This window comes from Rattus rattus, chromosome 13 (assembly GCF_011064425.1).
Source record: "Rattus rattus isolate New Zealand chromosome 13, Rrattus_CSIRO_v1, whole genome shotgun sequence".
In the NCBI taxonomy this organism is placed as follows: domain Eukaryota; kingdom Metazoa; phylum Chordata; class Mammalia; order Rodentia; family Muridae; genus Rattus; species Rattus rattus.
Window position 1 is genome coordinate 38,756,412 of NC_046166.1, and position 72,089 is coordinate 38,828,500.

Here is a 72,089-nt window from a genome sequence, read left to right on the forward strand (position 1 = left end):
ATGCTTTTTACTACCATGAAAACTAATAGTCTGGTAGAAGGTTTTCAGGTCAGAGCCAGCTCAATTCCGCTGTGCTCTATACCCAAAGTACATTGTGTCTTCAACAATACGGGCTTAACTTCTACTCCCTTAGAAGAAAGCATTTTCATTTATCCTCTCCATTTATAAGAGAATGAGCTAAAACTTGACAGGATAAGAGTATTTCTTGTTTGATGATATCAACTCATGTGCAAAATCACCATACCAGACAAAACAATAGAGAAAATGGAGATAAGGGACAGATGCATATGAAAGTCAGGTCAGAAAGTCTGTCTCCATAGATGGCCAGGATTATGACTTAAAAGTAAACAAAGTCCGCAACTACAAGTAATCGCAATTATCAGTCAATTGTTTGGAGGAGTCTTGGGTTTATACTATGGTTTCGTAACCAGAAAGATCTAACATTGAACTGGATATTTTTTAGTAAATAAGTAAATAAACAAATAAACAAATCCTTCAGTACTCACCTACTTACAACAGGTATTAAGAACACCAGTGTTTTGCTCCTTTCATTCATTCTGAAAGCATTTGTCATGAAAATTACTCAGCTTTGAAAGCCTGGAGATTTCAGTTGGCCGTCATTGAATGAATGAATGAATGAATAAATGCTGGTTTTGCTTTCTGACTATGCACAATAGGCAGTATTACCCCCTTATGTAATGTCCTTTCTACATAGGACACTTCAAAATGAACTAAGCTAGGCGTGCTCGTTTTATCCTACAGTTTCCCACTGTTCGAACAAAGCATTGCCTCCACTTCAGAATGATAAATGTCTGAGAAATTTCTGTCATGATTAGATATCAGGAAAATGCTTTCAACTAGTTAATGCAGGGATGGGTATGGGACCCCATTCCAGGCAAGTGTCAGCCACTGAGGTACATCTTCAGCCCTAATTGTTCAGTCTCTATGAGAAAAAAATCTACATGGAATTTTGTTTTAAGTAACTCTAGATATTTAGGTATTTGCTTTCTTTTGTTTTTGTTTGTTTTTCTTTTTATAGTTAAAATAAAAATTATAAAGCAGGTCATTTCTCTACATATTTTAAAAATATTTCCACTAAGTTATTTAAAATATGGGCAGATTGTGAGTAAATACTACATCTGTGTTAATCAGAGTTTGCACAATTATCTACACATGTGAAATGTAACTTGGGAAATCATGCTGATGCACTGTATCTCACAGAACCTCATAGGAAAAATCGCATTTGTACAACATTCACAAAGGACTCCAACCCCTTCCTAAGAAAACCACTCAATATTGATCAAGCTCGAAGGCTGCTAGGCATGAATCGGCCAATGGACACAAGTACCAAAGGCTTCAGAAGCAAAGCACAAGTTAACCCAACTGTAATGATTAACGAAAGTCCTTGTGAATATTCTACCACGTGACAAGGTTGGTCCTGTCTTCCAACTCAAGAGTCTTGCTAACCTGCTGGATCCTATACTCTGAATTTCCCTTTGCAGTAGTGACCTCATGTTTGTTGATAGCCAATTTTCCTCCAACATGGTTTCTCATATTCTCTTCCCTTAAGTTCATGAATATGAGCAGATTACCAGTCAAAATCAATAATCTAATTCAGAAAATGTTTGTGCACACTGACTTGGGTTATTACTAAGACAGTGGCTCCTGTGACCTTTCGGTGTCATAGACGCGCCTTTTTTGTGACAATACTGGGTATATTGAATTTTCTAACTTAAAGTAACTTGACTGAGGTCTCAGGGTAACTTAGGGAGAACTTTTAGCTTAAAATATGTAAATACTGAACAGAATGTGTTACCCCAATCTTTTATATATTTGTATTTTTGATACCCTTGTCAGCAGTATTTTATTTGGAACATATGTCTTGAGGCAGACAGGACAGACTTCCTCATAAAAACTTTAAGAACTGGCCAACCATGCCTGGGTAACACAAGATTTGGTTTGCCCAAATCCAAGTAGAGTTAAAGACGGCTAAATCTGTAGGTGAGAAACCGTGCTTCTGGATTTAGCTTTTCTCTTCACTTTCTGTGTAAGGTCTGATGACACACTTCCTGAGCTCCAGTCAGGCAAAGGATTGTCCTAGGGAGGAGAGATTCCTTGGTAACAGAGGTATCACTGGGAAAACATTACTCAGAGTCTCTGGAAGGACAAAGTGCTGAGTAAGGAAAGGGGTAACTGGGGTTGGTGTAGCCTTGCCCTGGTCAACAGCATGCTTGCAAATATAACCCCTGCACCAAGGCTGCCTGCCCTGTCCTGAGGTTATTCTTCACTGCATCCGGACATTGGCAAAGGTGACTAGGGAGAAGGTAGTTCTGAAAGTGACATATCAGAGCCTTAGAAGCTGGGACATAAGGCTGATGGAGATGGATCTGCAGTTCTGGGTAAAAGTTTCTATCATCATACCTGGGAATAGTCTAAAGTTGTGAGAAAAGTGCAGAAAGAGAGATATAGGAGAAGTTTTGGACAAATCCATTGACTACGCATGACAAATATTTAAGGAAAATGGGTTTGCTTTTGTTTTTAATAAAGCGACGAAATTACAACTTTGCTAAATTCTGTGTGGTGTTGCCAGGGATGGAGCGGGAGGATGTCAGATGCAGTGGTCAGAAAGAGAGATGTACAGCCTAGGAAAGTCTTACTCAACACCCAGGAGGTGGATTTGAAATGAATGATAATACTGAATTAGGAATGTAAACACAAAGCAGCAGAAAGATAAAAATAATTAAATCTGAGTGAAGGAAGAGGTCTTGGAAAGGTTCCAAGAGAGTAGACTTTTTTCTGGTAGAAGGTAGATATAAAATTAGTAGAAGAAAGGCAATTACTTAGGCAAACAAGAAGTTAAGTTAGTTAAGCCAAGCAGTGAACTGCGATGGGTAGAGGACAATAAAGAGAATTCAGTGACACTGACACTGAATGTTGTAAATGGGGAGACAGGAAGAGGATGAGGAGCTAATTAAAATATCCTGAGTATGTACAGACCCTAAGTACCATACACAGTACCTTGACTTATCTTCGTACAAAAGCTGTGAAACAGCTTCTAAAGATAAGGAAACAGAAAGGACAATTCCCTTTGCTCACTAGGGCAGCAGATTCAAATCAAGTCATCTGATTCCAAACTACATCTGTCTAATCAGTGTTCTACCCATACACCCAGACTACAATAGCCCTCAAATATCTTTCTTTAGAGCCTACATTCTGCATCAGGATCTTGGGACAAGCGTTAAAGGATTCCCGGACCCACTATCAGCTTTTTCTTACTCTCCATTTGGTTGAGCCCAAGAATTTGTTTTCCTGCCTGTTTCCCGGCCAATGCTGCTCCTGGTCATCAGTCTATAACTATATGATCCTGAACTGCTCAGAAATGCTTCTTTCATATGTATTTATAAGAATGAAATAGGTTAAACCCTTAAAGTAATTAGCATAAGGTCTAGCATGGGCCCAAGATTCACAGATCTTGGCTATCCTGTAGTCAGCCTTTCACTGTAAGAAAACAATTTAAAGGAGAGGCTTCTTTTGACTCACTCTAAGTTTCAAGTAGTGTTAATGGCAGACTGAGGCAGAGAGGGAGAGGAAGATTAGCTTGCGGGATTTATTCTTATACGGCAAATCCCCCAGTTTGACCACGATGACCTGGTTCCTCTGATTAGTCATGTGATATGCTTGGCCTAGGGACTTTCACTAGTAGGAGGTGTGCCCTATAGATGGAGTAGGTGTGTCACTGTGGGCATGGGTTTTGATACCCCCACCCTAGCTGACTGGAAGCTAGTCTTCCACTAGCAGCCTTCAGATGAAGATGTAGAACTCTCAGCTCTGCCTGCACCAGGCCTGCCTGGATGCTGCCACACACCCACCTTGATGATAATGGACGGAATCATTGAACGTGTAAAGCCAGCCCCAACTAAATATTGTCCTTATAGGAGTTGCTTTGGTCATAGTGTCTGTTCAGAGCACTAAAACCCTAACTAAGACAAGGCGCCATCACAAAATACTGCATCTAGCTCTGAGAACTCATTAGTGGGTTAATCTATTAATAAGTTTCATGACACCAAATTACAACGAACTCTCAATAACACCAGAGGCTAATAATCCACAAACCTTATAAGGAGTATGGTTTGGAGGTCAGAATAGATGGCTGGTTCTTCAAATCCCAACCATAACAGGTAGTATTATTGGGAGGAAAGGAACTGCAATAAATCTGGGCAGTTTTTGTTCCTGTCCAAGTGAACTGTACTCCTCCTAGAGTTCCTGTTTGACTTTATATGTGTTTGCACTTCAGAGTGACTATTGCATGGCTGCTTGTCTTTCACCCACTCCTGTTTCTACTGTGTGTGATCCAAAGTTGTGTGGGAGATTGGCACGGTGGCAGGATTTGAAGCCAAAGCCACACTTGTCACCAACAATTGGCACATAGTTTGGACTTAAACTCATCACTACTCCTGTCTCCTCTAGGAACATCTTGTTTTTCAACTCTTCCTGCTCTCATCCCCTCAAGAACATTAAGAAAATAAGTCCTAAATGTTTTAATGTAACTTTTTCACATCATATATTCATTTAAATTAACTCCAGAGAACCTACCTGTGCACAGATGTGAGAAGTGTGCGTTTAACTAAAATGACTGTGAAGATGTGACACACATGACAGGTGTTGACTACAACCACCAAAGACATTGAAATGGACACTTTGCACAGAATGCTAGATGGTGCCACAGTTCATTTAACACAGACACCAGGCATTCCTCTGTAAAGACGGCCATGATAGATTTTCTTATTTTTATTACACACATACATACACACCAATCTCTCTCTCTCTCTCTCTCTCTCTCTCTCTCTTTCTCTCTCTCTCCATCTCTCTCCCTCTCTCTGTCTCTCACTGTCTCTCTCTCTCCCTCTCTCTCTCTCTGTCTCTCCCTCTCTCTCACTGTCTCTCTCTGTCTCTCTGTCTCTCTCTCTGTCTCTCTTTCTCTCTCTCTCTCTCTTTCTTGTGTCATGAACCATATATATATATATATATATATATATATATATATATCAAATTAGGTTCTTATCTTCTACTATGTAGTTCCTAGGAGTTAAGCCCCAGTCTGTAGTCTTAGCTGCAAACACTTTTACCCAATAAGCCATTGTGCCAGCCCATTAGTGATGGATGTTTTAAGACTAAGAAACAGAAGAAAAACGTCAAGAATGGAATTCCCTTTCCTCTTTGGAGAAAGAATAACAAGGCCTTTCTATTTTATTTTCATCTTTTTAACTTTAAAGATACCCATTGAAAATGATTTTAGACAATAAAGAAGTATATATATTTCAATATGTTCCTCCAGTTGTCAGTGTTTAATACAAATTATTACATTTCTTTAGCAGTAGAAAAATCTATTCATTTAATCAGGATGTTCTGGTCATCCTGGACAGACATTAGGTAGCCACAGATTATTGATTTTTAGTGAAACTTTAGACTCAAATGGGCATTGCTGAAAATCATCTCCATAGGACCACGCCTTGCCTTCTCAATTTATTCAATCATAAATGCCTTCGTGTGTTGCCTCTACATCTCAGCCTTGTTACAGTTGCAATGTTTAATCCCATGCCCAACTTTAGGCAACTAAGTAATGTTTTACAATTTCCTCAGGCATAGTTTGAAATACCTCAGACAGTTTAAGAATTTGCATGCACACCATTGTGTAGGGCATCCATGGGCCGACATTTTACCAAAACCTTAATCCTGAGCAAACAGGAGTTAAACAGCCACCAATGCAGCATACACTGCTGCCCCATCCTGTCCCATCCTCTTTAGGAATAAAATTCGACGTTGTTGTGTTGTTGTAACCCCTGATGTTGGTATAGCTCCTGTTGCTGGGAGAACATCGTGTGATCAATAAATCAAGTTCTTTCCTAAAATGTTTTTAAAAATCTTCAGAGATTACCCATGTCAGAAAAGAGTAAATGTACCTTTCTGGTGGGTGTTTTCTAGTGGGCTTTTGTAAGAAACAAGTTTAATTGCAGCTTTGAAAATGTTGTTCCCAGGGTATTAGTAATACCTGTCTGTATTGTTCTGACATTTAGTAAAGAGAGGGTGTTTTTGTATGGGCAAGAGCTTAGGATGCCAAGTGACAAATCGCCCAACTCGAATCGGAAGGCTTTTTTTCTGAGTCACTGTGCTCTTGGTGGGGCTCTGGCAAGCTAGGTTTACTCATCCGTGTGGGCGAAGCGATAAACAATGACTCAAACATCTGTAGTTTTGAAGTCAGCAGCTGCATACAGCAAAAATGGTTCAAATTCCAGCAATGTATCCCTCAGACACCCTGACAGGATACATACCAGAGAACAAGAGTTTTCTGTTCCACATTTTAAGATCACTCTAAAGTTCTTAGTCGAATATTTTCTTCGTAGAAATCCCTTATTGGAGAAGGGAGCGTTAGAAATCATCTTAGTTCATGATTTAAGCAGTGCCGCTTGACTGTCGTCGAGCTAGAAATATTTTTCTTCTTTTCCCTCAGTGAGTAGCACTAAAACCATTTTCCCTCAGACAGAACTTTATATTTCAGGCAGTTTTTTTTAAACATAATTTAAAGGGCAAGAGTTCCCTATAGGCTTCTTTATTTTGTCGATAAACATTTATTGAGCCCAATTATGTGGAAAGCACTATAGTAGATGTTACAGAAGTTTACAAATAGGAGAAACAAGGATGGCTCCTGGTAATAAAAGATTTACAACTTCGTTACAAGGTAACCATATACCTGCCCTTGGAAAGCTTAAGGGAAAGGATGGTTCGGCAGAATTAATGCAGCCATATTCTTGGGATAACCCTTTTATTTCACGGGTTGTCACCTCCAATGATATTACTTGGTAAATCCCACATTAACCTTTCTTTAAGAACAGTGTACCTTTCTAAAATTAAAAATAAAATGCACAAACTTCAGGCGGATACTTTTTGCTCTAATATATTGCCCACAAATATTCATTTCTGAAAAAAAATGTCCCTCTACATAGAAAAAAAATCAGATTTCTTTTGGTTGAACATCATTTTCCTCTACATTGTCCCATTCATTAAGTGAATGGTTGTTTCCTTTATTAAAAAAAGTGATCTGTTCCCTACTGTCTAAGAGATTATATTCTCCTCTGGGTCTCCTAACTCCAAGAGAGATAAGCTTAGAGTCTACATACGGAATGAGTTTTAGAAATATGCCCTGTCACACGAAATTAGCAATTGTATGGGCTTCTGAAATAAAATTCCATTAAGCCATTTCATAGCCATGTAATGGAGGAAGTATACCAATTTAAGCAAGGATGACCATTAGCCATATTAGTACAAAGACATTAGGGCAGCTGTTTCTGGAAATGACTATTATTTAGTGGTTATTTGGTGCCTTTTTGCATTGTAGTGAAACTATTTAATCCCACACTCTAATGACTAATCTGTGAGGCATATAGTGATTTCCATTTGATCAAAATTAGCTTCGCCAAAAGGATAACACCAACTTTTTTCCAGAACTAAAAAGCAGTCCTTTCTCTTTGCTCTCCTCACACAGCTGCACAGTCTTACTTAAATGCAGCCTTCTTAGAATGATTTTCAATAGTAGTTTGTATATAAAGTTTTAGGAAACCTCCATCAGACTTTTTTTTCTGTCTGTCCACAGTGAAGGTTGCCCACACTGAACAGTGGATACCCCTGACCACATGCTTTAACAGTCAGAGTAAATGCGTCAGCCTAAAGATATGTGGAATTCGGCCTCATCCCTCTGAATACAGCTGAGGGCTAGTCCTGAGTTATTTCATGTCAGAAACCCCTTTGTAGCCTTTGTCTCTGCAACAAAAAGCGGACTGTTTCTGTTGAAGCCCTTAGTACCCATGTCTGTTGGAACCAAGGCATTTCTAAGCAGAAAGATGCAACCTTCCTTGCAACATTAGACAAATTTTTGCCAGATCTGTGTTTGCTCATATCCACTCTGGTTAACTTAAAGAATTATTGGCATACTATGAATGCACAAATGTCTTTCACTCTGTGTCAGAAGCATCCAAGATATGAGTGACACCAGTAAGCATGTTTTGAGTGCATGCTGTATATGGCTGTCTGTGGTAGTGTTGTGATTGACTCGCAGATGCATGAACTCGCAGAAATTCTAATAACAGAAAATCTATCTACCACACTCTGTTCTTAAAGGGTGGGAAATATTTAATGGAAAGATTAGAAACTATACAAAAGATAGTGTTGTCAGCCTAATCATCACCTTAATATACAGCCCATGAATTGTCCTAATCTTGTAGCCGGAGTAAAGAATGCCACCATTATTAGTCAAACTATAAGCAGGATGATGAATTTATTCACTCAGGTAGTTTCTTCGACCACGTCTAAGCCTTTCTGTAACTTTCTTTTCAGGTTCTGTTTATTTCAGAAAGTATATCAAACTTTGACATTGATAATAACTAGGAGAGAATAATAAAAGATGGGTAACTTTAATGCAAGCAATGTCTTCAGACTCAACAAAGACAAGTTTTTCTCATGATAGAAATCAATTCCTGTGCTGTAGTCTGTGGTTAAAAAATGTTTTTTGATCTTGTTCAGAGTTGGCCCTTAGGGTTTTGGGAGTAGGTGTCATTGTGTGTGACGTCTCCTACTGTGAAAATCAACTTGCATTTGAATGTGCATCTTGACCCATAAATGTCACTGTGGTCCACTGAGCATCTGACTTCCACATTTCCTGTTGTAAAATGGACAATGGGAAACAATATTTTTTTTCTTGCTGGGAGAGCTGGTGACAAGAATATGTGCCTATGTCCCCATGAGTGTGTGCAGTGCAGACAAGAGAAACTGCCTCAGTCAGGATTTAAGTGCATGTCTGTGGCTATTGTACACACAAGAAAACAAAGTTTCCGGACAGCTTTTGGGGAAACAAAACAAAACGGATTATCCTTTCTGTTTCCATCTCGGTTCCTTCGTCCACAGGACCGCATTTATCTTGGGAACCCTGGGTCTAGCTAGCTGAACAATTGGCCTCAAAGAGATGTGAAATTTTCTCTTCCTGTTCAGTTTTCTGCTTTCTATTGCCCTCTATTCACCGCACATAAGCTTTATGTTGTTAAATTCTATATCCACCGCCCAGTTTGAGGATAGCGTTCCTGCACTAACAGGTGGATGGGAACACATCAAAGCCGCACATGACACACTGCTACCCACAATCCTTACTGCTTGTGTGAGATACACGAGACCATTCGCAGAATCCTCATTTCAGGCTAATTTATTGTGAAGAATTTCGGGATTGCAGATGACTTCGTAGATAGAATGAAATTCACTAGAAAATTAGAAGTTACAACCAATTTTTTAAACCACCAAATTGATTTGTAACACTTATCTATTTAAATCCACTTGATTATTATTATCATTAAGTTCGAAATTTGGAAGCATTTGAATCTACTGGAAATTCTATATTAATTACTTGACTTGGTGTTGCTTTAACAAAAGCAACTGAAAGAAAAACGGACTATTTTTAGCTTATAGTTCCAGGGTATCATCCACCAAGTCAAGAAGGTCCGGAAGGCAGAACATAGAGGCAGTTTGTATCCGAAATCAGGAAGTAAAGAACAGTGGATGCTTATCTCACTTTTTCTCTTTTATTTAGTCCAGGACCCATGGAACAGACTTATTTACAGTTGAAGCAAATCTTATCACCCCCCGCCCAAGTAACCCCTCACAGGACTTCTGAAAGGCTTTTCTCCTAGAAGGGTAGGGACCCTAACCAGTTGACAATCAGGAGTAACCTTACTCTCCTTCAACTAGTGAAGTCATCTCTGTCTACACTATTTCCGTACAGGGTTGTGGATTAATACCAGACAAAGGAAGCAAAGTAATACTTACTGAGCATGAGTCTATTATATATAGGGTAGATGCTTCCTTATGTCTACGTTTTTGTTTGTGTTTTTTTTTTTTGTTTTGCTTTGTTGTTTTGTTTTTGACAATATTGGTAACTCTGGGGAAGAATCATCAGGGAAACAGATGGAGAGTCGGATTGGTGAGTTTAAGGGAAACATACTTAAGGCATGATCCTCCAGTGCAATGCTTGAGAAGTGACTCCTCTTAGGGACATTGTTTCCATCCCTTTACTGACATGGGGCAAACTATGAAAAGGAGGAGTAAATTGCACTTCAGTGGGGAAGCTGTGTTTCACAATGAAGGTGTGATAGCTAACATGTACCTTTCTTCTTATCAGTGGTTATCCTTACAGTGGTTATCCTTAAGAAAGGTTAAGGGACATTACCTATAACACTAAGGTAGCATGACTGCTTCTTCAGTGAATGCATGCATTTAGATCTGTGAAAGAATATGTTGGTATAAGATACTCTATCAGGAGTTGGTAGGGGGATGGAGCAGTGATTAGGGAAAAGTAGTTTTGATTCTTTTAGGAAGATTGTCTCATGCATATTGGATTTGGCAATGTGAAAATGTGATTCCCAGGCACCCAACGCAGCAAGACAGTCTGGTTGATGGGCTTATTAAAGAAGCTGGAAACATCTGCTTAACTTGTTCAGAAAACTAAAATTCATGGACTGATGTGTTAGTTATTTATAGTGAAAGCAACAGACAGACAGACACACACACATACACAAGCTTGTGGCTACATACACACACATACACACATACCTATATTCATATATATATATATATATATATATATATATATATATATATATATATACCAAAACACATTTACAGATCCTTCCCCACATATACACATACACACATATACACATATTGATAAACAGATACATACTTTTGCACATATACACACATATATGCAAACATACACACATGCACACACCCACATACACACCTACATTCATATACACACATTAACAGGCAAATCCATACTTACACACATGTGTGCAATACGTATGTATACACCCCTCTACACACATATACTCATATACATATATTAACATACAGGTACATACTTATGTATACATAAACACATATATGTACACATATACACATGCACCCACATACACACATATACTCATATACATACACATACACACACTAATATACATACTCTTATACAGAAACATGCATGCATACATACATGCACAGAAACATGTACCCACACCCCCTCATCAATGCACATGCATACACATATATACCCTCCACATCTGCACATACACTTGCATTTAGATATACATACATACACACCCAAACATGCACATAAATACATATCTACACATACTCATATACTCACCTGTACTCCTATACATACACACATGTATAAACACCACAAGATTACTTGGCATTTTTTACCTGAATACTTAAAATTAAAATGCTCTGTGGCCCACCTCATTCATGCCAGGATTATTTGCTTTGTACAAGAATTTGTAAATATGCATTGTCATAATCAAAACTATAGTCAGTACATCTTGTCAAAGTGGAGACAACCTGTCTCTGAAAGGAAAGTGTGAACCCATAACTAAGGTATGCAAGGGTATTTGTAATGGGAACATAAACCTTTAAATAAATAATTATCCTTTCTGAGCATATTTAAAAAACATATGTATAAAAAATCATACTGAAGAAATTTATACTCAATGAAATTGTGGTATTCACTCATCTGAAAAGCTTTGCTCATTCAAAATCAGAGAGATTAATCACTAAAAGGAGATAAAAAAAATTTTCCCTGAAAAAGAAGGGAAATAATTTAGCAGTAAATCACAGAGCTGGGCCAGCATGAATCACAGAAAAAGGTACCAACTCTTATGATTTAGGTGACATATAAAAAATAGCCCTTCGTGGATTGACAGTTATTGGTATAAATGATAAAATTATTCAGCACTGGTGTGTTCTCTTCTCGCCATTTGTCATTTTGCATCTGATTACTTCTAAGAATTTAATTAAAGGGGCAACAGGATCATGTAGACCTTTGGTGAGCCTAACAGTCAGATAGCTTTTCAAACTCTTTTAAAGAAAAATGCGTGGCTCATCTGTCCTTTCATTCTGTTTTTATGAAACATTCCGAACGTTTTTGTGCAGATTACCTTTTGGAATTGCTATGAAAACAAAATAACCACAAACAGTCAGTCGAACAAGCATGCAGCAACAGGCACTTGAAAATCAGTTGTTTCTGCCTATTGGGAAAAAAATTGTTGATTTAAACCTACTTAGAGACTGTGGATAAAATGGCTGCTAACCTGTTCTATTCAAAGCTGCTAACAAGTTGTATTCTGAACTAATATAGAAGGTCACTTTACTTTTTGCCCCCTGGCTCACCACCTGAATAATAAAGTTGTGAATTTTCACAGACTCATGCAATGTGTATGTGTATGTATATGTGCATGTACATGTGTATATGTGCATATGTGTGTGTGTGTGTGCGTGTGTGTGTAGAATTATATATGTATGTGTGCTTGAGTATATGTGTCTGTTTATATGTATGTGTTTATATGTGTTTTGGTATGTAAATGTAAATGCGTGCGTGTGTGTATTTGTGTACATATGTGTGTTCAGACACATACACCTTATACTTCAGAGCTATCTTCTTTTCAATAGCTCAGCTATAAATCAAAAGCTAGTGTTAACTAGATAAGGTGAATGATGACTTTTATGACTGAGCAAAAAACAGTGTTAATGCTTTGCATGAATCACACTTTAAGTTGCCTATAAATTGGAGGATTTTGTCCCCATGTTCTGTATGTACATTGCAGGGGTAAGTTGGCTTTATACAAATATTCCCTGAAACAGTCTTCGCTGTTGAAATTTTTATACTAAGGCTCAACTACTGCCATGACCATTAGACAATGTACTCAACCAATAAATTCTTAAAAATACACCTGTGCGTGTATTTTTATTTGCAATTAAGAACAGTTAATACTACAGAACCAATTCACAATCACTTTCAAGTTTCGCTCCCAAACAACTCCAGTGTGTTAAGTGACTACATTAAGGCTTTTCTGTGTTTTCCCCCCATCTCCCTGAGCAGAAATTAAATCTGTTTTAATTTATTTTATTTGCTAACACTGTGGATATAATTATTGCTGCTGTGCCTTTTTAATTGTTTTCAACTAGGTGCTTGCCTTTAAGTTGCAATAGACTTTGAATTCCACATTGTCAGAATTCCCCAGTAGAGTCTGACAAAGCGTCATAAATCCAGGTATTTAGGTTTATTGAATTTTGAAATGAGGTGATTAGTTGGTGCATGGAAGAATGAATTGATGCAAAGCAAAATGAATTTTATGATTTACTCCGGTTTACAGGCTCCCGTGGAACCATTAGGTGTGAATTGTAAGATGTATTAAGAGGTAAGATATGCCACATTTATAATCAACTTGGCAAATTTTGCTCGGGTAAAGATATTCAAGCATTCTGCAGAGAAGTCAGTGCCGAAGAAGTGAATTGGCATCTACAATTAATTCCCCCTGTGCTGTCTTACACGCTCTCTCATAAGTCTGAGAGGATAATGCATACAGTGTCAGGGGTTCTGTGATCATCATGAAATGTGTATGTGTCGTGCTTAGGGCTTTAGGCTGTAGTCTAATGTTCAAGGTCATTACCAGGTTGACATTTGGGTAAGATCCATGTAACTAAGCATTGGACTTAAAAACGCAAGTTCCTCTCACATGCCCTGTTTCTATTGGAGTCTGTAAGTGTACAGATCTTACTCGTCAAGTCCATCCCATGCAACCCATGTATTTCATATGACATAGCACTAATCATAGCCATGAACCATAGTTAATGCAGACATGAATATGAAAACCATCTGTCTTAGGGTTTCTATCATTGTGATAAAACATAGGTATCAAAAAGCAAAATGGAATGGGACCGGACAGTGCTTTTTTGCTTACACTTGCAACATCACAGTCCAACAGTGAGGGAAATAAAGGCAGAAATTCAAGGAGGGACTCTGAGGTAGGAACTGATACAGAGGCCATGGAGGGACACTGCTGTTGGCTTCCTCCTCACAGTTTGCTCAGTCTGCTTTCCTATATTTCCAAATCTACCTGCCCAGGGGTGTGGCACTACACACGGTGGGATGGGGCCCTCCCACATCAATCATTAATCAAGGCAGCACTCCCCACACGTGTCTCCAGGTCAGTGTTATGGAGACATTTCTTCTCAGGCGAGAGTCCATCTCCCAACAGATATGTCTGGTCTTGTGTCAAATGCACCATCCTATCAGAGTAACTGCAGTGGTTCTCAACAGGCCAAGCATCCTGTTTACAGAATGAGCACGTGGCCACTGATTGGGTAAGGCTTCTCAGGCAACTCTGCTCCTACTGAGATTTCACCAGGCGCAATTCAACTATGGTTTTGCTCAACTTGTTTTACAAAACCCCCACAGTCAAGCCAGCTTAACTGTGCTGAGGAGTGAGGCAAAGGCAGGGCTAAGTTATAAACGTGGAACTTGGGTGCAATGGATTCTAGACAACAGTTGGAGATCTCCTGAGATACAAGAGAGAACCAGAGGAATAGCCAGGAAGATGACTCAGCCCTGTTGGCAGTCACATCTATGCAGGGTTGATGAACACACACACACACACACACACACGCACGCACTCACGCACGCACGCACGCATATATGCGCACACACTTACCTCAGATATTTTAATAATCAACCCTGGGTGATCATGTGTTAGTCATCCTTCCTTCAAAACTATTCTGTTATTTAGATTTGAATATATATAAATATATATACATATATATTCATATATATACACATACATATGTTCATATATATGTATTCTAAGAGTGAAATGGAAACTCTAAGAACACCATTGCAGATATATAAGGATGTAAATCCTAAAACCCAAAATACATCAGTGTGATTCATCTTAAAGACTTCCCAGGACTTCAGAGGTGACCTCTCAGGTTTATTTGTGTCTAATCAGATTCATCACTGTGACATTCTCTTGTGCATGCTAATTACCACTGGCAATCTATTTCTTAGACACTCATGGGGGTCGATGGCCCAGAGAACCTAATGTGCTCTCATCTACCTATCTTAAACAATCCAGGAAGCCTGAAGTTCAGTGGGCTTTTGTTTTTGGAAATTAGGTGGAGACCTGAAATATTTTTCATTTAGAGATAGGAAAAGGACCTCTGGGCTCTCCATTTTAGAAGCCAGAAACTTGGGAAGTTGAGTCCTGCAGTGGGAGGTTCAGACCAAATTACACTGAAGGCTGAGATTGCATCATTGCTGCCTAACTCAGTATCATTGTGCTCCTCTGGAAACCACAGCTTAGGCAGAAGACTGGGGAGTTTCCTTGTTTTTACTTGGAGCAGAGAAAATCAAAATTGCCTCCAGTGTGATGGGTACCACAAGATATTTGATTGGCTACTGAGATGAAATTGGATGCACTTGGAAGGGACACTGTGATTTATTTATTTGTAGTGTTCTCAGAATCCGATGACACTTCAGGTGATCAGATAGGTTAAGGACAAAAAGCCTTATTTAGAGAAACATCTTAGCCCCAGCGAACTTTTACCCAGTTACCCGGAAATCAGAATAATCACAGTCTCTATTCCAAGAGATCATTCAGGGTATTCCGTGAGATTGTCCTGCTGGGTCAAGAGCACCAGTGACTTCTACCCACTTCACGGTGAGGCTTCAGCAAGAGCAGGGATCCTCCATAAGGGAAAGTTTTCTTGGTTTTGCAGAGACCCAGAATAGGTTAGTTTCTGACTTACCTACATCATAGTTCCTACATCAGCATAGCCTGGATTTTGGCTGTAGGTTTGATTTCTCTCACTGTTATTATCAAAGGTGCAATCAAACCTATTAATGTTTAAAGCCTGCTCTCAGATCCATGACTCTGCAGGACAGTGCAAACTTCTAAGCTCTCCTCTTCCAGCTCTAAGGACTCAGAGGAAAACAAGTGGCTGCAGACTTCATTATTTTGCTTGTTCGTCCTCATCTTAAAGAGTTACCAAGCTGGCTGAGGAGAGGCACAAGAGGCCATAACCAAACTGCTGTTATCATGGATATAGGATGAAGGCTTAAAGCCACTCAGGGGCATTCCCATTACCTGCCACAGAGTGGAAGGGGCCACAGGATGCCCTGGAAGGAAGTACACAAGGGCTTTGCTTTTATACCAATCATTTGTTCAAACCAACCTCCTCTGTTTCTGGGTTCTTTTATCTCTTTGGGAGGAAAAGAAGAAGAAAACATGTTTACTGCTGCCTGTTTTGTTATTTATTTAAGACTCTGCCAACCCAGAAGAAAGAAAATCATCCCTCAACTTTAGTATTATTCTAATTGCCTCTCTGTCACCTTAACTTCAAAGTCCTGCTACTTCAAAGTTGGTGTTTACTCTTCTGCACTCTGCCATTCAACCCGCAATTAAGGTCTTCATGGATTTATTTCATTTTAATTCTGTCGTAGAGGCTATGCTGCACTTCAGTGGGTGTGGAAAATGCAAAACTGGTGAAGTGGCCGTTCCCTATCAGTGTGTTAAGACAAGTGAGGAGTTAGTTTTTTACATCTTAGGAATGCTCTTTGCCTATCCAATACTTCTCCGGCTGTGTACTATCTGTACACTTAACTGATCAACTGTTATGGAGATGTCTGAAGAAAGTAAGGGGCTCAGTTGGCTTCTGTGTCCCTGGAACACTAGCACGTTGTCTGTCATGAAGATAATTCAGTCAATATACCACACTCTCAGGAAGGAGACATGCGGAGGTGATCTGCGAGCATTTTAGAACTATGCCTTAGACGGATACATGCGGCTTTGTGAAGTATTTTGTCACTGGCTGCATGCTTACACGGCGTATTTCCAATATTTGGGGGTCCCATTTATGAACAAGCAAAATAATGAAATCTGTAGCCATTTGTTTGATTCCTCACATTTCCTTCCCCGCCCCGCCCCCTCTGGTGTGTTGTCTCTGACTCCCGACCATATGCTGAGGATGAATTATGTCACCCTCAGAACTGTGAAGGAGTTGGATCTTCTTGGCAACATTTGCTTACTCACATCTTCTCTGGGGCAGAAGACAATTATTTTGGCTTGAAATTTTTCCAGATTTTGGAGCTAGAACAAACCAAGGTCATGTTCTGTTAAGAGACCACCTACTTTAGCAAGGTGGATACATTTGCAGATTTTGAGGGAGATGTCTGGTCTAATATATAATGAGGATTTTAGCCATAAGCAATTCACACCTTGCTCAGAGGAATGGCCTGCATATCAGGAAAAGTCATGTTGCTTATTTTGTTTTAGAACAAAGACCATGCTTACCGTGATGGTGCTATTTCAGGTTTTTGTTGTTGTTGTTGTTTTGTTTTGTTTTGTGTTAATTATTTTTAATCTTTTTTTTTACAGTCCAGACATTATCCCTATCCTGGTCTGCACACCCAACAGTTCCTCATGCCATCTTCCTCTCCCATCTCCAAGAGGATGTACCTCCCAAACTGTCACCTCACCCTACCAGACCTCTCCCATCTCTGAGGCCACAAGACTCTCGAGGGTTAGGTTAGGTGCCTCTTCTCTTATTGAGGCCAAACCAGGTATTGGATCTGCTGTAAATGTGTCAGGGGCCTTGGACCAGCTGGTGTATGCTGTCTGGATGTGACTCGGTGTCTGAGAGGTCTCAGGGTCCAGGTTAGTTGAGACTGCCGGTCTTGTTTCTTGTATGTTTTGTTTTGTTTCATCTTATGACAGAGTCTCATTATATAGCCCAGGCCAGCCTAAAACATATCTTTCTTCAGGCTCTCCATTGCCGAGGTTATAAGCATGAGCCCTAATAAAAAGCTACATCCCCCACCCCCACATTAATGGTTAATGTACAGGGTTAAAGCCACATTGGCATCCAAATGCGAGCACACGTTTTGCTGATGGGATGTTATTCAGAGTAATGGGAAGTAAAACCAGACACAAACTCTCCTGTAAATCTGGACATGTGCTTCCTTTTCCAGAGACTCTTTCAGTGTTTTACATTAACACAAATGGACACTTGTAAGAATGGAGGGCTTATTTCTCGGGTATCAGTGTCTACTGAGAATGAACAGAATGAGGCAGTTTAGCCTGTATAGTAGGAACCTTTAATGATAAAGGATTTCATATTCCAGCAATGATACACTGCAGAGAGCGGCTAACCCCATTCTCCATGGCTGCCCCCTTGCTTTCTCTCTATCATCAATACTCCCTTTATCATCTGACATTTATCCACCAATGTATTGAACAAAGAGGAAATTGTCTCCAGAAGGCCACAGTAATATGCTGTGCACATGAAAAATGAATAAGAAATGCCCCTTAATCTCATCAATAAACATATTAACATGAAATATTTTGTCCACTCTAATAACACCATAGATTTATGTGCATGTAATCATGGATCACAGTAGCTCACGGAACACTTTTATTGGGTGCTTTCGTATGCTGCTAATAAATACTTGATTCAGTAGCATTTTCAAGCCATGGACCAAATTTGATTTATTACTATATTGTTGACGCCTAGTACTGGGCCTGGCTTATAACTGTATATGTGTTGCTAGTGGCTAATCAAAGTGAAATATTTCGAGTTTTATTTAATGGATAACAGGATCAAGATTCAAGGAGTACAATCCAGGGTGAAGCACACTCGACAGGTTAGGGGATGATGGGAAAGCAACTCTTACATAAACAGGAAGGAAAATGAAGGGCAATGGTCAACCAGGTCATCTGTACTTCAAAGTGTCACTCTAAATTCTCGAACAATCGTTTTGCTTCCTTCATGGCTTCTCTCTCTGCCTCCTTGACTCCCTCTGCTCACGAGGAGTACTGGAATACTGATAGATATCATTCTGATACTGCAGAACCTTGAAAAAACAGAACCAGAGCCTGGAGGATCATGAAACAGTACTCTGTTAGAGACAGGCTTAGTTATGCCCCAAAGTTGACTGTTGAAATTCTCTCCTCACCATTCAGAGAATGAAAGGAAAAGGATTGGCTCAGAACCCCCCAAGACCAAGTCCTCAGCATAAAGAAACCCACCTTAGGTGAAGTGCTTGGTTCTGATAGGGCTTATTAATTAGGTGAGCCAAAAGAGTCTTTTGAGTGCAGGGTTTCAATAATTTGATGGCCAGAGTTTGGTAGTCAGCCTCAGGAGGAGGATGTGGAAAAACAAGGGAGTAGACATTGGGGGCTAGCGTTAGAAATCTTATGGTTTTAACAAGAGAAAGAGAAGAGGCCTGCCAGAGCCTTGCTCACCCACTTGATCAGACCGGCTAGGACTGGAGAGCAGGTCAGACTGTCTCCCCGAGTACATGGCCAACTTCCTTTGGTGCTAGAAGACTGGCCTCTTCCTTTGATGCGATAAGAAGACTTATCAAGTTCTTTCCTATTGCCGTGCTCCATAGTTATAGCACAGATTCCCTCTCGGTTGTGTTAATATTATGTGAAATGAGCAGAATAGTCTCATTTGCCAGCAGACTGTGTTCATTTCTAAGAGCAACGAACAAGCAATTAGCTCAGACTGAATGCCTACTCTCTGCAAAGCTCTCAGGAACATTTTCTGAGCCCCGCTGTAAGGAGCAAGTTTGCTCACGCCTGTATTCTCAGCACTCAGCAGGCTGAGGCAACAAATTATTACGAGTCCTGGGCCAGTCAGAACAACAAAACAAGACCACAAGCGGAAGGCAAAAATAAACAACAATAAAAGCAAAACAACAAAACAAATAATCAAACAAAAGAAGAGGCAGGCACTTGTTGTCTGCTGTCCAGTAAATCCCTCCAGATCACTATACTCCATCCTGGAGAGAAGCTGTTTAAGACTCCGGAAGGAAACAGCGCTTAAGCCTTGTGACGTCATTACGTCACTGACCTCAGACGTCCGTCAAACTGATGTCATGACGTTGTTGAAACTGACTAGATGCCATAGGATTCTTCTCCCCTATGCTTATGTAAAGCAATAAGGACTGGAGGGGAGGACTCAGACAAACCATGCTTCCCAGGAGAGAAGCTTCAATGATCTGAAAGCTGCAAACCATTCAGTGAACTCCAGGGTTTCAGCAGCCATCGTGCATGCTGGGGCGGGATTTCAGTAAGGCAGCTGATTCTTTTTCAATCTAAATAAATAAAAGCAAAGAAAAGCTCGTAATAAACAAAGTACCACCACTTATTTTGTGAAGAAAAACCCGAAGATTCAGACAGATAGGACTTAGCCCAGGACAAAAACTACCAAGGACTGGTGAGCATGGCACTCAAGGATTCTTGATAATCTTCATTGTCGGTTCCAGGTCTAAAGATATTTCTAGTTCTATATTTTAAGGCCAAGAAACTTTTCCATACATAAATTTTCTATAAGCCATACATTAGGAACTTTATTTTGGAAATATCACCCTGGCACACTTCAAATACAGAAATACATTCCAGAATGGCAGCTCTCTTATTCGGTGATCCCAGAGCCTTAATAAAATTCTGTTTCACATGCTGGAAGGCTATACGAAATGGCAAGGAAAATCCAGTCCTGAGACGGAAAGTAATAGGCCAAACTTCTGTTCTTGGCTCTGCCGAAAGCTAGTGGCAAGTCATTGGCACATAACCTCCCTTCCCCGTGCCTTAATTCCTACCCCGCTCCTAATCAACGTGATTGTGAAGGTGCCGGCCCATTCTAGATGCCATTCAAGTATCTCAAGTATGTGAATGATTACTTGTAATTCACAGAGTGCACAAATGTATTTTGCTTTGGAAACCAAAACCATCAAAGACAGTAAACGTCTTTCCTGATAGAACTCACAGGTTCACACAGAAGCAGAATCCTAGGAGGGGCAGGGGTGACTTTCGTTTGTCGTAGCGTTTTTTGTTTGGTTTTATTTGAGAAACAGAGTTCAGTGGAATCTGTTTTGCTGGAGACCGTACTGAAGAAATAAATTTGCCTTTAAGTAGGAGAGCATAAAGAAGATTCTTCATACGAAGTTTATGGCATGTTAAGGGCTGAATCAAGCATGTTAGCAGATCTACCCTGGTGCCTGCGCTCTTCTTCCATCAGGAGTCAGGCTGCTAGGCAACAGAGAAGGCTTCAACCCTGCTACAGAGCGGATGGGATGTAGAGATTAGTGGTAGAGCCCTTCCCTAGTATCTCTGATACCCTGGGTTTGATCCAACACAGCAGCAAAACTCTAGAATCAGATATCATCATCTATATGGGTCTAAAGCATCATTAGAAAATTTTTGGAAACTAATTCCCTGAAGATTTTGTCACCGATGAAAAAAACCATTCACTTTATTTTCGGGGTCTTTGGGCAGCTTTACCCATAATCTATTTGTTTCCAGAGTCTCATTTTAAAGAGTCGATGACTTGAATGGATCTGAGATAAACCTAAAATCATCTAGACATGACTTTTTTCGTTTCATGATAGAATGAGTCTTTGTGGGAAGTACTTTAATTTGAATAAGTGCAGAAGGGATAGTGACACGTCCTGTCAGAGAACCAGACTTACTGCTTTAACCCCCACAGCTAATAGATGGCTGTGAACTAATGCCATCTTAAATACAGATAGGCATGAATAACCAAGCCATCTGAAGGCCTTACACTCTTCTCAAAAGAGAAGGAAAAGGATCATTGACAAAGGAATGTGGTCGAGTCCTGGTGAGAGGTCTGTCTATTTGTTGTGTTTGGTTGTTTTAATGTTCATGGAAAAAAATCCACCAACCATCCCCCCCAACCCCCAATAAAAAATGGAAAAAATACTCCTGAAAAATTGATAAGTGAACCACTGCTGTGGCTGTCTCATCGCTCATATTCAGAATCAGCGAGGGTTTCCAATAATGTCGACATTGACCACATGAAACAATGTCGCTAGATTGTGCAGTTCGCATGTGGGGAAATAAAATGCTCATGAAAATTGCTTCTTTGAAATGAATGTCAGCATTTCTAAGTCTGATTCTTATTTTTATTTCAGAGTCATTTTTCCACTGAGAGAAAGCATTCCAAGTAGAGGTTCTCACACACACGCGCACACACACACACGCACACACACACGCACACACACACACACACGCACACACACACACACACACACGCAGGCACAAGCACACGCACACATTGCTTTTTGGTATTGCATGTCTCTTAAATTCAATCAAATTAAAGAGAATCAATTCTTTCCAAGTGAAATTTTAAATCCTGACCCTAAAATCATCAGGAGGCTCAGCAATGTATAACATGAGAGAACAAATAAAGACATTTTAGCATATGATCTCATTAAACAGACTTGGGCTGTGGTATTTCCCCCTGGTTCAGGCAACTCACCTGGGTTTTGTGTTACTTGGTTTGCCAGTTGCCTCTGAGAGCCTGAGAAGCCTAGGGATTTAATTTGACAGGGGCTCTCTGTGACCAGGAAAGGATACTACAGAGTCCTGTTTGAGTATCAGTACTACATAACCAGGTGCAGCAAAATTTTGGTGCGAACTATACAAAAGGAGCATAGAGGAAATTTACTCTCAAGTGTCTGGATAAGCTGAGACTGGATAAACTTGTGTATTTGAGTATGGAGTTTGATGTCAGACTACCAGCAATTACACTATACACATTTCCGTGGAAGGCATATAATCCTTTGTTTTTTAATTTCACCTTTAAGTCTGAGGTGAAAGCAGTATTAGTCTGTTCAAATGGCTTCCTGGGGTTCATTAGTGGAGGAAGCATCCTCAAGTCATCTTGGAGCCCTTGTTACAACTAATCTCCAGGCGCTGGGCATTCTGGTTGACCTTGTTAAAGGTAAGGGAGGTCAAACTTGGGTTCAACAGAGCCACTGTCTCACCAAGGAGAGTGGCACAACAAAGTAATCAGCGTGTGTCACTTTTCATTAATCACAACACTTTCCTTGTCACGAAATACCAGCAGATAATTGTTCCTAAATGCAATTCTCGACACTCCCGTGCAGTGGTTGAGGAAGCAGAAATAGGCAAACTGATAAGAACATTGTTTCCCTTGCAGGCAGCAAGAGCTTGCTATTCAGAGTCATGTCATGCATAAACATTGATTTAGCCATGAGCTGACACTTATAAAGCTTTTGCTGTTTCCAGAAAGCCCTGTGGCCAGGCTAAGCCATAGCCAAAGGCAAGCGCTTTTACCTGCCTGGCAAGGTTACATTCTATTTAAATTTCCTGGTCTAAATAAATCAGCCTCCCTAACATTAGGCCACTGCAGGAATGCCATAGGTGGGACCCAAGCTCGCTAAATGAAATGTTTGCCTTTATCGCCAAAGACTCCTGGAGGGCAGCTTGTTGATTTTGAATAAATATTTCATTAAGTCCAAGCTGCTGCACGTTAATTTGGAAGTGAAGGGTTCATTTAAATCAATGGAGGTGTCCAGCTTTCTGTAATAAATAGGCACATTTGTGCACAGTGAAGGAAATATTCCCTTTCCTCTCGGAGGCTCCCTAATTTTTAAAGCCCTCTAAAATGATCGTTCCTCTAAATATGCTGGGGATGTATGACAGCTTACAGCAGTTGTGTGGTTTCATAGATGGCCCTTTCCCTGGCTCGAAATTAGTGTAGGATCTATTCCCAGGCAGTAGGTAGTAGGTTCTTTACTGTCTGAGCAGATTAGGAGCCCTGGCTACAAAGCACAAAGCTCTTTCAGCAGTACGGAAACTACGATCATGCAAATGTTTCAAGGTGCAGCACAAAGCGAATCAATAGCAGAGCAGTTTTCTCCCCATGCTAGGGAATTAGGAACCCAGCGCTAAGTTAGCATGATGAATCGGAGGAAGCTTCTCTGGAAGAAAGCAGGGGCAGCACTGAGTCTGGCCTTCAGCCTCCTCTTTCTCGCTGCCTGTCATTCACTCCATTCTGGACCGCTGTGGCCACTAAAAGCTGGGGTCGGTCTGCATGTGCATAGCTGACCTGTCATTATTAAGGTCCACAGATCACACAGCTGACGTCCCCACTAACAGGAATATAAAACCCGAGGTGGTCTTTGAGGGCCGTAAAGGTAAACATATTGTCTTCTTCAAACAAAGTACAAAGGACGAAGTTTTGAAGTTGACTCTCTGGAAGCTTACCCTTTGGATAGTCTGCTCATTCAACACAAGCGAGGTGCTTGCTATAGACACATTTGCCAATGGATAAAGAGGACTTGATCAGATCTATGCAGATTTATTTGTGATCATAATCGAGTTTACTACGTAAAATTGATTTTTGCCAACAGCCGATTGAGCCCAAGAGATTTCACAGAGAATTTGCACTTAAAATTTTAACCAACAGGAATATGGAACCTAACGTATAATATCACACACTGCTGGGTTGGGGATTTAGCTCAGTGGTAGAGTGCTTGCCTAGCAAGCGTGAGGCCCTGGGTTCGGTCCCCAGCTCCGAAAAACAAAAAAAAATTAAAAAAAAAAAAAAAACCTTTAAAGATCACATGCTGCTAAAATGATTTACAGGATTCCCATTAGATATGCAAGTGTAATGTTCTACTTTTGTGGATCTCAGATATCATCATGCATTCACCTTTACATTACAGTAAGTTCTGTGATTGTTAACCTTTATCATATTTAATCTTTCAACGTGATTTTAGAGCATTTAGCATCTAATGAAACTAACACTACATGATTAAAAGTGTAATTCCTTGCTAACTGGAATGAAAAAGCGTGTCTGAGTTTATTAAGCAATAACCACGTCCTAAAGATTTGACCCATCGGAACTTACTTAGTAAGTGCAACTGAATGCACTGAATGTCAGTTCGGTCTTTTTACGGAGGGGAAAGGGTAGGGATTCAGTGTTGTGATGAGAATCGCCCGGCAAGCATTGGAGCTGCATGCATGGCAAGGCAAATGAGCAGTTGACTCCCTCTGTCACGAAAGAACAGCTCCCACACCTTCCAAGTGGACGTGCCACATCCCAGGCAGGTCTCCCTTGACTTTAGCTATGGTCGTCACACACACTTTAGAAATATCACCATCTTTTTCAGTGGACTGTACACATCTCCTGTTGGAGACCTTCTGTACTCTGCTAAGTGCTTGGGGGATTTGAATAACTTACCCTCAGGCTTTCTTTCCTTCCGAATAAAATATTATTTATAACATGCGCAAAGGAAGATGACAGAGTTTGAACATCAATGCATGCAATGGACTTAAGAGAAGAAATAGATAAGACTTCGATAACTGAATGATAGAGTCCGTCCTTGTGTGTAATATTGTTGCATTAAAACGCGGTCCCTCTTTACCACGGTTCGTCTTCTGTCTCAGAAACCCTATTAGGCTCTTACTGTCTCCTGCTCTGTAAAGTGGAGCACAGCGCAGCAGCGAAGGGGCTCCTTTGAGGTTGCTTCCTCTTTCAAACCGCTGAGTTGGCGAACTTTGCTTTTCCTGAGTTGAGCAGGTGGAAGTAATGTCTATCTGCCGAGCTAAGCTAATTTTCCTTTTCCTCTTGGCATCCAGGGTTTCCCTTCCTTCCTCCTTAATGGATGGAAGTTCTTAGGGGAGGTCTTTTTTTTTTTTCCTTCTTCTTCCTGGTGTAAGTATACAGAAAAGCAGTGTAATGTTTTCTTCAACCTTATTAAATTGCATTTCACCCTTGAAAAATGACCCGGCGGTTCAGTGACTGCTTGAGTGTGAAATATGACAGAATATGTGGATGTGCCGAAGACCTTGTCTCACGCGGACAGTCCAGAATTGGAATGGCACACAGGGGCCCAAAGCACTACCAGACCGCAGGAAGGTGGGTGAATGGGGTCATTCGGTACCATAGGGACTTCAATTCAACCACAAAGAAAGCTATAATTCCCATTCTTCTGCTTGTTTATGAGGCTGTAGAGTTGTCACTCAGACCAGACCCTTTTATCTATCACTTCCCTCCTCACTCGGTAACCTAGCCCAAAGAAGAAAATGCAGCACGCATCCCTAGAGGGAGGCTCCCCTTCAGTGTTCAGGTTAAGTGATGGAAAAAACTGTTTTGCATATTAATTTGCATTTCACCCCCTACAAGAATCCCACCCCATCCCATTCTTCCCTGGTGATAGATTTCAACTCCCCTCCCCACCCACCCCTACCCCTACCCGTCATTTCTGTAAGATGATTTGTTGTTGTTCTTGTTGTTGAGTTACAGATGTTTAAGTTTGCTCTCTGGTAGGCATAAAAACTGCCACACAGGAGCTGAAATCATAATGTGGAGAATTACAGAAGAATTTTCCCATTTTGATAGCTGTTGTTTTTAAGATCGCATGCCTCATAATATTAACTGTGGGTCTGACCTGAGTTGCTTCTATGATGTGAAATGTGTTGCACACTCTAGTGGAATTTTAAGAATACAGCACAGACACCCATGCTTGCCTTCTATGGGTGAAGGACTGAGGGCCGGGTAGAGAATACTGATTAAAGTGAACGCAGTGTCTGTTTGTATTGCTCTATTTTATTTTGACCAGGACCAAAAGCAGCTTGGGAAGAACAGAGTTAATTTGGCTTCCACTTCCCTCAGAGACCATAAAGCAGTGGTTCTCAAACTTCCTAAAGCTGTGACCCTTTCATGCAGTTCCTCATGGTGTGATGATCCCCAACCACAAAGTTATTTCATTGCTACTCCATAACTATCATTTTACTACTAAAATTTTGTAAGGAATCACAATGTAGGTATCGGCTGTGCAGAATGTCTAATAGTTAATCCCCAAGTCGGTCATGACCCACAGGTTGAGAACCACTGCCACAGAGGCATACTATTAAAGGTTTGTTCCCCAAGGCTTGATCAATCTGTTCTCTTAAACAACTCAGGAACACTTGTTCAGACATAACACCACAGTCAACTGGGTCCTCTCATATCAATCAGTAATCAAGAAAATGCCCCAACACAGGTCAATCATAGTATAACGTCTCCCAGAGGACTTCTTCCAGTTTGAGAAAGGTTGTTTTAAAAATCTTCAAAAAGCAGCACACAGTCATAGAGTAGAATTATGGACAAATCTATGGACATACAAAATTATATTAGAAGGCCATTCTATTAATAGGACATGTTATCTAAGTTGGTATTCTTCTCTATTGAAGCGCACTACATATTAAAGTCTTTTTAAATGATTGTATCCATACTTTTAATTAAATGTGATAAATTAGTATAAAAACCAAAACCTGTTTCAGGGGGAGAAGACCCTAACCTGTTGAACCTCTCTGTTCAAAGAGAACAGTGCATTTTCTCAGGTACGGTGTCGTCATAAAGAGTCCTTGCATTTTAGCTCTTGAAAGAGAGAGAACTAATTAAACCCAGGCTTTTGACTTGATTTACCTCATCGGGAGCCACTTCGAGGGTCTGAAATGTTCATCCCCTCAGCAGTCTTCCACACATGTAGCCACTTTATCTGGTTAGTGGCCACTTTATCACTAGATCCGGTCTCAAGTGCCACCAGACCTAGTGATCAGTGATGTTGCTGTCTCCTTTGTTCAAGACGTCGATGAGGAAGCTCCCTGGGTTTTTACGCCTTGCTCTCTACATTGAGAATTAGATAGACAGCAGTGTTCTCCTGCAGATATCCATGAAACTGTTTGACAAGGAGCTGAGATAAAACCAAAGATGTTTCTTCTCTCTGCCTTTATGACGTAGCTTATTTCGTTGGGGTTTTGTTGTTCTGTTTTATTCCGCCTGGTGTCTGTTTTACGTGGTTTTAAAAATAGTCTTGGGCTCAGGCCTTGACAGGTTCTCTACCACTGAGCTACACTCCCAAACCAAATTACTCAGGGAAGTAATGGTGTGGAGTGCAATTTAAAAAGAAATAGAGACACAATAATAAATAAAACAAAGAGCTACTGGGCAGGCTTTGTTTTGTGATACTATCTAATGATGATCTTTCTGCCAGACCCACTTGTTTTATAAGAGATTGGAAGAAGCTGACGTCTCTGAAACAAACAGGAATTCTTAAGACGAACAAAGCAAAATGATATCATTTTGGGAGATGAAGCAACACTCATGGTTAGAGGAAGCAGCCGTGAGTGTTAGTAGCCAAGGGCTCATACTAAACTCACTGTTACTTTTCTGTTGCTATGATAAAACAGAATGACTGAGGCAACTTATAGAAGGAAGGACTTATTGGGGACTTAACTTCCAAAGGGATAGGGGTCCATGACCATCACTTGTCCTTGAAAGGTTCTGGTATCAGTAATATTGGCTGCATGAAAAGAATCCGGCACCATTTCTTCCTTTTTAGGAAATAGTTCCAATAGCACTCATCTTTAGTTATTTAGTGTTTCAATGTAGTGCAACTCTGTACTTATCCAACCTGAGCATTTCCTTGTTGATTAACTATGACAGGGTCAAACAGTCCATCTCAGTGCCCGTTACAGACGAGTTCAGTTGTCTACATTCTCTTGGTTTAATTTGGTAGACCACATGTGTCTAAGAACCTCATCCGTTTCTTAAAGATTGTACATCATTTTGCAATCTAGATGTTCAATGTGTTTCCTAATTAACCCTCAGCGTTTTACTTGTGTCTGTTTTAATGTTTTCTCTCTTCCCCATTTCATTACTTTGGGTCCTCTTTCTTTTGGATAGTTTGTCAAAGGATTTGTCAATTGTGTTAACTTTTCTTTTAAAAGAAACTATCATTTCATTTATTTCTGTATTGTTTTGTTTTGTTATTTTAGTTTCTGCTCTGTTTATTTCCACCCTAAACTTTGAGGTCTGCCGATTTTGTCTTTGACTTGTATTTGCTTCATAGTCTCTCATGACGTATCATAAACATATTCCTTAGTGGCCCCTACGATTTTTACTGTAAGCACTCATAGTTACAAATACTTCTCACAAAACTGCCATGGCTGTATCCCAAAGACTTGTATAAGTTGTATTTTCACTTGATTTTATGGTGATTTAATTTCTTTCACACATTTTCAGTGACTAACTCATCATTTAGCTACTGCTAATGTTTGTTCAAAGCTGTATGCATTAGTATAGTTTCTGTAGCTTGTCATACGATTACTTTATAGTTTTATTCCTGTAAGATCTTATCGGTATATTTTTTTAATTTTTATAGTGTAAAATGTAATTTCTTTTAAGGGAAATTATAAGTACTGAGAACAATGGTCATTCTTCAGTGGTTGGATGGAAAGTTCTATAGATTTTTGTCAATTACATTTGCTCAATTGCTTACATTAACTTTGTATGTTCTTTCTTGAATATTTTATCTGGATGACTTCTCTATTGATATGGCTTGGGGTATTGAAGCCACCCAAACATTTGTATTCACATGTATTTCTCTTTGTACCCAGTAGTATCTGCTTTATAAAATTGAGGGCCATAATATTTGGCACACATTTGTTTACCATTGTTTTATCTTTTAAGGGAGTGTTTCTCTTAGTAACACATACAAATGATGTCTATTCTTACGCACAGAGGTGTGTCTCTTAGTTGAGTCCAGAAACACTCAAGGTGAAAGTCGGGATCAATCAGCATACTTTCTTCACTTCTAGAGCCTCTCCTGAGACACGTTACTCTCCTGATGCTGTCGCCTTGATACATGGGTACTCCTTCCAGCCTTTAATATTCTCTGTTTCCAGCTTTGGCAACTTGTCCATACTGTGCTGTGGGGAGCTACTTCTCTAGACATAGCTTGTATGGTTATCTATTTTCCCCTATGTTTGAGACACTTTTTGTTACAGTTTCGTTAGTTTCAATCTCATTTCCTTCTTTGACCAAATGTGTTCTTAAATCTGATCTCTGGACTATGGCTCAGATTTTAGGATATAGTCATTATACTTTTTTTTAATTTTTGTTTATCAATGATTGGATATTGTAATTCCTTTACATTGTCTTCTATTTCTAACATACCTTCTTCTATTTGATCTGGTCTACTGTTAATGCTTTCAACATAGATTTCTTAGGAGATTTATTAATTATTTCTTTTCCAATGTTTCTACTGTTTTCTTTTCAAGATGTTAGCTTCATCACTAAGTCCTTAACTGAGCTGCTCTTGCTCAGTTACGCTGTTGACTTTCTGTCCTACATTCTGAATTTACTTCCATACTCCATCTTCCAGTTGCTTGTTTGAATTTCTTTGGAGAGCAGATTTAGAATTCTTAGGAATTTCAACCCTCTCGGTAGCTTTGGCTGTGGAAATTAAGAAGTAATTCTCTCTTAGAGGTATAATGGTGTCCTCCTTTTACATGTTCCTTGTGTCTCTGAGCTGCAATCTGCACATATATTGGTTAGGATATCTCGCGTGCTCTCATGTGGGTTGTCTCAGTGAGCACTACACACTTATGGATTTAGTCCTCAGCGCTACTACAGAAGGAGAAACACGTTTAAAGCTTCTGATAAATCTGAAACCAAAGAGCCAAGGCTGGATCCATGTGTTGCTAGCCCCTTTTGGTTTGTTGTCCTTTGAACACCCCTATCATCTACTTTGTGATTTCTCGTGTTCTTCCGATGTTTTTTCTCTTTGATGTCTGGTCCCTTTTTTTTAATCCTGACTCCTTTTCTTGAATATGTCATAAAGAAACAGTTTGTAACCCACCGCAATCCATACACTTTATCTTTATCTTACTAAGTAAATCCCTGTGACTATTGTATATTTGCAGTCAATCTCAATTCCACACATCTCTATATTAACTACATAGTAGTCCTTTGTGGCTCTCAATACAGCATCAATTAACACAAATCTACTTACAATAAATTTCTTGAGTTTTAATCTTACTCTCTCTTACTACACATATGATGATTTTTTCTTTTACCATTTTCTTTACCTCTATGTAGTTTCATTTTACTGTCTATAAAAAAAGTCATAAACAGAGCATAGAATGCAAAGAACCATGTGGGAACAGTGTTAATATGCATAAGCTATTTAGAACAGGCACAAAATTAACTCTCATGAGTTTAATAAAAATTGTACACATTTAACTTAGCATTTATAAAAAGATAACCCAAAATGTCTCCATGTAGAAAATGGAAGAATATAATTAGATCAGTAGTCATCATAGTACACGTGGAGTCTTCCTTCCTTGTCTCATTACATATATATCTCTCTCTCACACACAAAAAATTCATATGACATTTCTTTCTGTTTGGGATTATTAGAACACATTCTTTGGTGGATAAAAGGAAACACTGTCTTTTAGCCACTGCTGGTACCGAGTCTACCAGCTTTGATTTGATTTTGATCCCCTACCATATTTGCTGTTTATAAGATGTATGGATTTGAATCTTGAAGTTGCCTGCTGACTTCCAAATAAGCAGGAACTTATGCAAGCAAAATCATTCATCTAATTATTTCCTGGTTGGCACTCTGAGAAAAAACATGCATTAGAAGCTCGTGAATGATCAAGTAGCTGGATATAGGTGCACAAATATCGGCAGGTCCCCATGCAGTAGGTCTAGCCTTATTTCTTTGCACATGACAAACTTTTTCATGTCAGATTTAAAATTGCGGGAGATAGTCACGGGCTGGGAAACAACCCGGTGAAGACTTTTAAATTTTTCCTTTCATCCTATACACAACAGAAATTCTTTTATTTTTCAACCTGATGGAGCTCCTCTCTATTTTCATGTGATGGTAATAGGCACGGCAAGTAAACCAGATAATAGACTCTTAAAGTTTCTGTGTGCAGATTGAAAGAGCACATTATAGTACCTGCCTTTCCTGAGGCCTCACAGCTCAACCAACACAGTATATAAATACAACACCAGCAGAAGTTATAACAATGGTTCCTGTCAGCCTGTCTGAGATAGTTAGAGAAGAGCAGTGGGGAATAGCACAGTAACCCAGAAATGTCCAGATTCTTCTGGCCCCTTTTATTGTGATAAATCTCCTATGAACTTGCAAAGAGGTATTGTTTGCATCCAGTGTGTCTATGTCTAAAATGTGGCTGTGTGTATCTATTCGTCCTCACTGAGCTATGTGGAGCAAAACCTGATTCAATTATATGTGGGGGGGAAAATGAAACACTTCGCAGGAGGGAAGTGGAGATCATATATTTGAGCAAGATGAATTAACTACTTTCTATACTTCGTCTGTATAAGTTTTGAATAGTGCAAGATTATGTGTTTGGAAATCCGAGTGCTGTTCCCTTGTTGTACCAGAAGAATAACTCTCATGGATGCTGCCGTATTGTAAGATACATCAGATAACTTGCAGCTAGCTGGGAAAATTGAGGCTATGCATTGTACGTAAAATTGTGTTGTTACTTAATAAAAGAACTAAAGGAGATAATTGCTATAAATGCAGATGTAACATTACATTCAATTAAGTATTTCTAAGCATATGTTTGAAAATAATAGATGTATAAAATGGAGGAACTGAAGCTCAGAATGACAGGGTGTCATTCTTCCAAGAAGTAACATTCAAAGACTTTTCTGTAGTTGGAATTTGATATTCGTTTCTTCCTAGTATGGAGCCGCTACCTTTCTATCATAAATCGTGCATTCCCATTTCCAAAATGTGTAGGTTCTTCACACCCAAAGCTCGCCACATTCTTACAAGTCACCTGACGTTCCTTTTGCATCCCCCCTAACCCATTAGGTTTCTCTAAACTCATACAACTCACAACGAAGCCTCTTTCTAGTTACAAGTCTAGCGTGGCCTGTCATCACACATACACTAGAGGATAAATCCAGGCGTATGGCTCAGAATGAACCCAATACCTACCAATGGTTTAAATGAAAACTGAGGATTTTGATGGTGTCTGATGTCAGACAGTTGTTCCAGTATTTTGGGGATAAATAGGAGCAGCTGTTCACCTGTGGTCTTAGATGCCTTCCCTTTACGGATTAAATGAGAGTGTGCCTTGCAGCTACAGGTAGCGTCCCACCTACCCCAATCCCCACCCCCAGAAATGTAAGAACAGGACATGACTTTTCATTTGTTGTGTTGCCATGAAACCCTTTTCCCTGGTGAAGTATAAAGACCATAAGACCCGTGGTATTTCCTTTGTTACTTCACCTGTATGAAATCGCTATGACTCGGACTTCAGGATTCTCCTTGGAAAACACACATGCTGAGAACGGGAGACCACGTGTTTGGCCCAAAGTGCGGCCATCTTTCTCAACTCTTCAGTCTCAACATTTCCCAAATTCAAGCCATGCTGAGAAAGAGCAGGACAAGGGCATGTAAGATCCAGACGGCAGGCAGCAATGCTGGGAAATGGGAGCTGCTAAACTGGACACAGCTTGAACACTCATGAACTCACCTCACCCACCGTTCCCAACAGATGACCTACACCAGGTCAAACCAGCCCAAATTCCAGCATAAACAGAGAAGATATTCCCTAGGTCTTTACTTAGAGTGACTGATAACTTCTGCAGCTGGGAAGATCATTCTTTTCTTTTTTTCCATGTGTGCACACTGAGTTTTCCCGTGCTCCATTCTGTAGTTTCACACCCATACAAGTGTGGAGAACATTAACTGAGCTTAATGGATTATCAGAAATGGGGCATGAGGAAGCATGAAGTCAGAAGGGAAAGAGCTGTTTTGGGGAAGGTGGGAGAGGCATTAGACAGGAAAAATAGGGGTATCTTTTTTCATCCCATCCACGGTGTCTTTGTTCTTCCCCCAAAATCTTGGTCCCCTTGTTCATAATGAGAGTTTGCACATACAGATCCTGCTCTGTTGTACACATGTATTTCTTAAAAATTAAGAAAAGCAAAGACAAGCTAAAAACACACCTCCAAATGACAAATAAATAGTAAGTCAAAGTCACACTGGAGACTTTTAGCTCTGTATTCATTCACCTGCTATAACGAAGGTTCCAAAACATGCAGCTTGTAAGCAGAACTTTCCCAGGGGTCTGGATGCTTAAAAGTCAAAGACCAGGGCACTAGCCTATTTGCTGTCTTGTAAGAACTTTCTCCTGTGTTGTGCCAGGTTCCTGTCCTTACATGGTGCACAGAGGGAAAAAAGAGATCCTTTAAAAAGAAATTTGAAAAGAGGAAATTAATCCCATGCATGATGTACTAATTCTTCCCCCAAAGAATTTGTCTCCTAGTACATAGTTAGGATTTGCACATAACAAGTAGGCTAATGAACATTTAGACCCAGAAGACATTGGATATTTCTAGCCATGAGAAAACAACTTTTGCAAGGCTGAGAGTGTTGTTCAGTGAGAAGCATGTAGCTAGCATTCATTCCTAAGTTCCCAAGACCCTGGGTTTGATAACGAGTCATGGGAAGAGGAATCAGTCTGTTGTCTTAGGCAATAATCTAAAAGTCAATCCAATTTGCTCAGGATTTCAATGGTGCCTGGTCATGCATCAAAGTGAAATTCAAATTCAGGTAAGTAACAGCTCAATAAATTCCTCCGAGTCTCCTTTGATTCACTCTGACTCCCCCACATTGTGATTCATATCTGGTATTCATTCTCATAGATATGTGTTAGGTGTCTACTCAATGGATATATCATTGCTTCATATTCATATAGTTCTTGTGCTGTGTGACATTCTTAAAAGACCTCTATATCAGCTTGAAGGGGCTTGAGACCCCATATGAACAACAATGCCAACCAACCAGATCTTCCAAGGACTAAGCCACTACCCAAAGACTATACATGGACTGGCCCTGGACTCTGACCTCATAGGTAGCAATGAACAGCCTAGTAAGAGCACCAGTGGAAGGGGAAGCCCTTGGTCCTGCTAAGACTGAACCCCAGTGAACGTGATTGTTGGGGGGAGAGTGGTAATGGGGGGAGGATGAGGAGGGGAACACCCGTAGAGAAAGGGGGGAAGGGTTAGGGAGATGTTGGCCCGGAAACAGGGAAAGGGAATAACAATTGAAATGTAAATAAGAAATACCCAAGTTAATAAAGATGAAAAAAAAAAACCTCTATATCTTAATATGCTGAATAAATATGTTTGGAGAACAGCTCTTCATGAAGGTTTTCAGTATACCTATATAAATTTTTATTATGTAGATTAAAATAAAATATTTAAGATTTACTATAATTATATTTCTTTTTTTTTTTCTGGAGCTGAGGACTGAACCCAGAGCCTTGCGCATGCTAGGCAAGCACTCTACCACTGAGCTAAATCCCCAACCCCTCTATCATTATATTTCTTATTAACTATTTTATTCTAACTTTTATCTTCTTCTTAGAGTGAGTACTTGTAAGAATAAAAAAACAGCACTAATAACAAATAACACCTTATGTACCACAATTTTGATACTATCATAAAAATTGACATATACAACAATGAGTTGACCCTCCTTGCTAGGACAATTAGATTTTTCATTAACATTCTAAATTTAAGCTGTATTGTTTTTCAAAAACATTTCTACTTGCTATCATTTTGATTTATATACTCTTGAATCATATTATTTGATATATATCACACTATGTTTGAATTTTGGGAGGTTTTATGCTATGATTTTATCCCTTTTTCCCTCATTCATTGATCAAAAAATTTATTTAAGGAATTGATATTCAGAAATTATAATTGATCTTAAATTTAAAATTATATTATTATTTCTGTCATATTCTATTGTAATATATGTTGGTTAACATATGTTCCTTTAAAACTATCTGATTGACTTCTAAGCTGACAACACCCCTTTGACTGATCTCAGCAGGAGAGAATCTTTGTGCTCTGAGAGCATATTTGGATTTTTTTAAATAGCCAATACCTTTCAACTTCAAATCTGTTAACTAGCTACCATATCTCACAGGGCAATGTTATTTTTGAGCATAAATGAAGCTGGACCCCAATAAAATATTATCCTTGTGTTACTCATAAAGTAAAAATAATTGAATATATGTATTGAACAATACTCATTGTGTGAAGCTTCTAGTGAGATTAGCTTGAGGTGAGTTTGATAAATCGGGAGGAGAAGATGTTAATATAGAGCCTGATGCAAGCACAGATGACAAGAACTTAATCCATGTCAGAGGCAAGGGGAAGGGCTGGGGTCTTCTCTGCTGATGTACTTGTTCATAACTGAATGCTAGCTTGATTAAACAGAACAACTAACCAACTAGCCAAAACATGGAGAACAGATAAAAACAAAAAAACAAAAACCCTGAGCTGCACATTATCAGGGTGCACAAAGCAATGATTAGGTCAGGCTCCAGCGGGCAATCAGCCCCCATTTTACATGACCGCGCATTGATACTGACTATGATCGTGAAGTCAGCCCTGTGTCATTTACTTTCCTCCTTCCTGTAAACGAATGCCTAATAATAGGTAACTTGAGGACATTGGCTTGTGGTTCAAGGATATATACCACATTATGGAGGCAAGGCAGGACAACAGGAATGTGAGGTGTGATCACATTGTATCCACAATCAGGAAGCAGAGAGAGAGAGAGAAATGCTGGTGCTCAGCTTGCTTGATCCTTAGGGTCTCCTTCCTTTTTCCTCAGTTTAGAACGGCAGGCTCATGCAATGGTGCCATAAATGTTTAGAGCAGGTCTTTCAGCTTCAATTAACTTAATCTATAAACTCCTTTATAGACATGTCCAGAGTTTTATCTCCGTGGTGATTTGTCAAGTTGATAGCCAAAATCAATTATCGCACTTCTTAAATTATCTCTCAAACTCCTGGCTGGAGAGATGGTTCATGAAATTACTTGTGCAAGCATAAAGATCTGGTCTCAAAATCCATGTAAAAAGGCATATGTGATGGTGGACACTTCAGTCCCAGAGGTTTGGAATCAGAGATAAGTACATTCCATGGGATGTGGGTGCTAGATACTCAAGACTTCAGGCCAGTGAGACACCCTATCTCTAATGAAAAATGTAAGACCAACAATTGGCATCTGGTCCACACTCAGGCACAAACATGGACATATGCATACACATGCAAAATAAATGCATTAAATAAGCATATCTTATATCTCTGTATTCTAATCTTCTTGTTTCCCGTGGCTGGCATGAAGCTGTCTCCCCAGAATCATCCTTTAATAGCTCTCTGTGAACTACTGACACCTCTACTGCTGTATTAGCTTTCCTGCTTCACAGAATTTTTAGTTTTCCTTATTCCATTGTTTAGAATACATTCTGCAATAGCATAAGCAGTATGTTGAAGTTTCTGTTTGTCTACAAACTCTGAAACACCAGTGAGATATATGTGTGTGTGTGTGTGTGTGTGTGTGTATACATATATATATGTATATGTTTATATTTGAGGGTTTATGTCTATCTATAAGGCTAAGAACATTTTCGTTTGTAATATTTCTGGGGTATTTTCTTGATGGGTATTTGGGATGTTTTCTCTGTGGGCTTCCCATAGTCCAGACTATTTCTATCTGGGCATTTTGATAAGAGAGCACTGTTCATGATAGACCTTGGAGAGTAGAGAAATATTCTCTCTCCAAAGAATTGTTAAGACGCATTTCCTCGGAGTCATCCCAGGGAAGTAAGAACAGAGGCTACTGCTTCCTCTCTGGATATGCTTGTGAACTCTTTCTCCCAGCCATGCTGGGCTGGTGTGGCAGGCCTTATGCAAGTAACCACAGTTAATATGAGTTTGGTAGCCATCCCATGTCCAGAAGATAACATTTCATAGCACTCCTGCACTCACTGTTTTTTAAAAAAAATTATAATTAGGGTTTTTATTGGTTATTTTATTTATTTACATTTCAAATGTTATCCCCTTCCCAGTTCCCCCTCCACAAACCCCCTATCCCCTCTCCTCCTCCTGCTTCTATGAGGGGGCTCCCCACCCACCTACTCACTCTTGCCTCCCCACCCTGCCATTCCCCTATGTTCAGGCATCAAGCCTCCACAGGACCAAGAAACTGCTTCCCACCGATGCCACATAAGGCAGTCCTCTGCTACTTGTACAGCTGGTCCCTCAAACTCGCTCTTAGAAGAAAAGAATTAACAGATGTGCTTGCATAAAAAACCAGAGCGAGTAATTTGAAATTCCTCTCCAATGGGACCCATAGAAAACGTGTAGCCTCAATAGTGGTGCCTTCTAGAACACAGTAAACCAACACAAGATGCTCTTCCAGCTCCTAATTTTTCACACTAACACACTATTTGCTTCTTTAATTCTTCCTGTCAGTGTGGGTGTATAAATCTACAACAGGGTAACCTGTCAGATTTCCAGTAAGATAGCAAGGCCTTCATGATTCCATACCGACTATGAATTAGCTCTTCTGTGTTTCCCTGTTTTCTATTTCTAGGCACCTTGACCTCTGACCCCTGTACGAGTTCACTATTGTTGGATTTCTACTTTGGTATTTATTTCAGATTATAAAAGTTTTGCTTTGCGAGAGGCAAAGATTAAAACAGAGACTGAAGGGACACCCATTCAGAGCCTGCCCCACATGTGGCCCATATATATACAGCCACCCAATTAGACAAGATGGATGAAGCAAAGAAGTGCAGAAGTGTAGATCGCTCCTGAGAGACACAGCCAGAATACAGCAAATACAGAGGCGGAATGCCAGCAGCAAACCACTGAACTGAGAATAGGACCCCGTTGAAGGAATCAGAGAAAGAACTGAAGAGCTTGAAGGGGCTCGAGACCCCATATGTACAACAATGCCAAGCAACCAGAGCTTCCAGGGGACTAAGCCACTACCTAAAGACTATACATGGACTGACCCTGGACTCCTGACCTCATAGGTAGCAATGAATATCCTAGTAAGAGCACCAGTGGAAGGGAAGCCCTGGGTCCCTAAGACTGAATCCCAGTGAACTAGACTGTTGGGGGAGGGCGGCAATGGGGGGAGGGTGGGGAGGGAACACCCATAAGGAAGAGGAGGGGGGAGGGGGATGTTTGCCTGGAAACCGGGAAAGGGAATAATTCTCGAAATGTATATAAGAAATATTCAAGTTAATAAAAAAAAAGTTTTGCTTTGCAATATTCTATTGAGATTTTTCATTTCTGTATAATTTTATGTCCCTGACGCTCTCTGTTTTCAAAATATACTTTATGGTTTATAACACACTGCTTTTGTTCAATGGATGAAACACTTTATCTCTTGGAGGAAATTAATGCATTTTAAAGCTTTGTTTTCCCCTGAACCCTGTCTATTTAATTTCAAGCATTTGTTTATTTGTTTGTTTTGATCTCTTTCTTTCTACTAAAAGCTTCTTTGGATGTCTAATCTTCATCAGTTAATTGTTAATTGTTCATACTTGAAAGTTGGAAACAAAAATACAAAATGCAAATGCTTCTCATTAGCTAGTACATGTTGACTTTAAATGTGGCCCTAGGGAGATCTAGCTCCTTCGCTGATATTTAGTACCTGCACTTTGGATGGTTCTGCTTCTTCAATTTGACTTATTTACTTAGTAAAAGGTTGTCTCACTTTGTTAGAACTGTGTGTCTGTGCATCTCTCTCTCTCTCTCTCTCTCTCTCTCTCTCTCTCTCTCTCTCTCTCTCTCTCTCTCTTTGTGTGTGTGTGTGTGTGTGTGTGTGTGTAAGAGAGAGAGACAAAGGAAGATAGAGACAGAGACAGAGACAGAGAAGAGAGCAATCTGTCTGTTTAACATGACTTTCTTGAGCCTCAAAGGAGGTCAATTTTTCCAGTGTTAGAAACAATACTATTTTCTAAATATTTGTTCTTTGAGAATTTCATAACCTGTAAGCAATGAGACACAACCATATTGCTCCTTGCCTCTCCACGCCTAAATGGACATGAGTGTGGGACCATCCCTGGAGTGTAGGCAACCTGCCAGTGACCACACTACCAGAGAATGATCCCCCCCACAACTCCCCATCTAACAGCTGTCAGTAGCCCCTCAGTTAGGGATAGGGCCTTGTGAACTTCTCTCCTATGAACGCTGGACTATGGCTGACTTTGTCTTGTGCAGGTTTTCTGAAAGTAGCCACAGTTGATGAGTTTATGAGCTCAGCTCCATGTTACCTCCAGAAGAAAACATTTCATAGCACTCCACACATCCTCTGTCTCCCCTACATCCTCTCTTCAGTCTTTTCTATTATCTCTTACAACAAGATTAGGGGACACAGAGGATGGATGAAGATGTCCCATTTGAGGCTCAGCAGTCCCAGTCAGTTATTCTCAGCACCGTGATCACATATGAGTCTCTGCTTTGACTGATGCCCATTGAGAGACGAGGCTTCATGAAGTGTGGTTGAAAGCAGACCGTGTCTCTCGTGCCGTTAGAAATATTCAGAAGGCAACGAGAAAGCACCTCTACCTAACAAAATCAGAAGAGAAGGTTCCATCATGTGGACTACGAACTCTCTAGCCACAAGCTTTGACCAGGTTTGATGTTCCCAACATAAATTCCCTCCTCTGAAACAAGCCTCAAATCCACGAAGGAAGCCATAACAGCCATGCCCCGTTATACCAGTGGCCATATTTCACCATGTTGATATTATAGCATGGAGGGTCTTGTGCTGGGGAAGGTGCCTGATGCTTTTTCTCCTCCACCAGGTAGCATAGCACCTTCTGGAACTATGAGTTTTCTCAATTGACAAATATTTTTTAACAAATTTGAGAAATGAAATATGAAATTCACATTGTGTCTTCTCTGTATGATTCTCAAACTTGTAGGCATTCATATATATATATATATATATATATATAATTATGTGTATCTACACACACACACACACACACACACACACACACACACACACACACACACACAAAACTGTGATATTTGATTGAAAATGTCCCAAGCATCAGAATTTCTATTCCAGAATTCAGAGTTCAGAAAATGGGTTGTATTTCAGGTCTAACTCAGCTCTCTGGCCCATTTGGGAATTTCCTGTGCCTATTTATGTTCTCATATGTATATGTATATGATGTGTGTGTGTGTGTATACGTGCACATGTACATGCATGTGAACATGTATATGTATATGTATTTTTACCTGAGAAAATTATATTCCAAAGAAAGAAAAGTTTGGGAAATAGTAATAATTAACATTCCAACAGTGAACCGTATATTTAGCTAAACATATTTGTGTTTAGTTCTGTAAGGCATGCACATTTGTGAGGATCTTTACATTCTAGCAGGAGGTCAGCTAACAAAAATGAGTGAACACACAGATTTGACAGCTAGCCCTCATGTTGACAATGAATCAACTACTGCAACTGAACTTGAAGGGAGGCACTTGGTTTATGTAAAATGTAGTAAATTAGAGACACTGAGTGAAAAATCATAAGGAATTTGTAATCACATATAGGTTTTCCCTACCAAATCATAGCAGTCTTATGGTCTTCAAGTGATGAACAATATTATATAAACTAAAGTTTGTATGTTGTTGTGTTTTAAATTTTTACCTATGCATAAAAAGATAAAATATTCTTAAGAAGAAAAATTAATTATTTTCTTCTATACCTATCTATGACATAAATGATTGCAAGAAAAATTTTATTAGTTTATATAGCTTCTAGATGACATTAAATATTTTATAGCTAAGACACATTATTATATTGACATTTTCTTAAGCACAGTGCTTTAATTATTTAATAAATGCAAACTTATTAACTATCAAAATCAACATACATTTATGATATTCTAAGCACCTGTAAAACACCAACAATTCCACACAATAAACCCCATATAAATCCTTCATGAGGACCATTATATTTTAATAGAGGATATCAAAGGTCCAGATGGAGTTTTCAGAAATGCAGGAAAGCTCTCTCTACATAGTTATAATTTTGAGAACAAAGCAAAACAAAAAAAAAAATCATGTCTACCTCAAAACATACTTATATAATTTCTGAAGAGGTGATACTTGGTCCGGGCCTCAACAAATCCTAAGAGTCCAGAGAAGCCATGTAAATAGTGGAAGAGGATTGAAGCAACACCACCTAATGCTTCTCATAGCATCCCTGGAAAGTACTGTCACAATGTTTGCTCTGCTCTTTCTCCCACCCTGCCTGTGAAAGCAGGAGCAGAAGCCCAGCCAACATGAAGGGACTCCAGAACATGAAAGCCCTTCAGAGGGATCTGAAACCGCTACCAGGTTGTTTTGTTTGTTTTGCCTTTCAGAGAGGCTTTTGTAGCTACACCATGAGCAGATGTATTAGGGAGAAGGTTAAGTTGCATTACAAAGGAAGCCCTTGAACAATCTGTTAAATAATTCAGGATGCCTTCCTCTTGATGCGACAGTGTAGCTGGTCTAGGCTAGCAGGGTGCTTCTTCTCCACTGGGTCATTCAGAGAACCAATGTCCCTCCCTAGCTCTGGCACTCCATGAATATTATTATTGCCCTCTTGGTCAGAGCAAAGCCACTACTGTATCCATCTGCCTTGCAATGGCAAGAGTGGAGAAACCGAAGGTCATTGACAGATAACTGCTAACGTTATTTAAGATCCAATCAATTGCATGGTCACCCTTCCTCCAGGAAAGAATACAAAATTCTTGCCTAGATAGGTGCATGTCTGCAAGAACACACTGAAGTGGGATGGGGGGAATCTCCCACTCTGACACAGTAGACTTTGCATGTCTGTAAGGTATAATTTCTCTGGAGTTATAGAAAATTTGTTTTCCTGCCTTTATTACTTAATGTAGTCTAACTCTTGCAACCAATATCAAGAATTCCATAGTGTGATTACACACAATAAAATTTAAAGAAGTATCTAGAAAGGCTTGTACATGTATTAATGGAACTCTCAAAATTAAGTTGTGTGGCTGAAGCTAGGCAGACCCCAAAGAAAAAAATGTGATTCACACTGTTTATGTGTTTAAGTCGATAAGATCTGTGACCCTCATATGTATTTGACAGCCTTTCAACAGCGGTTTGCAGTATGTAGAACTGGGAATTTCAGTAGATAACATAAAGATTATAAAAATCCTATTCGAGATTATGAGTTGTAGACCGCCCAGATAAAACCATGTATTTGATACACGTTATGATTATTTAAATCATTTTTGTGGAACTGATTTATGGCACACCTACAACTTACAGTCTGCTGATCTTTTAAAAGATAAAATCTATTCGGTGAAGAAACCAGAAAGAGAACACTGTAAAAAGTGCCCTCATAAAAGCAGGGTAAATGAACATTTTTGAAGCTCTGTATTAGTTAATGAAATAGGAAAAATGTACTGTTTTTAGGAACCCCTGACGAATTTTGATAGTAGTGAAGGATTCCTGGTAAGGTGTGAGTAAACATTTTAGTTTCTTTAACTAAGCAAGTGTATTTTATAAAGTTCCATTCTTTTAAATAAGTATTCATTCAATGATTGCACAAGGTAATGAGTGCTCATAACTTAAGATGTTAGATTAATACGGCCTTTTAAACAGGAGCCTTTTATGTATCCCAACGTTGGATGGTTAAAACAAACATCCAATCCTTCTGCTGGGTGCACATATTTGAAATAAAATAAAGACATAATAATAGCCTAGTTCTTTATGCTATATATCAACAAAGTACTAAAGGGAAAAATGTACATTTTATGACTAAGTTTTACAATGAAAATGGCTGTTGCCGTGGTCCTACCACCTTCGGCACCAGAGCTCTATAACTCAGAGGAGTATGGAAGATTAATGAAATATGATCAGGCTGTATTTTATTTATACATCAACCTCAAACTCCCATAAAAACCTCAAAGGCAGAAGGAATCTAAAATTAAATGGGAAGGGAAGAAAGAGTATGAATCCAAGGAAGAAAATCTCTACATATATTTTAATTGTCGGGCACAAAATTAGTTGTCAAGTCTTTCCTTAGTTAGTACTCCAGTTTGCCTTAATTACAATCTGAAGCAGCAAATCTAGCACTGATGGTGACTGAAGGACTTGGCTGGGTAGATGTTGGCAGGTAGTGGGGTTAGAACAGCAGATAAGACTTGGACTTGGAAAGGAGTATACCAACAGACCATGACAGCTACGGTCTCTGAAGAAAACCAGTGTGCTGCAGTCACCCAGTGCAAAGAGCACGCTCTGTCTGGTGTGTGGAGACATCTTAATAACTTAATTCAGATTACCTTTATTTTATTTCCCATGCTGTTCCTGTTACTGTTCCAGGAGCATGGAACCTCATGTTTTTAAGACAGCAAACACAAAAGGAAAACCTGCCATGGAGCTTACATGGCCAAGTAACACTGAGTTTGAAATTCTGTTTATCCCAAATATTCTCTTCGTAAATCAGATAGGGCTGTAATCAGTAGAGATACCAACCAACTTTACATAATCATCTATTGTGCTTGCTTTCAGAGCAGCGTCCCACTAGAGATTTGCATGATATTTGCATTTCTACCATTGCCTTGTCACCGTGTTCTAATTAATGGGAAGTTGGATAGCAAATCAAGATAAGAGAGTCAGAAAAGAATGGAAGGGCGCTCCAGCTATGATGGTGTGGAAGGGATTATTGAGAGGTGGGGATGAGTGGGGAGAGGGTGGGCGTAGAACAGGGAGATGAATGGGTGATTAATTGGCTCAAAAATAAAACAGAACACCGGCAGCATCTTAAGGAGCACCAAATTACTTTCAACCCATTTGCAGACTATTCTATAGACGTTAATTTATTTCCAGCAGATAATTTTTGTATATTAGAAGAATTAGAAAGTCAGCAAGCCCCATTGTTGGTTTATCCATTATTTATTGAGAAGGAAATGAGGGAAGAGAATGGATACAAATTAGACTTGCCTAACCGTTCTGAGAGTACTCTAAAGGGTTGTGATTTTATATGGCCTGAAATGCCAGTGAAGACTGCAAGTTGCCTTTCTGTCCTCAGACCTTTAGAGTTAAAATAATTGCACAAGAATTTCTTTAAGTTGAAGCTGTTTCCATAGAGCGAAGTAAACTTATTTTTCCTTGGCTTCTGAAGTTAGATATGTAGATAAATAGAAGCAATTGTAAATAGATATAAATATGATTATATCTAGTCATCTGAAAGAGATTTATGGCAAAATTCAACCTTAAAGTGGAGTTACTTTCATAAGCATTTCGATATCCAGTATGGGGGTTGCTTTTGAAAGACTTGGTAAATTTATGTATCTCTATATTCCCAGTTGCTCATTAGATTGTAGATTAGTGTCATTTTTCTATGACCATTTTATTCAGCAGATGATAATTAATTTTATAATTTTAGTTTTATAAGAGACTCAATGCAAGTTCTTATCTCAAGCTAACTCTTTCCCTCTCATATGATTTCTCCTTAAATAAAGCTTAAGTATAAGAAAGGTCTGTTGGCCAACATTAATACTTTCCCCAGATAGTCCTTTACTCTTGTTCACAACACTTCTCGAGTTGTCAGCTTCAGACCAGTCGATACAAGGCTGAGTATCTTATGAATTAGAGTGTTGGAGAAGGAGAAACCTTCAGATTTGGGGTCAAGGAAATTAGAATTTAATATTTTAGGGATTTAGAGCCCCTTACTTAAGAGTAATGTTGAGAACTTGATTCTTATTCACCGCTTCTCAGATCATACTTGAATAATTATTCAAAACTTCTTACCAATGAATTCTGACATTATGTATTTAAAAATGCAAAATCAATTAAATACTAATATGCTGTGACTCAAATCTTTGAAAGAAAACGTCCTTTGTTTGTGGTTTGAAACCTGCCATTCTGTTTCATTATTGTAGAAGTTCCCAGCGGGCACGTTCACCCAGATTTAATTATTAAGCCATAAATGTATCTTTGAAATTTTCTCTTTAAACTGGATGCCTAGGAGTAATTTAGAATTGCTTTTTCACTCATCTTATATGGCAAATCAGACTTCAATAAAATATATATATTCTAATGTTATAGAAAAGTGAGCATCCCTGAACAGAGAATAATATTGGGATGCCATTAAAATGGGTAACTATGGAAACAGACTAGGTAAAAATATCATGAAGTCTTAGACTTAAAGCTCTCTAGATCTAGCTAGTAAATGAAAGCTTAATGAGGGCAGGTTCCTCCTGAGTTTGCACCTTCTCCTACTCTCTGAATACAACATGGTGCTTACTGTTGGGAAAGGCGAACAATAAAATTCACTGAAGCAATGGAAGTGTCGATTGGTCAGGTCTCCTGTGTGCCTTCTCACTACCATGACCACATCTTAGCTACCCTTAATCCTAACAATGAAAAACATTCAATATTTTCTTGTTTGATATTGCATTAGTTGTTCTTCTCATTGCTATGATAAAATGTCCTGACCCCTCAAAAAAGTAAGTCAAAGGAGAAAGGGTTTATTGTGGTCACAGTCCAGAGCACAATACATCCATCATGTCAGGAAGAGCTTGAGGAAGATGGTTACATTGTGTTCAAAGGTAGGTAGTTGAGAAATGAATGTCTCTGATTGCTAGCATTATCTTTTTTTATCCACCCAAGAGTCCAGACCCTGGGAATGGTCCCACCCACATAGCTGGGTCATCCCTACCTCAATTAAACTAATAAAGTAATTCCCCAAAAGTGTGCTCACATGGCTATCTCCCTGGTGATTCTACATCTCATCAAGTTAACAGTTGAGATTAACCACCATAAGGATTAAATTTATATGAATATATGAGTATCTGTGGATATATATAATCAGATATTTGTTGTTCATCTGATATTGATTACAAAATACCTTATCAAAGAGAGTCATATTTTACATCAAAATAGTACTGGTTGAACAAAGTCTTAAGCCATGAAGGGGTTTTGATGAAAAGAATATATGTCTTTGATAAATGAAAATAAAAGAGTCAGAGATGTGTACCATCGCTGATGGGAGAGTGTGGGAAAGCATCCGAGAATAACTAAAAAAAATACCTATTTAAAGTTTCTTATGAAGAGTTTCTCCAAGAACTTCAAAGAAATAGCCCCATAAAGGCAAATCTTTTCAAATGTCATGACATTTACAAGATTGTTTGAAATATTGAATATTTGTTGCATATTAAAACGTTTCTCACCTTCTATCCTTTGAAGGAAGTCATTTAAATGGATAAAGGTGCAATTAACACACAGAGAGAACATATCATGATATGCATACATACAATTACAGGGAGGTGTGAAATGCTTATTACATAAACAGTCGTATTTTTTTAAATAAATATGAATTTTCCTGCTATTCTTTCACTTCATGGTCAAAGTGTACCGATAATGTGGTGGTTGCACTCATGACAACTGCAAATTAGATATTTACACAAGAATGTGTCCTAAAGAGAACCCATGATTTGTGTGCTTTCCTCGTTATTATTAAAAGATAAAGTAATCCCTGGAAAGCAACATGGCACTTGCACCACAATACAAGTAAGTCTCACTTGACAACACTTACACCACCCAATGTCTGTAAAACTTAAGAATTTTTCTCCCTCTAATAATTTAAATGTCATAAAAGTCACAAGAAACCAATTGCTTTTCTTCTGTCGGAATTGGGAAAAGTTTTAAAAAATATGAAACTCACTACGATCCTGACATTAACACCATGCTAAATCATCATTTATTTATTATTCTGTCTTATAAACACATGAAGGCAGAAAACCTCCAGGCCCATGTACAATAAAATATTCCAGCATTAAAACTAAATAATAAAATGTCAAAGATAAAAGACTGATAACCCAGCCAAACATCTTTCCTATAGAGTCTATGAAAAAAAGAAATCTATATAAGTATGCAGACCATAAAGTACTAAATCTACAGAAGTCTGCAACCCTATTGGCCTATGACAGTTCTCAACCTGTGGGTTATGATCCCTTGGCGGGGGTGGGAGGTGTGTGTCAAATGGCCCTTTCTTAGGAGTCACCTAAGACCGTCCTGCACAGCAGATATTCACATTACGATTCATAACATTAGCAAACTTACAGATATGAAGTACCAAGGAAGTAATTTTATGGTTGAGGGGAGAGGTCACCTCAACGTGAGGAATTGTGTTAAACAGTCACAGCATCGGGAGTGTTGAGAACCAGTATCTTAGAGGTGGTAGGTTTAGGCTTCCCTTGCCTTACTGGATTTCAGGTCTGCTTCTGTGTTTGTTGCACAGGATCACATCAATGGAAATAAAGTCTCCAACAAAAATGTCACTATTACCAATCTAACACAAAATCAAGTCATCGTTGCTGTTTTGGGTGTTTAAAAGCTCTTGCAACTTCCAGTTTCTGGTGTCTAAACTGCATGTGGGGTTTTATATTTGTTTGTTTTGTTTTGTTGGTTTTTTTGTTGTTTTGGGGGTTTTCTTTTCTGTTCTTTTGCATTCTTCTACTTGCTGACGTCCAGTTGAACCAGCACCATTTGTTGAAAATGCTATCTTTTTTTCCATTCGGTGGTTTTAGCTCCTTCATCAAAGATCAAGTGGCCATAGGCGTGTGGGTTCATTTCTGGGTCTTCAATTCTATTCCACTGATCTAGCTGCCTGCCTCTGTACCAACACCATACAGTTTTTTATCACTATTGCTCTGTAATGCTGCTTGAAGTCAGAGATGATGATCCCCCCAACTCTTTTATTGTTGAGAATAGCATGTGTTTTTAACCCCAACATTCTAACTTAATTTCTGTCTGGAGTGTTTTTTTTTCCTTTTGCTCACAAGACATTCTAATGATGAATTTCTCTTCCTTCCAATGTAATTACCCTGGAAAACTAAGGAGGTCAGATGGTGATTCTGCTCTTCCCCACTTAATCACTAGTGATAAGGTGGCATAGAACTGGGTCATTTTACCTACAGCTTCATTAGAGCTCGCCTTTGGATATGAGACCCATGAGCATAGAACATGTGGTAAATTAATAAATAGTATCCTGAATAATTCTAGGGAATGAAATAAGGTAAGAGTTCGAAACAAGTGCTTGTCTAACTGATGAAAAGCATCATTTTTTCATTTTCCAAAGTCACACAACTGTGTGTACCTGTATATGCTCAACCACACTGAAAACCATACCAACCTGCTGTGCTCTACTTAGGATCGTCTTTAAGAAATGATGCAGACTCCTATGGTGTATACTAAGTATAGGGCAATGGTGAGCTCTGGTTTTCCCCTGCACGCCCCTCTTCAAACAGGGTCTTCCTTAAAATGTCCCACTACTATAGTGATCAATTTCAGAGTCATCCACAAAACTTCATATGCTTCCATTGCCCCATGTATGATCCAACCTTCATCTCTACTTTAATGGAACATTCCAAAGGCTTGGATAAGACCATTGTCAAGGTGACTAATTCCTGTGATCTCAGTGCTTAGGAGACTGAAGCTGAATGATGAGGAATTGGAGGCCAGCCTGGTTTACATGAGATTCTATCTCAAAACACAAGCAAAACAAAGAAAGAAAACTCAGGAAGACCAGATTATGTATACGTATATAAGACATTGCCATTCAGAAAAGGTTTCTTTTTAACTCTAAAACTTAAAAGTGGGTTCTTATTAAAGAGAAACAAACTCCTATATTTTGGTTATAGTGATATAGATATAAATAGAGATAGATATATAGTATAGTTATAGATTTATAGAGATCTAGAGAGATATATCCTGCTATGACCCATACTCCTTCTGCTGAGACTCTACTCCAGAATATGGAACATGTGAACTGCTGAGGGGTACACAGGAACAGCCATGGCCAGTGTCACTGGAAATAACCTAAGTCCACAAGGCTAACCTTAAGTGTTTTAGGGCAAGAAAGGGGCTGGTACCAGATTTCTTTTAAAAATAAGATAAATATTTGTTAAACTGTTCTTTATTCAATCAGTCACAAAGATAATTTAAATATTGCTTGGGAAAAAATTGTAAGGTCAACAAATCAAACCAAACGACCAAGGGCAATGCCTTTTTTTTTTAAATATTATCATTTGGAAATCCTTCAACACAAGATGTCCAAGAGATAGCTTGGCTTTCTAATATCCTTTGTCTTACACGAAAATAAAACCATGCGTCAGAAGGCACAATCATGCTCTTCCAACGTAGGATGGCATATTATGTAAATTAATCATGCACACAAGGCTGGTATAACCTGCACAATTGCCAACTCGTGTCTGGGGAATGCTACCATCCGAATTGTGTAATAAACATTCTATGCACAGTAAATGGGGCACAATAGCTGGGAGAATGTGTGAGGAGGAAGATGCTGAGAACGGATTATAAAATATCTTTATGAACATTAGCACAGCTGAGAAGTTAGAGGTTTTGGCCTTACTCTTTTGACAAAGTGTCTTTATAGTGTGGCTTCCACTGTATCCTGTCATCCAGACGCACATGGCACAAGCCATTCTGTAAACTCTATAGTTCCTTTTGCCAGGTTCGTGACTATTATTCAGTACATGTGAGATATGCTAGTTAAGTGGCAAATTGACAGTGTACACAGAAACACCTTTCCTAAACACATTCCCTTAAAAATATAAAGTAGAATACACAGGCAGCAATAGGCACCAGCAACATCCAGTCTGGTCCTTTGAGCTTTCTTTGACTTCTGTAACATCCCTCTATTGCACTAGTTCTGTTTGATAGAAAACCTCCATGCTGTCACATAATTATGTTGAGCTCAGTGTGATCAGGTGTATATATCACCATTCCCCAAAGCAGAAAGTCTTTTAGGTTTGCTTTTTACATTTCTGTTTTTTTCTGGTATTTTTTTTTTGGAGTGTTTATGTTTCAGAACTTACATATTATTACTTGAGGCATTTTGCCAGGTTTCTACTGTTACCTCCTTTGGTTTCCACAATTTGCTTGTTCTTAGAAGTCAGTAAACTCCTTTGTTTTTGCTTTCCAGAGAATGCATTGTGATCCCCCCCTTTCATTATGGTGGGGGAAGGGTTAATAGCTATTAGCACGTAGCTTTCCCTTCTAGAATCTGAACGAGCTTTTAAAATTTGTTTTCCCTCCCTGAATTTATAAATATTTTAATCAATAATGTATCTATTATTTCCCAAGTGAGCCCTAAGGAGTATGTTTGATGGCCTTGCACAGCCATTCCAGGAGAACAGACCCTCTCAAGCAGCTGACAACAGTGAGCCCAGCTCTGTTTCCCCTCTCCCGAGTCCCTGCACTTTTAGGTTAGCCAGCAAAGGCACACTCGCTCCATCACTGGACCAATGAAATTGATGTTGTGCAAGGTCCCTCACTCCCTTTTGCTGAACTTGCATTGTACTGTCCATTGCATACTCCATGCAATGCTAGCCTGGAACAAAAGCCAGTCATCAGAGGAAAACAGAGTCTGCCCTCCACATCATAATTGCACTTGATCAGCATCAGCTCTGCATCAATAATGAGGCAGGGGTCCAATAATGATGTTGGCAAGGAAACAACAGAGTCGAAACTTTCGTGGTTTCCATGAAGTGACTGTCCAAGGTAGAAACCCATGCTTTGTATGGATTCTCCCCTTCTTTCTCATAATGTCACGGATGATTGAGAACCGGTGCCCTTTGCATTGTTTGGAATATTCCCTTCCCGTTGTTGCCTCGCATGCCAACCGGAGAACTACACTTGCTTTCATATATGACATACTTGCTTTTAAAAATCTAATTAAAACTTTCCTTTTGGTCCTTAGGTAGAAAGATGGCTCTGCTGAGATGGGCTCTTAATTAATGCACTGAGAGCCTGTGAGTCCCACCTCTCAACAGGAATGATTGACGTCCAAGGATACATAAATTACACTAATTGAGCTCTGCCTCTACATAGATTTTCCTGAGCCAACTCATCAGAGAAGCTAGGTGAGTAGACCAGCATAAAAAGTGACTCGATATGTTCTATGCTTTCCCAGAGGGTGGAGAAGGTCTTTCCAGGCCATTGCACATTTACAAACACAGAAGGGAGCTCTTTTCTTCAGTTTTAAGATGTAGGTTTTGTGTTGCAGGCTTGCTTTTTTTTTTAATTATAAAAATTAACATTTTAACATAACTATTTAAATTTGAATAATCGCATTCGCCTTACATGTTCCATGCAGCAAGACTTGCAAACCAATCGCAGTATGTAAAAAAAAATCACTTGGCATCATTTGTTGATATTAAATTTTGTGGCATAGCAACCAGTGCATATGCTACGAGGAGATTGTTTGAAATCAAATCCAATCTTAGTCCTAGAATTTAGTTTTCAGAATTTACCTACTTGTAAATAACATAACCCCCAGTTTTAGCCACAGATTATACTAAAATGTTTTATTTCATTCTGAAATGGATAGATATATTAAGACTCCTACTTGCCTGAAATCTAATAAATCATTTGGCATAATCTAGTATTTTAATAATCTGAAGTAAAACTCATAGATTAGGTCTATTTGCTTTAGGTGAGGATATATTAAACTATGTTAGACTCTAAGACATTAACTTATTTTTAAATCATATTACCTTTATATCATATTACTGAAATATATTTATTACTCAAAAATATAAATAGGACTTGACCCTTATTGCATAAAAATTTTAAAAGAAAAGAGGGAGATACTATATTAAGGAATAACTAAGCATAAACTGCTATCCTGAAATGAATATTAGTGTGAAAACTAGCAAAATAAGGAAATACGTCAGACATTAGAGACAGCAGTTTAAGTTTAGAGACATCAAAACATGACAAAACCTAAATACCCATTAACACTGGACAAAAACTCCACAGAAAGAGATAGGAGCTGATTCATGGAACTCGGGGAACTGCAGTCAACTAGGCACAAGAATAGAAGGAATTGTTCTAGAATTTGAAGTTTCCACAGTCATTAGAAGACCATGTGCCTCCATTATATCTCTCTTTGTCTGCCCCACAGCACTTTACTGAACCTGGTCTTCCAAGAAAAACCTGGAGCCTCACTTAAAATACCACCATAAAATAACCACCTCTTTATCAAAAATCATAGTTACCTGTGAGAAAAATCAGAAATGGAGTAAAAACTGAGGGCATATCAACAAAAGACATAAAAATTATAAGCCGCCTTTATCATTAGACTGGTTGCTTTTCTGGAAGATGTTTCATAAATTAGTGGCCAAATGTATCCAGATATAATACATCCAACTGCATGAGGCATACATAATATAGCATTGATGTTCAAAAAATTATACTGGCCTAACTGACCAAGAGACCTATGCCCCCAAAGGTTAGCGTTTACTTTCCTATTCTGTAATTGTGTGTCCGTAACATCCATCCACCTCAGATTTTATTCTAGGTAAGGTGTGATGCTTGAAGAGGTTCTCTGTGAAACTATACTGGAAATGACTCAACTTCCCCAAGAGCCTGTGAGCTCAATAGTTATGAAGAGGTGCTTTCACGAAAAGGGCCACGACTCTCACATTCATAGAAATATTTATTACTAGGAAAAAGTGGCCATATGTTCCTAATGTTAGTAGATAATCCTATCTGAATTCATTATTTTTTAAATTTAGCTGACAGAAAACTTGAAGTACATTTCACAACACCATGTTGATAATACCCCTAGATAAAAGTATATAAAATACTTCAAGGGTATTACCCTTTTCTTCCTATGTGCTGGATAATTATAGTGCTGACGTCTGACAGAAGGCTATAAGTCATTACCAAATGAAGCAGTCAGCACTATGATGAGCAGGGCCACCTTGCTCCAAATGAAACCATTAACGTAATAGCCTATCACTCAAGCTAATAAAATCAGCTCTTACTCTCGTCTATCTTGAACATGGGAACCACTGCGTCCAAGTTCCCAGTCACACAAGCATGCATTACCTGTACACACACACACACACACACACACACACACACACACACACACACACACACACACACACACACACACACACACACACAGTGAACATGCACTAACACCCTGTACACACACACACACACACACACACACACACACACACACACACACACACACACACACACACACACACACCACACACACACACACACACACACACACACACACACACACACACACACACACACACACACACACACACACACACACACACACACACACACACACACACACACACACACACACACACACACACACACACACACACACACACACACACACACACACACACACACACACACACACACACACACACACACACACACACACACACACACACACACACACACATACACACCACACACACACACACACACACACACACACACACACAACACACAAAAATGAAACATCAGTGACATTCTGTCATCTTCAAATAGAACATTCCCCCGTGCTTGGTGCTCTGGTAATTTTTAGGTATCCTACAGTTTCATTTAGAGTTCCTGTGCTCCTTCAGATGAGCAGCTGCACATGTTAACATACCATTGCTGTTTGACCTCTGGGTTGAATACTTGGTTGTAAATTTTTTTAAATTGTGTGGTTTTTGTTTTCAAATGTTTGTTAGATTTTAAAGAAAACATATATAGGAAAAAGCAAAAATGCACTTTAATAACCTTTTTGTGTTATTGCCTGCTTTTATCATTTTAACTTGAGAAATGATTTTCACGGTTAGGAAAACAACACAGATATACTCACAAGTTCCTTTTCTCCAATACAGATACTAATTTTAATTACTTAACTTTTACACAGAAATGTATATCATCTTAAACATCTGTTCATCATCTTTTATTTCCAAACAAATATTAGTGAGGATTTTCAATAATAATTGAGCTAAATTATAAAAGAAAATGACTTTCTAGGCATTGTGGGTTACCCCTCTTATAAGAACAAATCAAAACACAGTGTGTGTGTGTGTGTGTGTGAGAGAGAGCATGTGTGTGTGAGCGTGTGCACCGTGCGCGCGTGCGTGCGTGCGTGCGTGAGTGCCTGTGTGTGTGTCCGTGTTCAGGTGGAATATACTGGTAAGCACCACTGAAAAACTGAAACAGAGAACATGGTCACAGGTATTTTATAAATATAAAAATGTTCTTGTTAAGAAAATGACATTTGAGGAAATATTTAAATGAGGTTAAGGGAGGAACCTAGTGACAATCTATGGAAGAGTTCTGTTCCTAGCCGGGGGGGGGGGGCGGAATAGCACATGTAAATCTCTTTAGTATGAGCAGGGAAGTAAGAGAAAATCAGTCCAATTATCACACACTACTGCCATAGTTTCTATTCTCTATAGAAGTGATGTTTCTAAATGACATTTTGAGAAGTGAGTAATTTGAAGACAAATATGATCTGAGGTATATTTTGTTGACATATACACTATGTGTTTTGCTGTGACTTTTGAGCACACATATACCATCATATTTGCTCTTACCTTCCAGGCCGCTGTCCTGCATTCTTGCTTTTATTCTCTTGCTGGTCCCTTTTCTTCTCTTAAAGGACACCCCTGGTTGTTACGCTGAGGCTATAACAGAGAAAGGCAGAAAGGAATGCTTGCTAGGTGATTGATTATCCAAGTGACAGCTGACAGCACTTTGGACTAAGATGGTTGAGAAAGAAATAATAATATATTTTCTATTTTTACATGAAGAAGGTACATAGAGAAGACTCTTAGGAACATGATGTCATAAGCCCGTTTTGACCTATTAAGTGTTCAGTTGGAAACTTGAGGTAAACAAAAAACATCTATGTCCAAAGCCATGTCCAGACTCACGCTGTGGCTTTCTTTCATCAATGCTCCTCTAAAATCAAACTATTTTGATTCTTTTTCCTATTGGTTATTTTATTTATTTACATTTCAAATGTTGTCCCCAGTACTGGTTCCCCTCTACAAACCTCATATCCTATCCCCCTCCCCCCTGCTTTATGAGGGTGCTCCAACACCCACCCACCGACTCCTGCCTCACTGCCCTAGCATTCTCCTACACTGGGACGCCAAGCCCCCACAGGACAAAGGATCTCCCCTCCCACTGATGCCACATAAGGTCATCTTCTGCTACATATGCAGCTGGACCGTGGGTCCCTCCATGTGTACTCTGGTTGGTGGTTTAGTGCCCGATTCTTATACCATGGTGCTTTGTTCTGTTGTACAACAAAATCAGAAATTCCTTGCTGATCTCTTCCCCTCATCCATCTTCCCGAAGGATTGTTCTAGTCTTATTAAAATGGGTAAACATGGTAAGTTTAGTATCACATTGAGTATAGTTTTAAAAGTGTGTGAGTGCCCTTGCACACGTGGACATGCGCATCTGTGAAGTTATAGATGTCCCCTCAGCAGACTCTCTCGATGACTGTGCTGCCGTGCCCAGCTCTTACATGGATGCTGAGGGACCTGAGCTCACGCTTGCCAACACCTTAAATGCTGATCCCTCTTCCCTGTGCCCCTCAAGATTTTTAAGCATGAATTAAATTATTATTAAATTCAAAGATGAATTTAAGGAAGTTCAATAAGTTTGAACGCTATAGTATACTAAAACAGATACAGATAAAATGTCCAACTCATTTCTCAGAGACTGATCACTCTGAGATTTTCCACCATGAGAAAGTTCTGAATTCAAATCCCTACCGATAGAAAAAACAAGCAAACAAAAAGTATTGAAAGCAAAATGCTGGATAAATGCTATCACCTATTTATTCTTTTTTAAAGATTTCCTTTTATCCATTTGCATAGGTGTGCATTTACTTGTGTGCCCTGTGTATGGTGGTGGTGCTGGAGAGTATGCTCATGGAAGCCAGAAAAGGGTATCCTGTGGACCTAAAGTTAATAGGCAGTTGTTTGGGACCTGATGTGGATGCTGGGAGCCTATCTCTGACTCCCTGCAATGGTAGCACTTGCTCTTAAGTCCAGAGTTTTCTCTCTAGCCCCTCACTTACTTATTTATTTGAGATCCTCAGTAGACTTTTCAAGTTTTCACATGTGTGATCTATGCCTTTATTTATTTACATTCATTTTACAAATCCATGCAGGTATGTACTTTTCCTCCTGTTAATTTGGTTGATAATAAAAACGTTAAACTCTCAATTTGCCAACACATATTCTTTGCTTTGAGATATCAGGCTACTATTTTTGTGTCGAAATTACAAATTCCTAACACATATTTCCTCCACAATTTTGCTAGTGGCAGTTTGTACAGTAGCCAGAAGGTAACTAAGGAAACAGATTTTTCATGTTTTCAGAGGTAGATGTACCCGAGATGGAGCATCCTATGTACATGCAAAGAGGAGGCTGTAAAAATAAAATATGTTAGGTTGGATAATCATCTATAACGTTAACAGTCCAATTGCTTGTCATGAAGAGGAAGGTTGTGCTTTAATTAAGCAATAAGACATGACAGGGTGTAAATTATGGAGTAATAATTCTTGTCTAGTATATTGTTAGACAAGAGGCCAAGAGCCAGATGTCATTGCTTATACCATGATAAAATTATTATGCCACAATTTCAATCTAGAACATTGCAAAATAATTCTAAAATATCCTGCGAATAAGCTGGCTAAATTAAAAATATCTATTAAGCATATTTCTTAAACTCTAAATTAGAGAATGCCTACTCTGTATAGGATCCCCGACATTAGCATTTACCTGTGTGAGAGAACAGAACAAGAATATATAGTAAAGGTAACTTAATAATTGATTATTTGGTCCCTAGGGAAAAGACGCATTGATTTTTCAGATCAGAAATGACGATGGTTACTAACTTTGGAAAAAATTAAAATGATTCCCTTTGGACTGTTTTGCTTCATGAAGCAGAATTAACTAACTAATAAATCTAACATAAATCTTGAGGAAAAAATACACATCCCTGAGAAAACTTGACAAGGGGTGGAGAGTCGATTAACAGGACTTTGGGCCCTTCTGGAATTGATGTGATTTGTTAAATCTTATGCTTCCCCTGCTACATGCCATTCTGAAGATCTCCTTTTGTAAAGACATTAAAACAGATCTCTTATCACAGGAAAATACATTGTTTGAAATGGCACCTTTTTTTAATAAGGGAAAAAATCATTTCTGCCCACTCAAAAGAAAAGTGTTTGAGGGAGAGTCTGTGACTATAATAAAAAGGTCTCTCCTTTTCATCTGCAGAGCACTGTGGCAAGCAGTGTTTCAAAAGAAGATTTTCTTTTTAAAGTTATTATATTTTTGAGCCTTTATTACCAATATTGTATACATTTAGGATGGTTGATGTATTAACAAGTTCAGCTTCCTTTGTGGCTGTTGCAAGGTGAATGTCATGCTACACTTCAGAATTTCGGTGCTGTCTCTTTTAAGTTAATGTGCTTAATCATCAAATTTGATCCCTCTTTGTACATACAAGTAATAGAGGTTGCTTAATATAGAGATCAAATAATAATAGATGAGGTAATTTTAAAAGGCTGTAGAAATACACTCATTCCCTCCAATATGCCTGCTAATCTAGCCCAGAATTATTATTTTATTCAACTGGATTAATAGTTGTGTCTTCCACTATCTCTTATATAAATATAATCCCTGCTATGTTCAAAGAAATAGAATCCAAATTATCAGCTATGAAACTCTTAGCAGAGATAGTCAACCCATTCAGTCTAGGACTGTTGAATGCCTGTCATTGTTCATTCTGAGAGCATCCACTCTGGGCTTTGGTTAAGCATCTTCCTTTAGCTCCACAACTAGTTGCCTATCTTTACAAGCATTGTGACAGAAAGGAAGTCCTGCAGTGTGGCACAGAAGCAGTGGATTTATCACGTCCTGAACTAATTGTCGCCCCTACAGAAAAGATCCCACGATCGTGGGATCATAGATAACAGCTGTAAGCAGCCCCCTCCCTCACCGGGGATTTATTCTAGACCAGGCATGCCGTATGTGTATTGGGGGTATTGATGAGCTACCTCCATCCTGATCGCTAAATGGCAAGGGAAGAAAAGCCTGACACATAAGTTAAGGACACAGAAAAGAAGACAAGACAGCCAGTGTCTAAATTGGGAGCATAGACATGAGCCTACTGCCTTCTAGTCAGTACGACTACATGTCATCGTCATCTAGCATCTGAACTGTCACCTATCTCTTCCTAATGTCATTTTATAGATTATTATCTCGGTCTTTGTCAAATTTGCTATTTTGAAAATCTTCCTCGACCCCCACTCCTAATTTCTTTCTTATGTACTCAGTTGTGTTGATAGTGTCTCGGGATGACCATCAAATGGGATTCTCTGCACCAAAACAGTGTATCAGAAAGGACACCATCTGCAACTTCCCACGAGGACATTCATAATAGAAGTTCTTGAAATGCCTTGTTGGATTTAAAGTGAAATGCGAGTGTCAATCAAAAGCAAAATAGGGAAGGTGATGTGTTTTGTCACACATAACAGAGCTGTCATTTCACACTTTTGAGTAAGAGTCACTAACAAGGTGGCTGCAGAGTTGGGTCAGCAGTGCTCTTCCAGAGAGGCCCTGGGTTCAGAGTTCTATAGTAAGAAGTAACTTACATTGTATAGTACGGCCACTTCCAACTCCCATTCCAGGGCATCCAACTCCATCTTCTGGATTCAGCGGGCAGTGCCATGCAGATGGCGAACATACATGCATGCAGGCAAGCAGTCAAATATGTAAAATAAAATAAGCCTTTTAGATTTTAGTGAAAAAGACCCAACAATCATTATTGGCGCAGCCCTACCTTTATTTCCCAACCCTCTGCTTCAGAGACAGCATGGAACTGAAGGCAACATCATGAAAAAGTCAATCCACTGGAAATCACTAACTTGGTTTCTGAAATATAAGAGCAAATCAGTTTTACTTTAATACAGCATCTAATGTGACCAAGGTAGAGAGGGAAGAAAGCGTAGCAGAAAAACAATCAACTAAAAATAGCTTAGTCGCAGAGAAACACATGGCAAGACAGAGTCCATCTCTTGGAGTGGGTTCAGACCTTGCCCTGAAGCCACGCACAGTGCAGTGGATTAGTGCTCCTAGCTAAAACCTCGTGTCAGATGGAGAGAGATATAATTATAGCTCATCTGCAAAGTATGTATTGGCTTAGTGCATAGCATACTATTTAATGAAACAAGATAATAATATTCAAGTCTTGAAGTACATAGGGGGGAGGGCACGTGGGAGAAGCAGGCACAAAAGCAGGAAAGAACTAAGCTCCATGTGCACAAATTAGCATGGAGACACCTGAAGGCAATCAGATCTACACCTGATACTCAGAGAACTCTAGGTCAGGTGCTCTTGGTGCAGAAAGACTTTTAAAGTGGGGAGGTTGGTCGGGGTCCCATATAATCAACTACTCAGAGAGCATAAAAGAGAAAAATGTCTCCCTCACTAGAGCAAGGGCTGTGCATCCTACCCCACTGCACCCTCGTCTATTGGGTTCCCATCCCTGCTCTCCATCATTCAAAACAGGCAGGCAGCAGGCTGTGCAGATGGAGATGAAGCAGCCAGAGTCCGCATGGAGCGCTGTAGATCTGGCTAGTTGTCTAGTTAACAGCCAGCTATTTTTGGATAATACCCACAGTTGTGTTGCAAAAGTGAAAGGGGGGAAGGAGAGATGCATATGAGCTTAGTATATAAAAACATTTGTACAGGTTGGCATAGGACTCAGACTGTTTCCTGATATTGAGACTGAAGATTACTCAGACTGACTTCCAGTGCAGCAGTCGACAGCATGGACGATGAATTGAAAGGACACTGTGGGTCATCACACCGGTGTAGATCCCCCCGAAGAAATGCTGTGGGCGCTGGTTATTATTTGTGTGCGTCTTGTTTGTTTTCTTGCTTTGAATAAGCAGATGGCAGGGTGGCTTGGAGACTTCCCAGCTTGTCAGACCAACACAGGACAGTACATACAGAGGAGTCTCTGAGTAACTGTGTGTACATCAAAGCGATGGGCTGGGATTTCTCAGCCTGCAGGCAACACTAGAGATTGATCTCCAGTTAATAGAAGTTGGAAGTTCATTTAGGTAGCAAAGCAATCTGAAGAATCAAGCGCATGCATTTGAGAAGTGTGCTCCTTGGGAGGAAAAACCTCTGTTTACTCACTTATTTCATTTGTAGGATTGGAGATCTAAACTATGACCTCACATACAGTAAGCGAGTGGTCTATATAGAGCTGTATGTCCATCCCTCTTTATTTTACATTTTATTTTGCATGGAGTCTCACTAAAATGTCCAAATTGGCTTTGACCTCACTTTATAGTCCAGACAGACCTTGGACTTGTAAAATATTTATCTGACGTAGTCTCCAAAGTTCTTAGGACCATGAATATTTATCTGACATAGTCTCCTAAGTTCTTAGGATCATGGCATCCCAAGCACAACTTAAAAATACTGTTTGTAATAAATAGTATTTATTGGTAGATATTCAAGTTATACTTTAGGGTCTAAATCAGATTACTGATCACAAAAATCCAGTCCGATATGAAGACCAATTATCATCCTGGCATAGAACACAAAAAGAGAGTTGGAAGTGTCTGTCTCAGCAACAGGGAAAAATAATAATGAGCAATTACATCACATTTAATAAGGCTTTCTACTCGCTGGATCTGTGTTCTAGGTCCCAATGACAAAGGAGATAATAAAGCTGTACTCGAGTTGGAACAAGTATAAAGTATATTTTTTAAGGAAAGTACACAATATGTGAATTGGATGTTCCAATAGAGAGAAAGCATTAGGTTGGAAGATGAAGATGTTTCCTAAATGAGAAGCATGGAGGGATATGTCTACCAAAAATAGATGACCCTTCAAAAGGCAAAGGAAAGACACTCCAACAGCAAGGGTGACCACATAGGAAAGGTGATTGGGATGTTGTCCTACTTACATGAATATGATTATCAATCTGGTGTGGATGAGTCATAGTCACTGACAGGAAGGCGAGTAGACATCAGTGGGTTTATATTCTTGGAGATCGTGTTGCTAGATTCACATGGCCACAACCACAGTTCTCACTGCAGAACTGGATATTCTCAAGTGTCCCTGAGGGTCCAAGAGCAATTTATGCATATGATTCCCATTCGATTTTTTTCATAATCACCTTTGATCAATACAACATACAACCTGAGAAAATTATACTAGTGTTGGCTATTCTGTGGGATCAAGGTCCCCTCGGCCCTGCATATTGTTACCTTGTCATGTTTGTTGGTTTTAGAAAATCAACGGTAAAGCACAATGCTGTCTACATCCTGCCAGTGAGTTCTTCCTGGTTTCTTTACTTAACATTCTAGATTTACCAGTAGCTTGGGAGTTCTATTGCTAAAGGGACCATCAGTTAGAAGTAGATCCCTCTTCAGTCATCCACATATCCAAGACACAAGGTTTTGTGTACTGCCTGTATTCTAAGAATAATTAAAGGGGAGGAAAAATGTTTCCTATCTTGTACCTTAAAATTACAAATTGTCACATTCATTGTGACCTTTAGGGACTTTTCAAAAATGTTATAAAGACTCTCTTCTTATACAGTCCTTTTAAACGTTTTTACTAGAAAATTAAAATGAAGAAATTATTTTCTTGGTGTAATATGTTCTGGGAAAATAATTCAGATTCTTGTAATCATAAGTCAACCACATCCTTGATGAACTAAGGAGTTTGAGTCATCTGCTTAGAAACTGGACTGTGCTCACTGTGCTAGGATGGTTTGAATCTAAACAAAAGTTGAAGTGACTATTTGGAAGTCAATTCATTAAATTAAATGTTAGTGTGCCTCATTTGGCCTAAAACAAGCAATTTCGAACTCTAACGTGGATTTCAGGAGATACGACATGCCTTTGGCTATGACCTCAGAACCCAGAATTCCAGCCTTTACCCACAGTGATGTTTTTCTCCTGCCTTTCCCATGCCTGGTGTACAGATGTGAAGACAAGCAGTTACCTGAAAAGACAAATGGCCAATCATGCCGTGGTGGATCTCCCTGGGCTCGATGCTAGCACTGTTTATAGCACTTCCCACGGGTCTTTCTTGGTCTTGGGAAATATCACCCCTGATTGCTGCTCTGGTTGTTAAAAGGAAAACACAGTCTAATCATGGAAGCTAAATTCCTTTCTTGGAGATTTGTGATGACGGAGAAAGCTCTAAATATCGTTAGAGAGCACCTCTATGCCAGAATTGGCCACTGATCAAGAAATGGGCGAGAAATGCAGGTACATGGACATAAAGCTATGGACACTGGGCGACTGGAGGAGACACCAGGTCCTGCATGCATGTATTCCCTAATCAAGAGATAGCGTGCTCTCTTCCTGTGAAACAAAGGAAATGTCACCTCCTCTTCTGCCCAGGAGTACAGATAGCGGAAAAAAAGCAACTGCAGCTTATAGAGGAAGGAAGAGCCGTTTCATTGTGGTTCCATTTATACCAGAATGATTCCAATAAGAATCATTTCATAAATTGTTGAATACATCTTCTGAAGTCTTTTCTCACCGAAACAACAGAGCTTATTATCACATCTCTTTTTAGAAAATGGAACAACCGAAGCTTATGTAGCAGGTATGCTGGCAGGGTGAAATTGTACCCTGTGTGCTTCAAGGTGGCCGGTGAAGGCAACAGTAGTAATAAGAATGATTAAACCCTGTCGGCTGGGGTTAGGATTTTAGAGCCTTTCTGCCTCGTGACAGGCTGTGACAGTCAAGTGGCACTGAAGCAGAACAAACTCCGGTGGCAGTTTGCTGGGAGCTGTGCAACTGTCAAAACTGTTGCACAAAAGCAAATGTTAGGGACAACAACCAGCAGAGTTTGCAGCCTGACTACTGACGGCTAAAGCGTGTTTACAGGAGAAGTCGGGGTGTTCTGATCAGGCACAGGGCCGCCTAGACCCTTCTTTTCAAGCTGGGTGCTTGTCATCGTTCCGCAACCCAGCAAAGTACAACCAGAGATTGATAATGCTCACGTGCGATGCATGTGTAATTTATAAAGTTTTGTCTTTAGAACAATCATATGCAGCCAATAAAATAGAAAGCTTGCCTCCGTGTGAAATCTAGTCCCAATTATGTGGCTTGTAAGAATAGGTTACAGAGCGGATGTAAAGCTGCCATCACGGATAGGGTGAAATACTTCACACCCGGAGCTCCAACAGTGAACTTAGCATTGTCACCCGTTTCCTGAAGAGTTGAAAAAAAATTACTTTGCACCCATGTGGCTTCACAGGTTTTTATTAGAAGCCACAATAGACACTTTTCACTAGCAGTAAATGAGAAACCTCTCCACTCTGTAATAACACGGGGAGAGTGTCTCAAGCTCCGTCATCCTGGGGGAATTCTTCCATGGAGTGTCTGTGGGCTGCGAGCTAGAAGGGGCTGCCCATGGTGTTGCTGATGACGGTGGACTCAATTTGAGCATTGTGTCATATTTGTGCTTGAAGGGAGTCCAAAAGAGAGGGTAGGATTCATGTCTGCATTCTCGCGGGTACAAGGTGCCATAGCTCTTCTGAGGTCACATTATATAGGTGTGATAGACACTAGGAATTGTTCCCAGATCCTAAAACCAATTTCGCTCTCTGAGAAAGCTAATCTGAATGACCTCATCCATGCACTGCTATGAGCTTCAACAAGCTGATGTGCTTAGCACAATGATGTTTAGAGTCCACGAGAAAAGTTCCTACTTATATCCGGTTAGTAAAAACAATGGCTATTCATTTATAAACTACCTCTTCAATGAAAAATGACCAGAACATACTCACAGGCCCCAAATAATTCATATGCCCTGTGATTTAGAAGTTTCATCTTCCTTACCTGCAGCTGAAGAGGCAGATGAAATCATTCAACGTTTACTGCTAGGGTAAAGAACATATTTTTTAAAGGGGTAGTAAATTACCTTGTGCTGGAAGCATCTACTTTCTGGCCTTCATCACTGCCAGCTCCTTCTGTTTACTTTGATCAATGATTTGCAAGCTACTATTATTATTTATGTGTTCTACAATTACAGGCAGTGACACCTCCCCTTCTCCAGCCCTAAGCCACAAATGTGAAGGGAATAAATGCCGTTTATTATGACAGCCTGCCTTTTGTCTGTGGTACAATGACAAACTGCACCCCTGACAGCTCGCTACCAGTTTTTACTACTGCTCCCCCCCCCAACCCACTTCTCAAGTGTCCCGAGGAACACGAGACAATAGACAGAAGCGAGTGGAAAGGCAGCGTGAGATTCAGTCACATTCTTCTGCCTCCCAGTGTGCTCCTTCCTTCGGGGACCTGTATTGGATGGGGGATGGGTGGCTCCGTGATATGTGGAAGATTTAAAGTTTCTGTGCATCTTTGAAGTACAGGGAAACAAGACTTCTTTGCTTATTAAACCAGAAGCTTTAGCACGTCAGCATTAACTTTTTACGTGTATTTGATTTGAAAAATGGCAGTCGCCAGTAAACAGGGAGAGGGGGTTCACAGACATACGTCATTCGGTCAGGGAATATTTTTGTTTCTTAGCCCAAAGGTATTTATCAGAGATGAAGCCAAGTGATTGGAAGGACGGAAGGTGGTTGAGTTTTCCAAAAAGCCTGCACTAATGAACTTTCTAATCTATGCTAAGGCGATGTGCATGCTGGCTAACTGCACTATACGGAGCAGAATAGATTAATAAATAAAAGGGTCATTATGGATTTTATAGACTCAACTTTGAGTTCAGAGTAGGCTGGTAAATACTGGACTGCTTTCCTGTAGTCAGATCAGAAAGGCACGGGTCTCATAATGGTAGAAAAGCCACCACTTAAATCTCACTCCACAGAGAGGTTGTTTTTTTAATTCAATGAAGTTCTCTTTCCTTTTATTATTCCATCCTCTGGAATTTCTCTCTAGAAGGAATATTTTTCTTTCTAGAAGTATTAAAAACAAAACTGGCTGCTTATTACCTTCAAGTGTCTGTTTTAGGAAACACATTAAAAAATCAATACCAACTCCCTGTATTGCTTAACAAATCTTTTATAACTTCCAAAAAATGTTTAAATGATTTATCTTCCTTCTTTGACAGAAATTCCTTTGCTTAAAACTTCAAAATATAGTTTGACATTTAAAATCGGGCGGGGGCTGAGGCAGATTGTGAGTGGAAAGAAGAAAATTGATGAAAATAAGTTGACAAACCCAGTTAAAATGGAAAATTAAGTAATGTGTAATATTCGATAGTCTATTCACTGTAGAGTGGCATCAAATCCAGCACAACACAATACTGTAAATGAATTTTTGGGTTTGGATCCAAAGACTTCCAAACTGAGACAAAAGATAATGTTCAACTGTATGTAAAAAAGACTACTTTTAAAATAAAACTTTAAAATATTTTGAAAATACCACAATAAACCAGAAACGACTGGTCAATGTAAAACCAAAGGAAAGTTCGCTACCAATGACACCTGGAAAGCGTCCATTGACAGAGATGATAATTGAGGGACTTTTCAGCAAATAACAACCTTGTGGACTATTATAATTAAATGGACAGAAATGCGGTTGGAAGAAGCCAAATGACAGTGAAGAGCAGGTCTGCAAAACTCTCATGGAAAGTTTAAAAGAGGGCTGGAAACATGGCTTGGGGCAGGCATGACTCGCTGCTCTAGCAAAGGACTCACGTTCCATTCCCAGCACCCACATGGAGTCTACAACCATCCACGACATCAGTTCAGGGGAGTCTGATGCCCTCTTCTGACCATCAAAAAGCATAAAGCACACATGATACACAAATATGTATGCAAACAAAACAAACATACACATAAAGTGAATGCATCTTTTAAAAAATAAAAGTGACTACAGCAAGGATCTGAACAACCTGAAATAGGATACCTCTAGTCAATAGATTTGTGTGTATGTATGTACATGTATATACATATATAGGTAATATATGATATACATACATGTATGTATATATAAATGTATGCATTGCATGTGTTCGTAAATGTATACATATGTAGTATATACATATATGTTTGTGGGTGTATATATACATATATATAAACAAATTGCTGGGAAAGACAGTATAAGGAGAAATTGATAGATAATCAATACTTGTCACTTCTATGGTATCCTTGCAGGGTTTAACTGGATGGGATATTCTTCTTACTCATGAGGATACTGAAGCCTGAATGGCTAGGGGTTGGCTCAGGGTTCCCTTACCAACATTACACAGACTGGAATGACTCTGAGGCTAATGGTCTCAAAACTTTTGACCTCCATCTGACCAACAGAAAACATACATCTCTTTCTTACTCCAGGAAAAAAATACAGAACTATTCATAATTTTGACAAAACAACTTTTTACCCAATTCCAGGATATAGATATTTGTGGACTACAGTCTCTGAGTATAATAGAGTAAAACTAAATGGCAGTAAAATAATCTCTCCACCTCAAGAAGAAAAAAAAATTAAATGAAATCCCAACGCATTGTAATTAATTGCTGGGTCAAAGGAGGAGAATCCCCAAATTAAGATTAGACATCATTTAGTGGTTAACTGTGCCATGATTATTTTCCCTAAAATAAGGTGCTTGTGAGTCACTCTTCTATTGTTTTTAAATAGCTAATAAAATGTCTAAGTATTCTCCCTAATTCCCTTTATTTTATTAATCTAGTCACTTAGGTACATCGATGTTGAATTTAATAGACCACAATTGGATAATTCCACACTCTTAACACAGAATTAATTTCATACCTTTGTAAGTATATATTACTTGTACTTTAATGTTTCCTAAGTTAGATCCATTATGATTATGGTGGTTGAATGTATGACCTAAAAACTGTCATTGATATCCTCCAGAAGTCACTTTATGACTTTGAGGGAGGAGGTAGGCATTCTTCATCCCTTCCAAGAAGCTGGATGACTGAAAGTTAGCAATTTCGGTCACCTAGCTGTTCTTTTGTGATGTGCTGCCTGGGTTTCCTGCCCGCCTTCCCTTTTGAGAATCATGTGGGTGGGACTTAGACTGGTGTTTTATTGTCTCCCTAAGCTTTAACCAATGTGATTATACATGTCTTTTTTCCTTCCATGTACGTACACACACACACACACACACTCACACACACACACACACACACACACACACACACGAAGAGAGAGATCTAAATCTATCTGTTATCTACATATAAACACTAAAAGTGATTTATGACAAGATTGTTTTGTAAATTATCATTCATAGTTAATTTAGTTCATGCTTTAATTAAATTACTTTAAATATCACTACATTATCATTTGCTCAGACAAGGCTATGGTTCACTATTTTATTGATCTTTTTATTTTTGTTATCAATTACGCTAAACTGACTGAAAAAAAATCTCATCATTATAAGCCATAGAGTATGTTATCATTGTCGTGGGTATCGATGGAGAAAATAAAATCAAAGTGTGTTCATACAGGGGAGATAAAGCATGTCTCATACCTGCCAAATAAAGTAAATAACAACACTGAGTAGTGACATTTAGGAGTGAAATCCAACAAGCACATGAGTTGTTCTGGAAAGATTAGTTAGGTCATTTCCTGTCTATGCACAAGATAAACACAGGTCATTTGTGGGCCACAGTTTGCTATTAAATAAGGTGGGGAAATAACTTTTATCTTCTGACCCATATCATTAATAATGGATATACCAGGGAAAAATGGCCATTTGGAAGGTTGATTTAAAAATAACATTTATTCTTCTATCACCCACACTCTATGAAATGTATTCATGTAAAATGTATATGTAATTGTAAGACCATATCTAAAGTGAATGCATTTTTAACAACATTATAATCATTTTGTTTTACACCTCACAGTTGACTTTCAGAAAGCCTACGTAAAGTTTACTGTATGTTTTCTGCTCCTTGCTTACTGTTTCCTGTCAAGTATACCTACGCACTAGATCCATACAGTGTGTATCTAGGTTTTGAGGAAGATTGGAGACTAGTTTTAAATATCTAGCACATGTCCTGGCATGCAAGGCTTAAAAGTTAAAAACATGTATCTAACTGTCCAACATATATGTAGCATTTGAGATATAACTTATCTTCCCGCTTAAATAGTATTTCAATAAAATGGTTCTTCAGCTTAATCCTTTCAACAGATAGGAACAGAGACCCACAGACAGACATTATGCAGAGAACAGAATACCTTGGAATGATCAGCCTGAAATAGGATAGTCAGAGCTCATGAAATCCCAAGGAAGAGGAGGCAGAAAAAGTTTAAGAACCAGGAGAAACTGAGGATATCAAGGAAAAAAGGGGGCTCTACATCAACAAGATCAAAGCATGTATGAATTCAAAGAGACTCAGGAAGCATGCACAGAGCCTATATGGGTCTGCACTGGGTCTTTGACATATATTATGGCTTACAGTTAAAGACTATGGGATTCTTGTGTGTGTGTGTGTGTGTGTGTGTGTGTGTGTGTGTGTGTGTGTGTGTGTGTATGAATGGATGGTTCTCTGTATCTTGTGCATTCTTTTGAGGTCCTTTCTTCTCTTTGTTTTGTCCAAATCCGGTGCATTCATTTTTGTTTTATCTTATTATATTTTATTATCATTCCTTTAGAAACATATTTTTTCTTCTAATGGAAGACAGGAAGGGACTGGGTCTGGACCGGAGCTCCGTGGGGAAGAAATGAAAGGAGTGAAGGGAGAGAAAACATAATCAGATTATATTATGTTAGAAAACAACTATTTTCAGTAAAAATGGAAGAATGATTCTTCAGAATAATATATTTTTTTCATTGTCAAGTTGCAGGGGCCAGTTTTCAAGCAAGCCTCACAGGATAAGTTCCCATGAGCAGTTCTTCATGACCAGCACATTGGAAGAACACACAACTCCTTCTCTTCACTATCATACCTCACAGTAAAGCACAGCTCTCACACTAAAAGAAGATTAAGGACTCACCCAAAAATACCTCCTGAAATATCCCAAGGGAGCTGAAAGGCCATATGCATTTAATCTAGGTGCTTAGTATGAACTAAAGTCTATAGGCTGGACAGCTTATACCTTAGTGCCAAGCATGTAACAGCACTATAACATAGACTTACATGATCCCACGAGGAATACAATTATTTGAAGTATACATGTATTAATTTAAATGTCACTTGGAATTTCCCTGATTCCTCACCTCCATACTCCAAGCTGCTTCTGGGAGTATTGATGTTTAATGCATCATCTGCTCAGATAGAAAAGGTCAGTGTGAACAGAGTATGCCATGGTTTGAAGACTCCATTAAAATGGCAGTTGATTTGGGATGACTGTTTTGCCTTAGGCAAGAAAGTCAACTTATGTTTAGGCCCAACTAATGACAGTGCTAAGAATTTAACCTGAGCTGAATTCCAGCTCCCCAACTTTTGGGTGAGAAGCAAGAACTAACAAAAATCTTGTCTTTTCTACAACATCAGAAGTGGTCAGGATACTTCCACAAAAGTATCTGGCTATTTACCTCATCATAAACATCCACAGTCAATGCCCACTCGGCTGCAGTAATGGTAGAAAGGTGCACATGGAAAATGAGCAAAGTTTTGGGCTACTTTGGTATGTATGTATGGAAGTATGTATGTATGTTTGTATGTATGTATGTATGTATGTATGTATGTATGTATGTATGTATGTATGTATTCATCAGAAAACTGCTGGCTGGAGCTGGAGAAATGGCTCATAGATAAAGAACACTCGCTGCTCTTCCAGAGGATCTGAGTTCAGTTCCTATCACTCAATGCTAGATAGGTCAAAATCCACTAGAACCTCAGCTCCAGGGTGATACAATATGTTCTCCCTCCATGGCCACTTACACTCACACAGACACACATACATAATTAAAATAAATAAATGAAACCTCAATACACACACACACAAACACACACACACACACAAAGAAAAATAATAAAAAGTAAATCTAAAACTACTTCTATTCAAATATCAGGGAGCACAACATTTTGAAAGAGTGGCTAAAACCTTTAGGGTTCATGTTTTGCTTATTTCTTAGCAAGCTTATGATTATGAAAGATGAGGTGTTCATAATTGGTACGGAACTATGAATTTTGCTTTAATGACTCAGGCCACATCTGCCCAATTGTCAGCTTTTCTATGGTTCATGAGTTAAGAATTTTCAAAATAGTTTTTATAAGATTAGGGTGGGGGATCAAAACAAAAATCATACTTTGTAACATGTAAAAATTAGACAGTGATCTAATTTACACATATGCAAATCCAGTCTTGATGGAATCTAGCCACATTTATCACGTATGTGTGTGCATTTGCTTTTTGTTTCATCCTCAGAATTTAAAGAACTACTACAGACTCTATTCGCACTACAAATCCTAAAATATTTGCAATTCATAACACAAAAAAGTTGGACAATCCTGTCTTACATGATGAGTGTCTCTTTTAGCACTGAATCAAGCTAATTCCAAACCAGAGTCAAACTTATAAGGAAAAAGAGTCAAGTTACTGTCCATTCTAAGAACTTACTTTGGGAACATCAATTTGAGTTTTCATTAAGTTGTAACTTCCATGAACACAGAGATCATGTGGGCATACATGTTGACAGAACTGCTACAGAACATTTGGATATGACTTTCTGTAGTGTCAGTATTTGGTGTCTACAATGATTTGCCCTACTGAAGAATATAAACGGTAAGTTTCATATGAGTGATTTATTGGTTACATGTAGTCAATGACCCTGACTTGACCCGACTGTATCCTAACATTCTGCTCTTCTTAAAGGAAGATTTTTTTTCAAGTGGAAAATTCAAATTGAGATCTCATTCATCATGTATTTCATCGCCAAAAAGGAAAAATTTCACATTAACACATTTAAACTGACCTGATAGTTCTTTTAAAAGACACAAAGTGAATCAGGGAGAGATTCCTGATAGTGGACAGGCATCATGGAAGGACCAACTCATCTCTAAAAGGCCTTTACATACTTTTGACTTCATGACACAGACAATCCTACTATGGAATTAGATGCAATAGTGGATTAATTATTTATAACAAAATAACAATATATAACAATAACACAATCAAACTATTTTAGGGTGTACATGCTTTAAGTAGTCATCTTTGAAATTTAGAGTTATAGTCTTTTGTCTGGTCATCACACAACTGTTATGTTTGTAAATCAATAATTACTTACCTTTTCAACAGGGTAAGAATTACTTTTTAGCAACCATTCCATATATCCATGTTTATCGAATGGATAATTAACATGAATATGTGACTTTGGCTATCATATGGAAGCTAGTGTGTTGGTACCAGCCTTTAATCTCAAAGCTCTGAAAGGCAAAGGGAGTCGGATCTCTGTCAGTCATTTCAAGGACATCAAAGTCTTCATGGTGAGTTCATAGCTAGTATAACAGATTGCGACCCTGTCTCAAAAACAAAAAGTGATTTTTTTCCAAACTATCTTTGACATTACACACTGTTCATTCTAGCATTCAGGAAACATAGGTAGGCAGATCTCTGTGAGTTCAGATCCAGCTTGGTCTACCTAGAGAGTTCTAGGCTTACCATGTTAAATTAGAGAGACCCTGTCAAGAATAGATAAATTAAAAGATATATAAATATAAATACTATACTATATGATTTAGAGATCAATGCCTACGCTTCATGACTTCTCTCTCTTAATTTTCTGCTTTTGTTGTTTAACATTGATCTTTACAGGTGATACAGACAGATTGTTTTATTTTGAGACAATATCCTGCTATATAGCCCAATCAGACCTCAAAATAGTGATCGCTCTGCCTCACCTCAGTGTACCATCACTC